This window comes from Henckelia pumila, chromosome 4, assembly GCF_033568475.1.
Source record: "Henckelia pumila isolate YLH828 chromosome 4, ASM3356847v2, whole genome shotgun sequence".
Lineage (NCBI taxonomy): Eukaryota > Viridiplantae > Streptophyta > Magnoliopsida > Lamiales > Gesneriaceae > Henckelia > Henckelia pumila.
The window spans coordinates 229,793,331-229,865,419 of NC_133123.1; the positions used below are offsets into that span (position 1 = coordinate 229,793,331).

Consider the following 72,089-nt stretch of genomic DNA (forward strand, 5'->3'; position numbering starts at 1 on the left):
GTACTTTAATTTCGAGGACGAAATTCAATTTAAGGGGGGGAGAATTGTAACACCCGGTATTTTTAATTACGTAAATCCGCCTGCATAATTAGGATATTTAATTATTTAAATTTATGATTTATGGGTTAAATAATTATGTGAATTATTTGTGCATGGTTTAATTTATTTTTTAAGCATTTAACCCATAATTAGTGATTTTTATGATTTTTAGTATTTTTATTATTTGATCGCGTAGACGGGACCGTGGACCGACGAGATGACAACTTTCTAGCTAAATTATTTTATGAGCCTTTTTAGAGCCTTAAAATATTATTTTGAGTTTTATTATCTCAAAATTTTAAGTATTTAATTTTATATAATTTTAGGAGTCCATTTTTATCCAAAATTAGCCAAAATATTGACTTTTTAGTATTTTTAAAATTCCTTTAATTTAATATTTCGGGATTTAACTTTCCCATCAGATTATTATTATTATTAGGGATTTTTTTAATAAGTGTTTTATGGTATATTATAATTCTAAATAAGTTATTATCCTAATTAAATTCTAATTAACCCAAAACTCTAAACCTAATCTACCCCAAACCCCTTAGCCGAGCACTCAAACCCCCCATCAGCCGCCACCCTCACAAACCTTCGTCTTCTTCACCTAGCAAGCCAAGGAAGAACACCATAGCCACACTTTTGAAGGTCCAAAGCTCGTTTTCGTCGCCCCGTCGTCCCGGAAACGTCCTACGTGCGTGCTAATCGACTTCTACGGTGAAAGGCATGATTTTCTTTCAACTTTTTGTGCCAATCAGATATATATATTGTGTGGATGGTGTATGCATTAAAGCTTTCAATTTTTTTTAGAAAAATGGTTTGAAGGGTTCGAATTTTTGCCATGAATGCTTCATGTTCACGTTTTTTTTTTTATATAGGTCGGTCAAGGGCTGTTGGCCGATGTTCCTTGGGTCTGGTAGGGGCCTTGGGGTTGAACCATGGTCGGGCTAAGGCTGGGTTGGGGCTCGGCCGAACAGGGTTAGGCTAGAAGGGCAAGAGGAGCGCAGGTTAGGGTTTCGGGATTTTGGGCTCGGCCTTGGCGGTTCAGGGTGCATGGGGTCGGGGGCTTGGTATGGTTCGAACCGGCAGGACCCTGGGAAGGTCCTGCCGGCGGCGCTCCGGCCGGTCGTGGCCGGAGCAGGGCGGCAGCAGGCGATGAAGGCCTGCTGCCCAAGCCCTCGGCGGCCGAGAGGAAGGTAAGGAAGGGGGGGTCGGGTTCTAGGGTTTGAGGCATGGTCCGGGTCGGGTCAGGGGTCCGGGTCGGGTCAGTAAGTTAGTGGGTCGGGTTAAGTGAGTCCGGGTCCGGGTTAGGTGGGCCGGGCTCGAGTCTTTTTATTTTTAAAATATTTTATGAATTAATGGGTTTTTGAGTAAATTAAATTGAAATAAAATTATTTGGACTCCCAAAATAATTTTATTTGGGCTTTTAAAATTTTAATTAAGTTAGTCCATTAATTTTATGGGCTTTTGAGCCCATAAAAGTTAGTGGGCCAGTCTATGGGTTTTTGGGCCCATTAGGTCAGTTTAAGTTGTTATTGGGCCTAGAATGCTTTAATGGGCTTTAATTATTTAATTGGGCTTAGAATAATTTTTATTGGGCTTAAGTATGTTATTGGGTCAGTCTCAGTGTTAATGGGCCAGATTTAAGTAATTGGGCTTGAGTGTTAGGGCCAGCAGTCCAGGACCATCCATGATAAAATTTGCATGTGTCCTGAATATATATTTAATTATTTTTATGCATTTAAGTTATTTTAATATTTATATGTTAGTAAGAAATTAAATTAAATATATATGAAGGACACACATTTTATTCAAGTACATGCATTCATGAAATAATATTTTATGCATGATTTAATGTTTAAGTTGAGCAATAAAAATATTTTATGTTGGAAGTTGAAGTAGTGTGACAATTTAAGGGGGATTCGTCCCCATATGATTGAAGGGCAGTTTACTGCCAATTTAAGAGGTGATTCGTCACCGGCCACGTACGTAGGTTTCCACGCTGATCAGTATTTAATGTATGATTTAAGGTTACACTACGGATACAACCATGCGATGTTAGAAAATTAATTGCTCAACAATGTTATGTATTATGTTATTTAAGTTTATTTAAGTTAAGTTATGTTATGTAATTTTAAGCATGCTCATTCATGTATATGTATGTATTAGTATTAAATTGGTTTAAATTATTTTAAACCCTTGTTATGTTAGCATGTTGGGCCTCTAGGCTCACTACACTGGTATGGTGCAGGTGAGTACGTTGAGGACGACATTGTACCCACCGGAGGCGAGGACGTATGAGCAGGCATGCAGTGGCCCCGTGACCGTGATAGATTCTGAGTCACTCTGCATGTTGTTAGTTTTGTCAGCATGATACAGTCTATATTATTTTACAGCGGTTGGGAGTTTTGAATATTTTATTAAATATTTTTAGTGCATGCACACTTTTTATTCATTTTATTTATGCAGTATATTTTTAATTATAGTGTTGACTCAGATATTCAATTATTTTAAAGAATGCATTTTATTTAAGTATTTAATTGTTTATTTATTTAGTTATTTATTTATTTTAAATATTTTATTCTGTGCATATATGTATGGGCATATATGTACATATTTTATTTAGTAGTATATAAAAAAAAAAAAAATTCCGCATATTTATTTATTATAGAGTTAGGGTCGTTTCACTCTTAGATCTATCTCTATAGATCTGTATCCCTAGAATATAGGATGCCTCACCCAAATCCTTCATCGAGAATCTACCTGATAACCATATCTTTGTTGACTGCAACATCCCTAAATCATTCCCAATGAGTAAGATGTCATCAGCATAAAGTACTAAGAATGTCACAACATCCTTAACTACTTTTTTGTACACGCACGGTTCCTCCGGGTTCTTGATGAAACCAAAATCCTTTATTGTTTCATCAAATTTCTGGTTCCAACTTCTTGATGCTTGTTTGAGACCATAGATTGATCTCTGAAGCTTGCATACCTTATGCTCGCTTCCCATGGATGTGTATCCCTCAGGCTGCGTCACATAGATCTCTTCCTTAATGTTTCCATTATGAAATGCAGTCTTCACATCCATTTGTCATATCTCATAGTCATACCAAGCAGCTATGGCAATAAAGATTCTTATGGACTTGAACATTGCAACTGGTGAAAAGGTTTTATCATAGTCAACTCCTTGTCTTTGAGTATAACCTTTCGCCACCAATCGTGCCTTGTAGGTCAATACCTTACCATCAGGCCCAAGCTTTCTCTTGTAGATCCATTTACACCCTATTGGAACAATTCCATCGGGAGGATCTACTAAAGACCAAACTTGGTTTGTATGCATCGAATCTATTTCTGACTGCATAGCTTCAAGCCATAAATTTGAATCCGCATCAGAAATTTCTTCCTTGAAGTTTCTTGGATAACATCCAACGTCGGGTTCATCTTGATCTCCTTCAAGAAGAAGACCATATCGTATAGGAGGTCTAGAAGTCCTCTCGGATCTTCTAGGTATAGGCGTGTCCTCTAATGGTTCCTGAGGTGTAGGATCATTATTTTGTATCTTGGGTTCTTCTCGAATTTCTTCGAGTTCCATCATCTCGTCTTTCTTATCCAATAAGAACTCCTTCTCCTAGAAGGTGGCATTCCTTGAAACAAACACTTTTGTTTCAGTAGGATGATAGAAATAATATCCGATTGAATTCTTCGGATACCCTACAAAATAACATAAGGTGGATCGACTATCCAACTTATCTCCCACTGTCTGCTTCACGTAAGCAGGACATCCCCAAATCCTCAAGTACGAATACTTAGGAACTTTGCCATTCCATAACTCGTATGGTGTTTTATCCACTGCTTTGGTGTGGACGTTGTTCAACAACAATACCGCCGTTTCAAGCGCGTAGCCCCAAAACGAAGGTGGAAGCTCAGTGAAGCTCATCATGGATCGAACCATGTCCAACAATGTTCGATTACGACGCTCCGATACACCATTCAGCTGAGGTGTCATAGGAGGAGTCCACTGAGAGAGAATCCCATTCTCTTTCAGATAGTCCAAAAACTCGGTACTTAAGTATTCTCCACCTCGATCCGATCGAAGTGCTTTAATACTTTTACCTAGCTTGTTTTCTACTTCAGCCTTGAATTCTTTGAACTTTTCAAATGCTTCAGACTTATATTTCATTAAATATAAATACCCATACCTAGAATAATCATCAGTAAAGGTAATGAAGTAGGTGTGGCCAAATTGAGTACCAATTCTAAATGGACCACAAACATCTGTATGGATCAAATCCAACAGATTTTGACTACGCTCAGGTTTCCCCTTGAATGGAGATTTAGTAATTTTTCCTTTCAGGCAGGATTTACAAGTAGATAGAGAGTTAATATCAGACATATCAAACATGCCCTCTCCCACTAGCTATTTCATCCTCCTTGAGGAAATATGACCTAGCCTAGCATGCCAAAGGTTTGCCGGGTTTTGACTATCGATTTTCCTTTTGTTCGTTGTTACCGGTTTCTCAACAAAATTTATTGGAACGTCTTTTAATTTTAAGTTATATAGATCGTTTTCAAGTTGTCCATTTCCAATCAAACATTCATTCTTGTAAATATTGCAAATCCCATTCACAAAATTGCAAGAAAAACCATCTCTATCAAGCATAGAAACAGAAATAATGTTTTTAATCAAATCTGGAACAAATAAAACATCTCTCAAAAGTAACTTAAAATCGTTCTGCAAAATTAAATAAACATCTCCCACGGCTTTGGCTTCAACTCTAGAACCATTTCCGAGCCTCAGCTGGGTCTCACCCATTCTAAGCTTGCAACTTCTTGTCATCACCTGCAAATCATTGCAAATGTGAGATCCACATCCGGTATCCAATACCCAAGAAGTAGTATTAAGTGAAACATTTATTTTAATATAACATACCCTTCGCAGTTCGCAACTGCTCTAGATATTCCTTGCAGTTACGTTTCCATTGACCGGGTTTCTTGCAGTGATGGCAAACATCCTTGGACTTTTTCATGTTTGAAGCCTTTGTCTTGTTCTTCTTCTCGGGTTCGGTTTTCTTGGATGGGGCAGAACGTTTCTTACCCTTTGTACTTGGCCCCTTCTTAGCAGAAGAAGAGGCGACCACCAAGAGAACTGGTTTATCCTTCTTTAAAGTGGCTTCATATGTTACAAGCATATTGACCATCTCTTCAAGGGAGGCCTCTATCTTGTTCATATTGAAATTCACCACAAAACCGTCAAACGATGAAGGAAGAGAAAGAAGTAATAAGTCCACATTGAGTTCATGCTCCAATACCAAATCAAGCGTTACCAACTTCTGAATGAGCCAAATCACTCGTACCCCATGATCACGGACCGAAGTCCCTTCATGCACGCGACACATCATTAACTCTTTTACAGTAGCGAACCTTTCAGCTCTTGATTGAGCCCCAAAAAGTTCCTTGAGTTGTACGTGAATGTCAGCAGCATTCACGGTATCCTCAAATCGCCTCTGGAGTTCATCAGACATCGACGCTTGCATATAGCATTTGGCCTTAATATCATGGTCCCACCATATATCAAGTTTGGCCAACTCTTCCGGACTTATATCAGCTGGTGCTTCCTTCGGAGGAGATTTTTCTAACACGTAGAGAATCTTCTCCGAGGTCAAGACAATCTTCAACTTTCGGAACCATTCCGTATAGTTTGCGCCAGTCAGTTTATTTTGTTCGAGAATAGAGAATAGTGGATTGCGCGAATTCATCTTAATGAAATACTGAAAAGAAACAGACAATAATCAGTGATTGTTTAATTAATTTACTAAGACATAAAATAGGCGAAATTTATTTTATGAATCTCACTCCCACTATTTTAACGATTTCACTACCCTCTAGTGAAAACGGAAAATTGTTTTCCTTAGTGGGAACATGGAGTCCAATTGACAAACTATGGTCCCGAATAATATCAGCCAACCATAATTTTCAAAAGGTAGAGCCCAATTGCTTCCAAAGCAACCTCCACGTTTTTACCTCATGTCCAATAAGGGCCCAATAATATGACGCCGTTTATTGTGACATGTCAAGATGACCCATCAATATTAAGTTGTGATGGACGGTCGCCATGTGGATCCTCCAATAATATGAGCCGATCCCATGGGAGTTCCACCCAACTTACAACATGTGTCGATCCAATGTACAGCTTTCCGACGAACGGGCCCCCCCAATAATATGAGCCGGACCGTATCCGCGGGTAGCATCTCATACATTGATCATTGATGGAAGGTAGGAACATTTAAACAATATTTAAATTTCCTTTTAATCTTGATATCAATTTTAAATCATATTTAAAATGAGGGATTTTAATTTTGAAAATTTGTCTCATCATTTAAAATTTGTATGCTTGCGGGATTCATACAATTTATTCTAAAACATGCATACAACGATAATATCATATATTATATTTTAGGATGATCGATTCCATTACTAATCGACCCGTGGTTGCCAATCACGAGTCTAAGTCCAATCCTAGGTAATATGCAGGTATGCAATGCAATCCTATTACATTGAGCTTCCAATTTACATTTCTTCAGTCTTCATTGTCTGCTGGGCCCACCATTTCTTCAAATCTTTGTCTTCCACTAAGTCTAATGTATTTACAATAAATAACTATGACATGTAGGGGATACATTTTAAGGGGTGGGAACGGGCCATAAACCAGGCCCACTTTTATTACATATGACAATTCATATTGGGCCATAAACCAGGCTCATTAATAAATCCAACAACAATAAAAACAAATGTAAATTCCCTAACATACACCTACAAAATTGGTCATGGCAATCGATTATCCTTATCCAATAATATTTAATTCAAAATTAATTTATTGAATAACATGCAATGGTAATTAAATTAAAAAGGATAAAATCATATTCCATATATAAAATCTTATTTTACATACAAAATCATATTTTATCTTTTTATCAAATAAAATCATATTTTTCATATAAAATCCAATTTTATACATAAAATCATATTTTACTCAATATTTCCATAAAATCATATCTTATCATAAATTGTACCAAAAATAATTAATTTCATAAAATCTGATTTAACGGATAAAATTTATAAATTTTCCAAAAATTCAAATTTATCCAAAAATCAATTTTAAAATTTTCGGACTCGAACAATTCGATCCGACGCCTCGTGGACCAATCAAAAACAATTTTCGATCGGACCAAAATAGAATTTTAACATATTAAAATTTTAATTAAAAAATTAAAAATAAATTTTCCCGGGCCGCCCGGGACGATCCCGGGCAGCCCGCGCCCCAAAAGGGGCTCGGTCCGGGCAGCGCCGTGCGCTGCCCGTGTTTTGCCCGTCGAAAAATTTAATTTTAAAATTTGTTTTGTTTCAAAAACCGAGGCTTAAAAATTTTTGTACAATTGATTAATTTAATCGCTTGATCTGAGCAACCTGGCTCTGATACCACTGTTGAAAAAATTTAATTTCAGATCAATCAGAATTGATATCCGGTGCAGCGGAAGTTTTAAAATTTTATATGGAACGATTCCATATCATGGGTATCAAAACTTTACGATTAAATTGTGCGTGTAAAAATTAAATAACAATTAAATTTTTACCTTGAATCTCGAAACGAGATTATGGACACCAACAGATAACACTGCTCTTGATGTATATCCCAGGAACTGATGGACGAACAATTCTTCAATCAGGTCCACGAACAGAAGTTTAATCCCTCTGATAGATTGCACTAGAAAATCTATCAGAAGTTTCTACGAACAAAATTAACGAATTTGATCCGTTAAACCAAACTGCAAATTCGAAATTCACAGGCTGGATTTCAGAGAGAAAAACACAGAGGGGCGGCCACTCTAGGTCTCAAAAAACCCTAGTGTTCGAAAATTATGACCTCTGTTGTGTAATTTCTGTACTGCAATAACTTATTTATAATGTGGGCTGCTAACAGCTTAGGGCCCATTAGTCATAAGTTCAAGCCTGACAAGCAAAGCCCGCATGTTCAGAAATTAATATAAAATTCATCGTGACTCAGATTGATAAACCAATTTCACCAATGTGAACAGAAACCATTTCTGCATCTTTTAAAGTCAAGATAAATTTTCTGAATCCGAATTCAGTGATTTCAAAAAATGCCCATCCCTATGTCATTTTAGGAAATCTTACTCTTCTACTCTGAAATAAGAAGTCCCACTTCTTTATTCACTAAATTTAACTCTTTAAATTTAATTATCTCAACGGGGATTAAAAATCCATTACTTGTGTGACCCTCAATGGTTCAGGGATACAGCTAGCCGTGGGCTCACAACTCCTTGTGACTCGGAACAACAATTTCCGACTTGCCCATCGAATCATGGTAAGAGCGCCTAGCAACATCGCCCCATGATTCCCTAGGTATCACTGATAGTGCCTGCAAGAACCAATAGATTTTGGTTAGCGTACAGTACGGTCCCTTCATCCATATATCCCGATCGAATCAACAACCATTGGTAAATCGAGAGTCGTTCGAGATTCGATAACTATGCAATGCATCTTGAAGATCAAATAGTGACATCGCATGTGCTACTAAAAAACCATTTCTTAAAACACATCATGTACTCTGGCCAGAGATTCGTCACACTAATATCTCCTCAGATTGCATAGGATATCCACACTAGCAAGTATGTGGTGAATCCTTGACAACAAAGCATCGACTCCTATATGTGTCGTAACTGTACTTAATCCCGACACCTGATGACCCCAATAGAGTCGGTAAACGAGTAAAAGTATAGTACTAGTATATAGAGTCTCAATGATGTTTCAAGTAGTAAGGACTAATGGTGTACAACCAAAACCGCGGACTTTATCCACTCGATAAGTGATAACAACTTGGAATGTCCGGATAGGGTAGTTCGATCATTCATCGTATGAATATCCATTTGCATGCTTTGAACATCTCTATGTTCCATACCAATGAAACGTGGTACTCGGCATCGCAAATGCTAGTCTCAATCTCGAGCGATCCTTATCCTTATTAACGGACGGCTCAATCGACTAGGAACTGTTTAGAATATACAGTGACTATAAGATGTGTTTCATGATAGCCATCCCCATGTGCCACCACATCTTACATACACTATAGTATATTCAAGGTCTTCATCTAAACATCTTATAGTATGTCACAACATAATAATATGATAAAAGATAAAGTAAATGCCATTATAAAAATGTAAATTATATTAAACAAAAGATTGTTTATACATAGAGTCATAAAAGCCCTTAGCCACAAGTTGGCTCACCGGGCACCCACTCTTTCAAATACCAGCGATCAGATTTAAATCCACGAAAGCATTCAAACTAGTAAAACTGATGAAACTAGACAACACAAACACCAGCGGTTGTATTTAGCCTAGTCAATTATTATCCCTACGAAATAATAAATTCAACAGCAGAAAATATTACACGCAGATGCTTCGCAAATTAGAGGTTTCAAACAATTACGGATTTGAATTCTAATTTAGCTTTTGTTTGTATAATGAAATCCTAAGATGGCCAATCTAAAAATCTCATACACAAGCATATCAATCAATTCAGAATAATTCTTGTTACTTGATAAAAATCAAAATCTCATTTATAAACTAAATCAAGGGTTTTGTCTTCCTCAACCAAGTACTAAAAACAAGAAGAATTAAAATCTAAGAACAAGAAAGATAAAACCTAGCCGCCAGATTGTTCTTCGCGTTCCAAGCCGTCAAGAGTTCTTCAGAATCATCCTTTTCACTCTAAAATTCGAGATATCTCTTTTAATTAAGGCTAGAGTCCTTAATAATAAAAATTCCTAAATTATAGAATTTTTCCCAAACAGCACGTCTCGCTCTCTCCGCAAGATGTTGCGGATCGAGCGAGCAAAAATTCTGAACCTACTGTTTTCATATTTTTTGGGCTGGCTCGATCCGCAAGATGTTGCGGATCGTGCAAGCAACTTTTCTCCCAGCGAGCAGTGATTTTGAAAAATTCATATTCGGAGATCTAGCCGTCAGATTGAGCTGAAAATTGGACAGCTGCTTCAAAACATCTTGAAATTTATTCTGGACAGTGGAGATTATATTTTGACTTTTATAAAATTAAATATGAATTTTGGATCATTGCTGCTCCGTAATTCATTCTCGCGCAAAAGCTTTTCCATCTTTTCCTCGACAAAACGCTACGTTCTATACAATAAACACGGGAGAATGTAATGTAGATGCGATACATGAAATATGAACACAATGCTTAATTAAAACACATAAATGCATGCAAAACAACAACACAATGATATTAAAATATGCAACACAAACATGCCCATCAAATAACCCCACACTTACTCCTTGCTCGCCCTCGAGCAAGGTATGCAAAACAATATGCAAACAAAACAAAACAACATAATTAAGTATGGATCTTGACATCGTAGCCTCAGAAAAATCCAAAATTCAAAACTACGAACACTCTTGATTTTCTACAATATACCTTCAGTTAAGCGCAATCGTGTGTGTGTGCCATGTTATTCCAGCTAGTGCAACTTCAAAAGACAAAGTTTTAAGACTGTTCGCCGAACTAAGACACTTCAGTGTACGTTTCACCCTCAAGAATCCCTCTTCTCAATAACCCTTTAACAGAACACAACTCTCTTGAGATAAAATTACGTATCTACGGATTTTGCACCCGGTATTGCAATAGCCCCAATAATTACCCGCTGACTTAGCTATAACTGGCTAGGATATGAAAAATCATTCTATTTTTTCTTTCTAATCCCCTCGTCTATAGCCCGGATGGAGCATCAACCGCATTTACTCCGCATACTTAGCCTTGATCTTGCTCTTTTAGGATTTCAATCCTATCAAGGCCCGGATGGAATTGTAAAAATTTTTTTTTTTTTCTAGGTACGCCCAATATCGTAGGTGTCACATCAAAAAATCATCAAGGTTCAAGAAACTATCAAGTTTCACAGACACCTATTGCCGTGCAATGGTCCAACAGACACCAACTCGTCTAATACCTCGCTACAGTTCACTGGTCAAACATGTGTGCTTAAGAATATTCACTACTCAACCTCAAGTTTCTCATATCCAATCAAGAGCAAATTTTCACAAAAAACTATTTTCTCACAATCTCTTCATAGGCTATCAATTTCCATCCTACTTATGTAACAAGACAAAAACTAACAAATTAACAAATGATACGAAACGAACTATATGCAAGTACGCAACAAAACAAATGCAGACAAAATGACAAACAACGAATGAAACTCCCCCCACACTTAACCAAATCATTGCCCTCAATGCTCTAGCACTAAAAACAAAAATGCAAACACAAGATGAAAATGCAAGCGAAAAATAAAAACAATACACCCCTGGTTTAAGTGTCGACGTTTTCCTCTGCGATATCTGGCTGAATAACGGAAGATTCCTATTGAATCTTTGGACAGCAGATGGGGTGGCTAGGTTCTGAAAAACAAGGTAAATAAAACAAAACAAAACAAAACAAACAAAGATGAAATAAAGGGAAAATACACTGGGTTGCCTCCCAGCCAGCGCTTGATTTTCAGTCATCGGCTTGACTCTCAGAAGCACTGCTCAAAGAGCGGCTGACGCCCAAAGTAAGTGTCATATGACACCACAAATGGGTCTTGGTTCCATATGCCCTCAATCTTGGCTAGATGTAAACAGATTAAGCTCGTCACCTCAACAACACTCTGAAGCTGGAAAACATGGGAAGAGAATATCTCTGTAGGCACTTGTAAACAAAAATATTTCGAAACTAGTACTCCATCATATGCTGTTTCTTCCAGTACATCTTCCGGCTGAGGTTCAATAATAAGAGAAGACTCAAGCACCTCTAAATCTTTAGCAGGAATTGATTCGCACTCCCAGTCCTGGTTCTCTGAATCATCATCATCGAGCCAAATTGGGTTGGTCACTGCTTGTGTATCTAGCTTCACCTATTGTTCTCGATATTCATGGACGAGTGATCTATTGATATTCTCCATGTGCTCCGCAAGTTCGCATCTAGACTTTTTCGGATCTTCTATAGTTTCCACAGTCGATGCCACAAGCTTTCTCATGATATGCTCTAGCGGATGTAAGATCAACTGCGAACAACTTCCCTCCTCCTTTTGAAGCTCGAATGGTTGGTCTGTAAAATCTGGATATTGAGATTGTGAATACCAGTAATAGTCAAACTCTGCCATATCATCTAATAGGTGTCTCATGGTATCATCATCTCGGCAAAATATTGAAACACGGGTTGTGAAAGCTCCATCAATTACCCATCTTCTTGTCACTGCATCCAAACCACCAATAAAATATGTTAGGAGAGAATAGTTAGAAAAATCACGATACCGGAAGATGGTTGCCAAATCCTTGAATCTCCCCCATGCTGCGTAGAATGGCTCTCCATGTTGTTGGATAAAACTTGGGAATACTTGTTGATTTGACATCTCAAATTATTACACCGCAAGAATCCTCATTCGCCTAAGCAAAATTATTTCTATCTCTTGGTCGTATGGAAATTCTTCTTCTTCTGAAGATTCACCTGCACGCACGAAGAAACCAGAGTAGCACTAGGAGGAATAATAATAAATAATAAAAAAAACTCAAATAAATTAAACGCATTTCCCCGGCAACGGCGCCAAAATTTGGTAGCGCTTAGTCGTATCACGCCCAAAATACCCGACTCAATCAGATAAACAAATAATGCAGTAGTGTGAGTAGGGATCGTTCCCACGAGGAAAAGTAAATTTAAAAGTGTTCTTTAAAATAAAAGGAGGTTTTGGGTTGAGATTAACTACTAAAAATTTTAGCAATTAAATAATTAAATTATCACTATCATGCAAGATTAAAAATTAACTGAAGAAATCAATACGAAATAAGACTTGGTATCGGTCGACTACACCCTTGATATTCATTCATTCAATCATCGATTCACTAAAATAATAATTAATCTCATCAAATATTCGTCATTGGAAATTTAATTCCAGTCTCACCTTAATTTTAGTTAACTAGACAACAGCATTCTAAGTTAACCCTTACCCCATAAACTAACCCAATACCAGCAATCAGATTTAAATCCACGGTAGCATTCAAACTAGTAAAACTGATGAAACTAGACAACACAAACACCAGCGGTTGTATTTAGCCTAGTCAATTATTATCCCTACGAAATAATAAATTCAACAGCAGAAAATATTACACGCAGATGCTTCGCAAATTAGAGGTTTCAAAAAAATACGGATTTGAATTCTAATTTAGCTTTTGTTTGTATAATGAAATCCTAAGATGGCCAATCTAAAAATCTCATACACAAGCATATCAATCAATTCAGAATAATTCTTGATACATGATAAAAATCAAACATTGAAAATCAAAATCTCATGAATAAACTAAATCAAGGGTTTTGTCTTCCTCAACCAAGTACTAAAAACAAGAAGAATTAAAATCTAAGAACAAGAAAGATAAAACCTAGCCGCCAGATTGTTCTTCGCGTTCCAAGCCCTCAAGAGTTCTTCAGAATCATCCTTTTCACTCTAAAGTTCGAGATATCTCTTTTAATTAAGGCTAGAGTCCTTAATAATAAAAATTCCTAAATTACAAAATTTTTCCAGAACAGCACGTCTCGCTCGATCCGCAAGATGTTGCGGATCGAGCGAGCAAAAATTCCGAACCTACTGTTTTCATATTTTTTGGGCTGGCTCGATCCGCAAGATGTTGCGGATCGAGCGAGCAACTTTTCTCCCAGCGAGCAGCGATTTTGCAAAATTCATATCCGGAGATCTAGCCGTCGGATTGAGCTGAAAATTGGACAGCTGCTTCAAAACATCTTAAAATTTATTCTGGACGGTAGAGATCAGATTTTGACTTCTAAAAATTAAATATGATTTTTGGATCATTGCTGCTCCGTAATTCATTCTCGCGCAAAAGCTTTTCCATCTTTTCCTCGACAAAACGCTACGTCCTATACAATAAACACAGGAGAATGTAATTTAGATGCGATACATGAAATATGAACAAAATGCTTAATTAAAACACATAAATGCATGCAAAACAACAACACAATCATATTAAAATATGCAACACAAACATGTCCATCAAATACCCCCACACTTACTCCTTGCTCGCCCTCGAGCAAGTTATGCAAAACAATATGCAAACAAAACAAAACAACATAAGTAAGTATGGATCTTGACATCGTAGCCTCAGAAAAATCCAAAATTCAAACCTACGAACACTCTTGATTTTCTACAATCCACCTTCAGTTAAGCGCAATCGTGTGTGTGTGCCATGTTATTCCAGCTAGTGCAACTTCAAAAGACAAAGTTTTAAGACTGTTCGCCGACCTAAGACACTTCAGTGTACGTTTCACCCTCAAGAATCCCTCTTCTCAACAACCCTTTAACACAACACAACTCTCTTGAGATAAAATTACGTATCTCCGGATTTTGCACCCGGTATTGCAATAGCCCCAATAATTACCCGCTGACTTAGCTATAACTGGCTAGGATATGAAAAATCATTCTATTTTTTCTTTCCAATCCCCTCATCTATAGCCCGGATGGAGCATCAACCCCATTTACTCCGCATACTTAGCCTTGATCTTGCTCTTTTAGGATTTCAATCCTGTCAAGGCCCGGATGGAATTGTAAATTTTTTTTTTCTAGGTACGCCCATTATCGTAGGTGTCACATCAAAAAATCATCAAGGTTCAAGAAACTATCAAGTTTCACAGACACCTATTGCCGTGCAATGGTCCAACAGACACCAACTCGTCTAATACCTCGCTACAGTTCACTGGTCAAATATGTGTGCTTAAGAATATTCACTACTCAACCTCAAGTTTCTCATATCCAATCAAGAGCAAATTTTCACAAAAAACTATTTTCTCACAATCTCTTCATAGGCTATCAATTTCCATCCTACTTATGTAACAAGACAAAAACTAACAAATTAACAAATGATACGAAACGAACTATATGCAAGTACGCAACAAAACAAATGCAGACAAAATGACAAACAACGAATGAAACTCCCCCCACACTTAACCAAAGCATTGCCCTCAATGCTCTAGCACTAACAACAAAAATGCAAACACAAGATGAAAATGCAAGCGAAAAAGAAAAACAATACTCCCCTGGTTTAATTGTCGACGTTTTCCTCTACGATATCTGGCTGAATAACGGAAGATTCCTATTGAAACTTTGCACAGCAGATGGGGTGGCTAGGTTCTGAAAAACAAGGTAAATAAAACAAAACAAAACAAAACAAACAAAGATGAAATAAAGGGAAAATACACTAGGTTTCCTCCCAGCCAGCGCTTGATTTTCAGTCATCGGCTTGACACTCAGAAGCACTGCTCAAAGAGCAGCTGACGCCCAAAGTAAGTGTCATATGACACCACAAATGGGTCTTGGTTCCATATGCCCTGAAGCTTGGCTAGATTTAAACAGATTAAGCTCGTCACCTCAACAACACTCTGAAGCTGGAAAACATGGGAAGAGAATATCTCTGTAGGCACTTGTAAACAAAAATATTTCGAAACTGGTACTCCATCATATGCTGTTTCTTCCAGTACATCTTCCGGCTGAGGTTCAATAATAAGAGAAGACTCAAGCACCTCTAAATCTTCAGCAGGAATTGATTCGCACTCCCAGTCCTGGTTCTCTGAATCATCATCATCGAGCCAAATTGGGTTGGTCACTGCTTGAGTATCTAGCTTCACCTCTTGTTCTCGATATTCATGGACGAGTGATCTCTTGATATTCTCCATGTGCTCCGCAAGTTCGCATCTAGACTTTTTCAGATCTTCTATAGTTTCCACAGTCGATGCCACAAGCTTTCTCATGATATCCTCTAGCGGATGTAAGATCAACTGCGAACAACTTCCCTCCTCCTTTTGAAGCTCGAATGGTTGGTCTGTAAAATCTGGGTATTGAGATTATGAATACCAGTAATAGTCAAACTCTGCCATATCATCTAACAGGTGTCTCATGGTATCATCATCTCGGCAAAATATTGAAACACGAGCTGTGAAAGCTCCATCAATTACCCATCTTCTTGTCACTGCATCCAAACCACCAAGAAAATATGTTAGGAGAGAATAGTTAGAAAAATCACGATACCGGAAGATGGTTGCCAAATCCTTGAATCTCCCCCATGTTGCATAGAATGGCTCTCCATGTTGTTGGATAAAACTTGGGAATACTTGTTGATTTGACATCTCAAAGTATTACACCGCAAGAATCCTCCTTCGCCTAAGCAAAATTCTTTCTATCTTTGGGTCGTATGGAAATTCTTCTTCTTCTGAAGATTCACCTGCACGCACGAACAAACCAGAGTAGCACTAGGAGGAATAATATTAAATAATAAAAAAAACACAAATAAATTAAACGCCTTTCCCCGAAAATGGCGCCAAAATTTGGTAGCTCTTAGTCATATCACGCCCAAATTACCCGACTCAATCAGATAAACAAATAATGCAGTAGTGTGAGTAGGGATCGTTCCCACGAGGAAAGGTAAATTTAAAAGTGTTCTTTAAAATAAAAGGAGGTTTTGGGTTGAGATTAACTACTAAAAATTTTAGCAATTAAATAATTAAATTATCACTATCATGCAAGATTAAAAATTAACTGAAGAAATCAATACGAAATAAGACTTGGTGTCGGTCGACTACACCCTTGATATTCATTCATTCAATCATCGATTCACTAAAATAATAATTAATCTCATCAAATATTCGTCATTGGAAATTTAATTCCAGTCTCACCTTAATTTTAGTTAACTAGACAACAGCAGTCTAAGTTAACCCTTACCCCATAAACTAACCCAATACCAGTGATAAGATTTAAATCCACGGTAGCATTCAAACTAGTAAAACTGACGAAACTAGACAACACAAACATCAGCGGTTGTATTTAGCCTAGTCAATTATTATCCCTACGAAATAATAAATTCAACAGCAGAAAATATTACACGCAGATGCTTCGCAAATTAGAGGTTTCAAACAATTACGGATTTGAATTATAATTTAGCTTTTGTTTGTATAATGAAATCCTAAGATGGCCAATCTAAAAATCTCATACACAAGCATATCAATCAATTCAGAATAATTCTTGATACTTGATAAAAATCAAACATTGAAAATCAAAATCTCATGAATAAACTAAACCAAGGGTTTTGTCTTCCTCAACCAAGTACTAAAAACAAGAAGAATTAAAATCTAAGAACAAGAAAGATTAAACCTAGCCGCCAGATTGTTCTTCGCGTTCCAAGCCGTCAAGAGTTCTTCAGAATCATCTTTTTCATTCTAAAATTCGAGATATCTCTTTTAATTAAGGCTAGAGTCCTTAATAATAAAAATTCCTAAATTACAGAATTTTTCCCGAACAACACGTCTCGCTCGATTCGCAAGATGTTCCGGATCGAGCGAGCAAAAATTCCGAACCTACTGTTTACATATTTTTTGGGCTGGCTCGATCCGCAAGATGTTGCGGATCGAGCGAGAAACTTTTCTCCCAGCGAGCAGCGATTTTGAAAAATTCATATCCGGAGATCTAGCCGTCGGATTGAGCTGAAATTTGGATAGCTGCTTCAAAACATCTTGAACTTTATTCTGGACAATGATGATCAGATTTTGACTTCTATAAAATTAAATATGATTTTTGGATCATTGCTGCTCCTTAATTCATTCTCGCGCAAAAGCTTTTCCATCTTTTCCTCGACAAAACGCTACGTCTTATACAATAAACATGGGAGAATGTAATGTAGATGCGATACATGAAATATGAACACAATGCTTAATTAAAACACATAAATGCATGCAAAACAACAACACAATGATATTAAAATATGCAACACAAACATGCCCATCACTTATGTATTGATGTTGTTGATCTTCTATGCCTTGTTATATTTAAGTCGGGTTGCGGTTGTCGTATCAGTTGTTTATGAATTTCCAGAAATTATTTCGAAATATCTACCTTATGTTATGCTGGTTTTGATTGATATTCAGCTGATATAGGATGTGTATGATTGTTAGAATTGTTGTGATTGAGTTTCGGTTGCTGAATTTATACCGTTACGCCGCCGAACTTGTGAATTGAGGCTGTTTTGCTAGCTTTTATCGAGCTGTGATTTTGGTGAGTCCTAACTGATGTTTGTAATCTTTCTAAACTTCATTTCAGATTGTGTTTGAATACCATCGAGCTCGAGAATGCCACCTTCGAACCGATAGAGATTTGAAGCAAGGTTTGAAGTTATTCACCAATAGAGTTTGATTGGTTTGGAATGCAGATTTTGGGGCAAAGCTTATGGTAGTTTATTGTACAGATTGGATAGCTTGGAATCACCTTAAACATCACATTTGAAAGGTAAAAGTGGACTACTACTTGAATGAGATTAAAACTCGAGATGGTTTGTATCGAGTTCCCTAAATCACATACTTATTTGATTACTTGCTCTTATTTGAATTATTACATGAGTCTATGATGTTAATGAATGTTATTATGATGATATATGTTGCATTCATCTTGTGAGACTTATTCTTGATTTTGAAATGAACGGAAACATTCGATTAGACGATTTGAGGGATTATATATGTATGGCCTAGGTGGTTGAGTTAGCCTAGCGTCTGATTTATATATATAATGGCTTCAAAGTCTAGGGAAGTAAGATAAGTAACCCCACCTCGATCAGGAGAGTCGGTGGTTTAGTTACGATATCTTCTTCTCAGGATCCCAACCGACGAAATGAGAGATTCTTTATGAGAAGCCTATTTTAAAACATGCATTGTCTTTTATTATATATTGAGTTTGATATATATGACATGATTTGCATGTTAGTTGCTTTTACTGGGAAATATGTTTCTCACCGGAGTTATCCGGCTATTGTTGTGTTGTATGTGTCATGGCAATAGGCGGGAGTGGAATAGGGCAGAAGCGAGCTTGAGGAACAGAGAATGAGGGATTAGCGTGATGATCCGGTATAGATGTTGAGTTGCTGTCACTTGTTTGATAAGATCAAGAGCTATGTTGTATAGTTAGTAGACTTGAATCTTGTCTACTTTACATTTTAAGTTGATCCTATTTTAGAGTTGAAATTGTACACTTGATAGACTTGAGTTTATGTCTAAAGTGTTTACTACTTGAGTATGGAATTATACTTGATCTTGTAATCACATTGGAACTAGATGTGATACTTTGGTATTGAGATGTTAATGTATATGTTGTTGTCTTGTTAATGTTTCTTAGAATATGGTGATGTGTTTTTGGACTTGATTCAACATGTATAGAACTTGATCTTTATTTTGTGCATGTTTTTGTATCAAAGAATCAAGTTGGGAAGCAATTTTCAGAACAAGTTTGAGCTGCAATTCTTGGGCAAGAATCTGCCCAGGGCAGCACCCGAGCTGCAGAAAACAGCAGCCCGAGCGCACCCCTTTGGTGCTCACACTCGAGGGTGGGCGCTCGAGCGGCTGAAATGAGCCGCCCGAGCGCACCCCCCCTCTAAAAAAAAAATAATAATCTTTGCAGCTTCGGATCCTTGTTGATTGCTTATATTTAATTCATGATCTTGGATGAATTTTGTGATTTGAGAGATTAAGAACCGGGTCGTCACAACAGGTGGTATCAGAGAGAGAAAATTCTGGACTGAGATAGATAGTGAGTGGGGTAGATCGAGTCATCATCCTTGCTTACTTATTTTGTTATGCTATGATTTATTTACATAATTGAATGTCATGTTGTAAATGTTAGCATGTTTTACTTTCAAGTATTTGATTACATGATTCCGTAATTTTATTTGAAAGTATGTTTGATGATTGTTAATACACATGCTTACTGGAATATTTGAAACAATTAGAGGCATGTGTTCTGTTGTTTATGTCATGCTTACCCGAACATCTGAATTGATTGGAAGCATGTTGTATATGAGTACCTTGATTATTTATTTAAGATTGAATCAGAACCGAGTCTTGACCAGAGGTAAGATGATCAGAGGAGGACTGAGATATATTTGATATACTAACCATTTTGATAATCAGATATGTCTCGACGACTAGGACGACCACCTCTTAGACCAACAGTTCCTACTCCTCCGCCAGAACATACAACTGTAGCACCGACAGTGCCACAAGCTACAGAAATTCCTAGCAATAAGCAAGGAAGTACCTCTAGAGACATGACTGATATGACTGCCACTCCGATGGAAACATTACTCAAAAGATTTCAATCCTACAAGCCGCCAACACTGAAAGGTACTGAGAATGCGGTTGAGTGTGAAGGTTGGCTCGATGATATGGAGATGTTATTTGATTCTCTTGATTATGGTGATGAGCGGAGAGTCAGATTGATAGGGCACCAGTTGCATGAGGTTGCAAAGAGTTGGTGGTTAACAACAAAGAAAGCTCTGGAGCGTAGAGGAACTGTAATTACCTGAAACGTCTTCAAAACTGAGTTTTACCAACGCTTATTTTCGGTGTCTTACCGCAAAGATAAGGGAGCTGAATTTGCTAATTTAAAGCAGGGGAATTTAAACATTGAAGAATATGTTGCAAAGTTTTCTACCTTGCTACGTTTTGCTCCACATGTTGCTGATAGTGACGAGGCAATGGCTGATCAGTTCATTAATGGACTGAATCCAGACGTCTTTACTTTAGTAAACACAAGGCGACCGAATACTTTTGATGAGGCTCTGAATAATGCCAAGGGAGAGGTAGCTGGTTTGATACAACAGCGAGGAGCTTCGTATGCCGCACAGCCTCAGAGACAGCCACAACCTCCGGTTCAGACTCCACAACAATCTTCTCGATTTGAAAGTGGTAGTGGCAGTGGAAAGAAGGGGTATTTGCAAGCACGAGGGAAACAATTTAAAAAGCCGGGGAGCAGTTCTTTGAGTTCCAGTGGCTCAAAACAGAAGTCAGGAGTATTTTGTAACAGTTGTGGTGGAGGTCATCCAACCGATCAGTGCCGAGGTGTATCTGGGAGGTGCCATATATGCCATCAGACTGGCCATTTTGCGAGGGTGTGTCCTCAGAGAGGTTCTGGACAATCACGTGGTACAGAGTCATCACGATCAGTGGCTCAACCTGCGAGACAAGCCTCTTCTGTTCATTCCTTTCAACCATCACATCCACAGCAACAGACAAGGCCAGGAGGGAGTCAGACAGGTAGTCAGCCTTAGAGACAACAGGCTCATGTCTTTGCACTGACAGAGGAACAGGCACAGGGAGCACCAGATAATGTTATTGCAGGTAACTGTTCTCTTTATGGTTATCCTGCCTATGTATTGATAGATACTGGTGCATCTCATACATTTATCTCTAAATGATTTGTGTCATTAAATGCTTTGCCTGCTGAATCATTACCTGTTGTAGTATCTGTCTCTTCACCTTTGGGGAGAGGTCTTATATCTTTGCAGATGGTGAAAAATTGTTTGCTATAGTATGATGGTAATGATATAGAGATAGATTGTATTGTTCTTGGTTTGTCTAATTTTGACTGCATTTTCGGAATTGATATGCTAACCAAGTACAGAGCTACCGTAGACTGTTTTCAGAAAGTAGTGAGGTTCAGACCCGAGATGGCTGGAGAATGGAAATTCTATGGTAAGGGTTCTCGTGCTAAGATTCCTCTGATTTCAGTATTATCTATGACTCGACTTTTGCAGAAAGGAGCAGAGGGATTTATTGTTTATACAGTTGATGTTCTGAAAACTAGCCCGAACCTGGCTGATTTGCCAGTGGTTAGTGAATTTGTTGATGTCTTTCCCGATGAAATTCCGGAACTACCTCCGTACCGTGAGATTGATTTCAATATAGAACTGATGTCAGGTACTGCACCGATTTCTAAAGCACCTTATCGAATGGCACCAGTGGAATTGAAAGAGTTGAAAGATCAGTTGGAAGATTTACTGGCCAAGGGATACATTCGACCTAGTGTTTCTCCTTGGGGAGCTCCAGTATTATTTGTCAGAAAGAAATACGGTTCAATGAGATTGTGTATTGATTACCGGCAACTGAACAAGGCAACGGTAAAGAACAAATACCCTTTGCCTCGTATTGATGATTTATTTGATCAGTTGCAGGGTTCTTCTGTGTATTCCAAGATCGATCTGAGATCTGGATACCATCAGCTGAGAGTTAGAGATTTTGATATTCCGAAAACTGCTTTCAGAACCAGTTATGGCCACTATGAGTTTATAGTTATGCCGTTTGGTCTGACAAATGCTCCAGCTGTGTTTATGGCTTTGATGAACCGTATTTGTAACACCCGAAAATTTTTATACGTAAATTCGCATGCATAATTAGGGAAATTAATTTTTTAAATTTTTAGAAATATAAGTTAAATATTACTTATGTGTTATTATGTGTATTATGTGCATGTTTTAAATTATTTTAGTATTTAACCCATTATTATGGAAATTTTAGACTTTTAAGGATTTTATTATTTTGAGCGCGTAGACGGGACCGTGGACGGACGAGATACCAATCTTTTTAGCCAAAAATATTTTGTTTATCAGAGTGCGCAGCAGAAGCATGACTTTTGGGATATCGAAACTTGGGAACTAGATATGTAATAGTGGATTTAGTAAATTGGATTTTTGAAGGACTCCGTTACTAGAGTTTGATCAATCGAATTTCGAGGACAAAATTCAATTTAAGGGAGGAGAACTGTAACACCCGAAAATTTTTATACGTAAATTCGCATGCATAATTAGGGAAATTAATTATTTAAATTTTTAGAAATATAATTTAAATATTACTTATGTGTATTATGTGCATGTTTTAAATTATTTTAGTATTTAACCCATAATTATGGAAATTTTAGACTTTTAAGGAATTTATCATTTTGAGCGCGTAGACGGGATCGTGGACGGATGAGATACCAATCTTTTTAGCCAAAAATATTTTATGAGTCTTATGAGCCTTAAAATAATATTTTAAGGTATTTTGTCAATAAAATTTTAGTGTTTATTTATATATTTATTTAAGGGTTAATTTTTAGCCAAAATAAGCCAGTTTAATGACTTTTATTAATTTTTAAAAATCCTCTAAATTATTATTTCGGGATTTTTGGTTTATTATCAGATTAATAAGTTATTATTGAGTTTTTAAATATTTATTTAGGTATGATATTATCTCAAATTAGTTTTTATCCTAATTTAATCATATTTATAAAAATTTAAAACTAAAACTTATCCTACCCTACCCTAACCCCACTCAGCCGACAACCCCTTTTCCTCCACCTCCTTCCTCACGTTTCAACAGAAGCAAACAACCTCCATAGCCGATTTCTTCAAGAAAATTTAGAGTTTTTCGTAGATTCGTCATTCCGAAGCCGTACACGTGGAAGCGCTCAACATGTCTAATCCTTTATAACAAGGGTTAAAAATAATGCATCACCCAACGTGGTAACGCTTGATTTGGTGTTGGAGCATGAACTCAACGTGGACTTATTACTTCTATCTCTTCCTTCTTCGTTTGACGGATTTGTGGTGAATTTCAATATGAACAAGATAGAGGCCTCCCTTGAAGAGATGGTCAATATGCTTGTGACATATGAATCCACTTTAAAGAAGGATAAACCGGCTTTCTTGGTGGGCTCCTCTTCTTCTGCTTAGAAGAGGCCAAGTACAAAGGGTAAGAAACGTTCTGCCCCACCCAAGAAAACCGAACCCGAGAATAAGTACAAGACAAAGGCTTCAAACATGGAAAAGTCCAAGGATGTTTGCCATTACTGCAAGAAGCTCGGTCATTGGAAACGTAACTGCAAGGAATATCTAGAGCAGTTGCGAACTGCGAAGGGTATGTTCTATATTGAAATAAATGTTTCACTTAATACTACTTCTTGGGTATTGGATACCGGATGTGGATCTCACATTTGCAATGATTTGCAGGTGATGACAAGAAGTCGCAGGCTTAGAATGGGTGAGACCCAGCTGAGGCTCGGAAATGGTTCCAAAGTTGAAGCTAAAGCTGTGGGAGATGTTTATTTAATTTTGCAGAACGATTTTAAGTTACTTTTGAGAGATGTTTTATTTGTTCCAGATTTGATTAAAAACATTATTTCTGTTTCTATGCTTGATAGAGATGGTTATTCTTGCAATTTTGTGAATGGGATTTGCAATATTTACAAGAATGAATGTTTGATTGGAAATGGACAACTTGAAAACGATCTATAAAACTTAAAATTGAAAGACGTTCCAATAAATTATGTTGATAAACCGGCAACAACAAACAAAAGGAAAATCGATAGTCAAAACCCGGCAAACCTTTGACATGCTAGGCTAGGACATATTTCCTCAAGTAGGATGAACAAGCTAGTGGGAGAGGGCATGTTTGATATGTCTGATATTAACTCTCTACCTACTTGTGAATCCTGCCTTAAAGGAAAAATGACTAAATCTCTTTTTAAGGGGAAACCTGAGCGTAGTCAAAATCTGTTGGATTTGATCCATACAGACGTTTGTGGTCCATTTAGAATTGGTACTCAATTCGGCCACACCTACTTCATTACCTTTACTGATGATTATTCTAGGTATGGGTATTTATATTTAATGAAATATAAGTCTGAAGCATTTGAAAAGTTCAAAGAATTCAAGGCTGAAGTAGAAAACAAGCTAGGTAAAAGTATTAAAGCACTTCGATCGGATCGAGGTGGAGAATACTTGAGTACCGAGTTTTTGGACTATCTGAAAGAGAATGGGATTCTCTCACAGTGGACTCCTCCTATGACACCTCAGCTGAATGGTGTATCGGAGCATCGTAATCGAACTTTGTTGGACATGGTTCGATCCATGATGAGCTTCACTGAGCTTCCACCTTCGTTTTGGGGCTATGCGCTTGAAACGGCGGTATTGTTGTTGAACAACGTCCACACTAAAGCAGTGGACAAAACACCATACGAGTTATGGAATGGCAAAGCTCCTAAGTATTCGTACTTGAGGATTTGGGGATGTCCTGCTTACGTGAAGCAGACAGTGGGAGATAAGTTGGATAGTCGATCCACCTTATGTTATTTTGTAGGGTATCGGAAGAATTCAATCGGATATTATTTCTATCATCCTGCTGAAACAAAGGTGTTTGTTTCAAGGAATGCCACCTTCTTGGAGAAGGAGTTCTTATTGGATAAGAAAGGCGAGATGATGGAACTCGAAGAAATTCGAGAAGAACCCGAAATACAAAATAACGATCATACACCTCAGGAACCATTGATAGACACGCCTATACTTAGAAGATCCGAGAGGACTTCTAGACCTCCTATTCGATAAAAGAAATGGGTACACGACTTGCGATAAGTACTGCATATCATCTTCAGACCAATGGTCAAACTAAGCGTACAATCCAAACTCTTGAGGATTTGCTTAGAGCTGTTGTTATGGATTTTAAAGACAGTTGGCATGAAGCTTTACCATTAGTGGAATTTTCTTACAATAACAGTTTCCAAGTGACTATAGGTATGGCTCCTTTTGAAGCTTTGTATGGTCATAAATGTAGATCACCTCTCTGTTGGGATGAGTTCGGTGAAAAACAATTGACTGGACCAGAGATTGTTCAGGAAATGCAGACAAAGTTCAGTCGATCCATAAAAGAATGAAAGCTACCCAAGATCAACAAGCAAGCTATGCAAATAAACGTCGTCGACCATTGGAATTTCAAGTTGGAGATTTTTTATTTCTGAAAATCTCACCGTTTAGAGGTGTTGTTCGCTTCAGTATGAGAGGTAATTTGTCACCTCGATACATTGGTCCCTATAGAATTGTTGAACGTATTGGGTCTTGTGCTTATCGGTTGGAGTTGCCACAATCTTTGGATGGCATCCACGATGTATTTCATGTATCTATGTTGCGTAAGTATGAACCTGATCCATCTCATGTCATACAACCTGATGAGGTTGAACTGGATCCAACATTGTCTAATACAGAGTATCCTATGTGTATCTTGGATCGTAAGGAGAAAGTTCTTCGCAACAAAGTTGTACCACTAGTTCGAGTTCAGTGGTCGAGGCATGGGGTAGAGGAATCTACTTGGGAGACAGAGGAGAAGATGAGAACTTCTTATCCATATTTGTTTGATTCATAGCATGGATTTGTGGTGTATTGTGTTACAGATGTATGTGTGTAAACGGAAATTTCGAGGACGACATTTGTTTTTAGTGGTGGAGAAATGTAAGACCCGGAAGTTAATTATCTGGTAATTTGGCATAATTAGAATTATTATTGAGATGCTAAATTAAAATAATTATTTATGCCAAATAAATTAGATAGTGTATTAAAAATATATATTTTTAAATATCGAGATCTAAACAATATAAATACATATTAAAGCTAAAATAATACACGAGAGTTGAAATATCTGGACTGTGTCAATTTGCCCAAATAATAATTAAATAGAGGCAAACACACACCCTTACATATATACATATTTTTGATGCAGAATGAAAACAGAACAGAAAATAATAAGCAATCTTCTTGGGTCGAGTCGCGGACACTGTCGCTTTATTTAAGACGTTTTGCGGCTCTGCCCAATATCATGCAAGCAAAACTCTAACCACATCGTCCCCAGGATAAAACAGCCCAGAATCTCCTCTGTTTCGGACTTCCTTTGCACGCAAGGAGACCGACAAACTCACACCCCGCTCACTTTTCGATTTATGCTTCGAATTCGAAAAAAAAACAAAGAAACTTCCTTCTTTTCTTTTTGTAAACCAGAAAGCAAAACTCACGTATTTATTTGAAGCATGTTTTATATATATATATATATATATAGGAAATGAAAGTGCATAAAAGAAAAGACACAAAGATTGGTAGAAGGTTGCACCATTTACAATATCTCCTTTTTTTCCAACCGTTGGAAAGATTTTTTTTCTTTTCAAAAATTCAAAATACAACACTCCCCCACTTGAATTTTTCAAAAGGAAAAAGAGTTTTTCATCGAGCACATCTAAAACATATAAGACCATGCATAAGCAAAGGTGTTAATCAGTTGAACCTTTACGTAGTGTGAACAATTCAGATTTCACTTGAGTCACTCGTAGTCTTGAACTCTATCTCCAAAAAAACATCACACACACAATCTTTCCAGGGTGAAGTTCGAAGCCCGTGCTTTACGGCCTTGCACAAAAATCCCAGTTTAGTGAATGATCTAAAGAATTTGCCCATAATTCTCATAGGAAGCGACCACACTTCCACATTCACATAGGTGAGTCTATCAAAAGTATTCCTGAGCTAGATACTCTACTCAAAAAGAGATATAGAACTCATTAAGAGTTGAAACCAACTCAACCGTTTTCTCACTTCAGAGATTTTCATGTTTCACTGTACAATTCTTGGAATGCATCACTTACAATACAGAAATATGATTCTTCTTCATATCACTTCATGAATTGTTTTTACCAATTAAACCTATTTCTTGGGATCTCCAGTCTATAGGTTTGGTTGCCATCATGTGTGATTTATCAAACTACGGGAATTATTCCCATTCCTTTCGAAGTTCGGAAAATCTTCTCTCGAGCTAATCCTTTTGTCAAGAGATCAGCTAAGTTCTCATCAGTACGCACATGATCTACTCTTATAGCACCACTTGAGAGATACTCCCTTACTGTGCTATGCTTACGACGTATTTGTCGTCTCTTACCATTATAGTAACGGTTCTGAACTTTTGAAATAGCCGCGGTACTATCGCAATGGATCAAGACAGCTGGTATCGGTTTCTCCCATAATGGAATTTCAGAAAGCAAATTCCTTATTCAACTTGCTTCTTCAATAGCCGAAGCTAGTGCTATCATTTCTGACTCCATAGTAGATTGAGCCAACATAGTTTGTTTCTTAGATTTCCATGAAACAGCACCACTCGCTATACAAAATATGTATCCACTCGTTGCTTTGGAGTCATCTGAAAGGGTGTTCCAATCAGCATCACTATATCCTTCAAGGACAGCAAGAAACTTCTGAAAATGTAATCCAAGGTTCATGGTCCTCTTAAGATATCTAATAACTCTTTGGACAGCATGCCAATGTTCATTGCTAGGTCTACTGGTAAAACTGCACAATAATCCTACGGCATATGATATGTCAGGTCTAGTGCAATCAGCGACATATCGTAAACTACCAATGATGCTAGCATTCTCAGATTGTCTAACACTATCACCGATATTCTTAAACAACTTTATACTAGGATCATAAGGTGTGCATGCTGGTTTATATTCATAGTAATTGTATTTCTTTAGAATCTTTTCAATATAATGAGATTGAACCAAAGAAATTCCCTTTTCTAACCTAGTTACTTTTATACCAAGAATCACACTTGCTTCTCCCAAATCTTTCATATCAAAATTAGCACATAAAATTGATTTTACATTATTAATAACATGAATATTCGAACCAAATATAAGCAAGTCGTCCACATAAAGACATAAAATAGTGCAAAGATCATGTTCTAACTTACAATATATGCACTTGTCACTCTCATTTACTTTAAAACCATGTGATATGACAAGATTATCAAACTTTTCATGACATTGTTTGGGAGCTTGTTTCAAACCATATAGTGATTTATTTAATTTACAAAGTTTTGTTTCTTGTCCCGTTATAACAAAACCTTCTGGTTGATCCATGTAAATTTCTTCTTCCAATTCACCATTCAAAAATGCAGTCTTAACATCCATTTGATGCACTACTAGATCATATATTGCAGCTAGAGAAAACAACACACGAATAAATGTAATTCTAGTTACTGGTGAAAATGTGTCAAAGAAATCTATGTTTTCTCTTTGCCTATATCCTTTTGCAACTAGATGTGCTTTATATTTTTCAATATTTCCATCAGGTTTAATTTTTCTTTTCAATATCCATTTACAACCTATCGTTTTACATCCTGGTGGCAAGTCAACTAATTTCCATGTTCTGTTAGCCTCAATAGATTCTATTTCATCATTAACAGCTTCTTCCCAAAGGTTAGCATCTATAGAGGTCAAAGCATCTTTGAGAGTTTTAGGATCATATTCTAGATTAAATGCATAAAAATCAGAACCATAATTTTTGGGAATTCGTGTTCGTTTACTTCTTCTAAATTCAGATTCAAATTCATCAAGATTTTCGTTACCTCTTTGCATAGAAATATCATTAGAAATTGAACCCCCACTATTCTTTAATTTAAATGGAAATTTATATTCATAAAACTCAGCATCATTAGATTCAATAATTACATGTGCATCCAAATCATAAAATCTATAAGCTTTACTATTTTCAGCATAACCAAGAAAAATACATTTATATGCTCTACTTGCTAATTTTTTTATTTTAGGATCTGGAATGCGTACATAAGCCAAGCAACCCCATGTTCTAAAATATGACACATTTGGTTTCTTATTTCTAAAGAGCTCATAGGGAGAAGATTTACTTTTTGACTAGGGAACTCTATTTAGCACATAACATACTGTTAATAGAATTTCTCTCCACCAATATGATGCAGCACCAGAATTGAGAAAGGTAGCAACAATTAATTCAGTAAATGTTATATTTTTTCGTTCAACCTTTCCATTCATTTCGGGTGAATATGGTGCTGTTTTTTCATGAATGATTCCACATGTTTTATAATATTCGACAAACACATTAGAGTCATACTCGGTCCCTCGATCACTTCGAAGTCTTTTTATTTTCCTACCAAATTGATTTTCAATTTCAATAGTAAATGATTTAAACATGTCTAAATCCTCACTTTTATTTTTCATTAAATATACAAACGTATAGTCCGAACAATCATCAATAAAAGTGATAAAATATCGTTTTCCATTTCTAGTTAAAACACCGTCAAATTCACAAATATCAGAGTGTATTAAATCAAGAGGCTCGGTTACTCTAACTACCGACTTATGTGGAGTTTTGGTAATTTTAGCTTGACTACAGTATTCATATTTTTCATAGTCATTCAAAGATAATTCTGGAAAAAGTCCTAAATTGCTCATATTTTTAATGATACGTTTATTCACATGACAGAGTCTAGCATGCCAAGTATTAAAAGAACACATAATGTAAATAGAAGATATACCTTTATTAGCATCAATATTTAATTTGAACATACCATCTACTGCATACCCTTTACCAACAAATACATTATTTTTCGTTAAAGTAAATAAATCAGCACCAAATATCATAGTAAATCCAGCCTTATTGAGGAGGTAGCCCGAGACCAAATTTTTTCTCATCTCTGGGGTATGTAACATATCTTTAAGAATAATAGTTCTTCCAGAGGTAAACTTAATTTCCACCTATCCAATTCCAGCAACATTTGTTGCGTGAGAATCTCCCACCAACACTTTCTTATCTTCTATCTCTGAATAGGATTTAAATAATATACGGTTATAGCACACATGGCATGAAGCACCCGTGTCTACCCACCACCCTTCGGCACCACCAACAATGTTAACTTCAAAAATCATGGCTACTAGTTGTTCCTTGATTAAGTTTGCCTGTGGTGCAGGACAATTCTTGTTTCGACAGTTGCGAGCCAAGTGACCAGGTTTGTTACAATTGTAACATCTGAACGAATGATCCTTAGAAGGGGGTCTTTGTCCACTCGGAGTATTGTTGCGGTTCATGTTGCAACGATACTTATTTTGATTCTTCATATTTTTCTTATTTGGTTTTAAAACAGCACCGTAAGGTTTCTTGTTTGTATTGTTGTTGTTAACAACAAATACATCCTCATTTTGGTCTTGTTTACGGGCTTCCTCCTCAATTTGAAGGAGATTTATCAAACTTTCTAATGAGAATTCTTTTGTTTTGTGCCTAAGATTGTTTTTAAAATCTTTCCAACTTGTGGGTAATTTGTCAATCATAACAGCAATTTGAAATTGTTCATCCAAAATCATACCTTCGGAGAGAATTTCATGAGCTTTCTTTTGGAGTTCATGAGATTGTACCTCGACCGATCTGTCATCTGTCATTTGAAATTTGAGATAGCGGCATACCACATATTTCTTAGATCCAGCCTCCTCGGTGTCATAATTTCTTTGAAGTTCTGCCCAAATCTCCTTAGCAGATTTGTCTGAGTTATAGTAGTCATACAAGTCATCGCATAAACCATTAAAAATATAGTTTTTGGAAAGGAAATCATTTTTTGTCCAGGTTTCCATCTCTTTTTTCTCATCATCTGTAGAAGAGTCTGGTAGAATCGGCTTTTCACTTTCAAGGATAGATGCAACCTTTTTGGTGGTTAAATAGAATAACATTTTTTGTTTCCATCTTTTGAAGTGTAGGCCTTCGAATCGAAAGGGTTTATTGATATCAGCATGTGAAGGATCAACAACGGTTTTCATGGCAGAAGATAGCGTCTTAAAATTGTTGATGCAGAATGAAAACAGAACAGAAAATAATAAGCAATCTACTTGGGTCGAGTCGCGGACAATGTCGCTATCTTTAAGACGTTTTGCGGCTCTGCCCAATATTGTGCAAGCAAAACTCTAGCCACGTCATCCCCAGGATAAAACAGCCCAGAATCTCCTCTGTTTCGGACTTCCTTTGCACGCAAGGAGACCGACAAACTCACACCCTGCTCACTCTTCAATTTGCGCTTCGAATTTGAAAAAAAACAAAGAAACTTCCTTCTTTTCTTTTTGTAAACCAGAAAGCGAACTCACGTATTTATTTGAAGCATGTTTTATATATATATATAGGAAATGAAAGTGCATAAAAGAAAAGACACAAAGATTGGTAGAAGATTGCACCATTTACAATATCTCCTTTTTTTCCAACCGTTGGAAAGATTTTTTTTCTTTTCAAAAATTCAAAATACAACACATATACACGCATAAAGCAAAAGAAAGAAAGAGAAAAGAAGGTTCATCCCTAACCCCAAATCCCGTCACTCCCTTCACCAATCGCGCAACCTACGTATTTCTCTCGTATCTTCCTCTTCCAAAGTCCAAAATATGAACCGTTTGTTGGGTTTTCTTCCTTACATCAATAGCTTCGATTCAAGCTAAGAATCTCTGATTTTGATGCCCGTTTGAGCCCAAATCGGGCCACTTTCAGAAGCTGGAAGTGCTGCTATTTCTGAGGTGTTTCTTCAAGGTAACCAGCTTCGATCTTGGAGTATTTTAGACCATATTTTTGCTGTGTTTTGTAGCTTTGAATTAGCTGAACCAGCCCTGTTCGTTTGCCCTCTTTTTCAGCCTTTTTCCGGCGAGTTTTTCGGCGAGTTCGAAGGTTGCTCCGGTCTAGCTAGTTTAGCTCAAGTTGTGACATTTTAGACTCAGTGCCGTGCGCTGCCCTGGGCAGCGATTGGATCGCTGCTGTTGGAAAACTGTGTTCAGATCAATTAGAATTGATACCCGGTGCAGCGAAAGTTTAAAAATTTATTTTATTAATATGGAACGATTCCATATCTGGGTATCAAAACTTTATGATTAAATTGTTCAAGTAAAATAAATAATCACAATTAAATATTTTACCTTAAAATCTCGAAGCGAGATTATGGACACCAACAGAATTTAATATGCTCTTGTTGTATATCCCCGGAACTGATGAACGAACGTTTCTTCAATCAGGTCCACGAATAGAAAACAAAACCCTCTGATTGACTGCACTAGAAATCAATCAAAAGTTTGCGTAGAGAATAAAGAGATATGATATGTTAATTCAGATTGTAATTTTTCACAAAAAATCACAACCCGAATTTTCTCCAAAAGGGACAGAGGATTTCGAAAATCCCCTTGACAATATAGAGTGTATTTTCGAAAATTGCAATATACCATGTGTTTGATTTTCGAACCCAACACCTCTATTTATAGATAATTTCTAGTTATAATTGTATCAGGACTCTAACTCCTTAAAGCCCACAATCCATAACTTAAGCCCAACAAGCCAAGCCTGTGGTTATAGAAATTAATATAAAATTCATCGTGACTCCGATTGATAAACTGATTTCACCAATGTGCACAGAAACCATTTCTGCATCTTTTAGAGTCAAGATAATTTTTCTGAATTCGAATTCAGTGATTTCCAAAAATGCCCATCCCTATGTCATTTTAGGAAATCCCACTCCCTTTAGTTAAGAAGTCCAACTTCTCTTTCATTAAATTTAACTCTTTAAATTTAACTATCTCTACGGGGTTTTAGTAATCCATTACTTGTGTAACCCTCAATGGTTCAGGAATACAGCTAGCCGTGGGCTCACAACTCCTTGTGACTCGGAACAACAATTTCCGACTTACCCATCGAATCATGGTAAGAGCGCCTAGCAACATCGCCCCATGATTTCCTAGGTATTACTGATAGTGCCTGAAAGAACCAGTAGATTTTGGTTAGCGTACAGTACGGTCCCTTCATCCATATATCCCGATCGAATCAACAACCATTGGTGCATCGAGAGTCATTCGAGATTCAATAACTATGCATAACATCTTGGAGATCAAATAGTGACATCGCATGTGTTACTAGGATAACCCATTAACCTAAAACACATCATGTACTCTGGCCAGAGATTCGTCACACTAATATCTCCTCAGATCGCATAGGATATCCACACTCGCAAGTATGTGGTGAATCCTTGACAACAAAGTATCGACTCCTATATGTGTCGTAACTGTAACCAATCCCGACACCTGATGACCCCAATAGAGTCGGTAAACGAGTCAAAGTACAGTACTAGCATATAGAGTCTCAATGATGTTTCAAGTAATAAGGACTAATGGTGTACAACCAAAACCGCGGACTTTATCCACTCGGTAAGTCATAATCACTTGGAAAGTCCGAATAGGGTAGTTCGATCATTCATCATATGAATATCCATTTGCATGCTTTGAACATCTCTATGTTCCATACCAATGAAACGTGGTACTCGGCATCGCAAATGCTAGTCTCAATCTCGAGCGATCCTTATCCTTATTTGCGGACGGCTCAATTGACTAGGAACAGTTTAGAATATACAGTGACTATAAGATGTGTTTTATGATAGCCATCCCCATGTGCTACCACATCTTACATACACTATAGTATATTCAAGGTCTTTATCAAAACAACAATAGTATATCATAATATAAAAATATGAAGAAAGATAAAGTCAATGCCATTATAAAAGTGTAAATTATATTAAACAAAAGTTTGTTTTACATAGAGTCATAAAAGCCCTTAGCCACAAGTTGGCAAACCGGGCACCCACTCTTTCAATCTCCCACTTGCCCTAAAGCCAACTAGTCATACTACGTAATCCCATTGCTTCGCGATGTTTGTCAAACAATGGTCCTGGCAAGGGCTTAGTAAGCGGATCAGCGATATTGTCTGTAGAGGCCACTCTCTCGACACTGATGTCTCCTCTTTCCACAATCTCCCGGATGATGTGGTATTTCCTCAGTACGTGTTTGGACTTCTGATGAGACCTTGGCTCCTTTGCCTGAGCAACGGCACCCGTGTTGTCACAGTACACCGGGACTGGACCAACATCTTCAGGAATTACACCCAACTCTTGGATAAATTTCCTTATCCAAACCGCCTCTTTAGCAGCAGCTGATGCTGCAATGTATTCTGCCTCAGTGGTGGAATCCGCTGTGGTGTCCTGCTTGGAACTCTTCCAAGAGACAGCACCGCCATTGAGCACGAATACAAATCCAGAGGTTGATTTCGAGTCATCCACGTCACATTGGAAGCTAGAGTCGGTATAGCCTTCCAACTTCAATTCTCTCCCTCCACAAACCATGAATAAATTCTTAGTCCTTCGCAAGTACTTAAGAATATCCTTCACGGCTTTCCAATGCATTTGACAGGGATTGGCTTGGTATCTGCTCGTGACGCTCAGAGCATAAGCCACATCCGGTCTGGTAGATATCATCCCATACATGATACTACCTTTGGCTGACGCATATGGCACATGTGTCATCTTCTCTGTCTCTTCGTCAGTCTTGGGACACATAGACTTGGATAGAGAAACTCAATGACACATAGGTAGATGTCCTCTCTTGGACTCATCCATAGAAAACCTTTTCAATATGGTGTCGATGTAGGTTGATTGAGTGAGTCATATCATTCTTTTAGATCTATCTCTATAGATCTGAATTCCTAGAATATAGGATGCCTCACCTAAATCCTTCATCGAGAATCTACCTGATAACCATATCTTTGTTGACTGCAACATCCCTACATCATTCCCCATGATTAGGATGTCATCAACATAAAGTACTAAGAATGTTACTGCATTCTTAACTACTTTCTTGTACACGCATGGTTCCTCCGGGTTCTTGATGAAACCAAAATCCTTTATTGTTTCATCAAATTTCTGGTTCAAACTTCTTGATGCTTGTTTAAGACCATAGATTGATCTCTGTAGCATGCATACCTTATGCTCGCTTCCCATGGATGTGTATCCCTCAGGCTGCGTCATATAGATCTCTTCCTTAATGTTTCCATTCAGAAATGCAGTCTTTACATCCATTTGCCATATCTCATAGTCATACCATGCTGCTATGGCAATAATGATTCTTATGGACTTGAACATTGCGACTGGTGAAAGGGTTTCATCATAATCAACTCCTTGTCTTTGAGTATAACCTTTTGCCACCAATCGTGCCTTGTAGGTCAATACCTTTCCATCAGGCCCAAGCTTTCTCTTGTAGATCCATTTTCACCAAATTGGAACAATTCCATCGGGAGGATCTACTAAAGACCAAACTTGGTTAGAACGCATCGAGTCTATTTTCGATTGCATAGCTTCAAGCCATAAATTCGAATGTGCATCAGAAATTGCTTCCTTCAATTTTCTTGGATCACATCCAATGACGGGTTCACTTTGATCCCCTTCAAGAAGAAGACCATATCTAATAGGAGGCCTAGAAGTCCTCTCGGATCTCCTAGTAATAGGCGTGTCTTGTGATGATTCTTGAGGTGTAGGATCACTATTTTGTATCTCGGGTTCTTCTCGAATTTCTTCGAGTTCCATCATCTTGTCTTTCTTATCCAATAAGACCTCCTTCTCCAAGAAGGTGGCATTCCTTGAAACAAACACTTTTGTTTTAACAGGATGATAGAAATAATATCTGATTGAATTCTTCAGATACCCTACAAAATAACATAAAGTGGATCGACAATCCAACTTATCTCCCACTGTCTGCTTCACGTAAGCAGGACATCCCCAAATCCTCAAGTACGAATACTTAGGAGCTTTGCCATTCCATAACTTGTATGGTGTTTTATTTATTGCTTTAGTGTGGACGTTGTTTAACAACAATACCGCCGTTTCAAGCGCGTAGCCCCAAAACGAAGGTGGGAGCTCAGTGAAGCTCATCATGGATCGAATCATGTCCAACAAAGTTCGATTGCGACGCTCCGAAACACCATTAAGCTGAGGTGTAATAGGAGGAGTCCACTGAGAGAGAATCCCATTCTCTTTTAGATAGTCCAAAAACTCGGTACTTAAGTATTATCCACCTCGATCCGATCTAAGTGCCTTAATACTTTTACCTAGTTTGTTTTCTGCTTCAGCCTTGAATTTTTTGAACCTTTCAAATGCTTCAGACTTATATTTCATTAAATATAAATACCCATACCTAGAATGATCATCAGTAAAGGTAATGAAGTAGGTGTTGCCACATTTAGTACCAATCCTAAATGGACCGCAAAAATATGTATGGATTAAATCCAACAGATTTTGACTACGCTCAGGTTTCCCTTTGAAAGGAGATTTAGTCATTTTTCCCTTTATGCAGGACTCACAAGTAGGTAGAGAGTTAATATCAGACATATCAAACATGCCCTCTCCCACAAGCTTGTTCATCCTCCTTGAGGAAATATGACCTAGCCTAGCATGCCAAAGGTTTGTCGGGTTTTGACTATCATCCTTCCTTTTAATTGTTGTTACCGGTTTATCAACATAATTAATTGGAACGTCTTTCAATTTTAAGCTATATAGATCGTTTTCAAGTTGTCCATTTCCAATCAAACATTCATTCTTGTAAATAATGCAAATCCCATTCACAAAATTGCAAGAAAAACCATCTCTATCAAGCATAGAAATAGATATAATGTTTTTGACCAAATCCGGAACATATAAAACATCTCTCAAAAATAACTTAAAATTGTTCTGCAAAACTAAATAAATGTCTCCTATAGCTTTGACTTCGACTCTAGAACCATTCCCGAGCCTTATATGGGTCTCACCCATCCTTAGATTACGACTTCTTGTCATAACTTGCAAATCATTGCAAATGTGAGATCCACATCCGGTATCCAATACCCAAGAAGAAGTATTAAGCGAAACAATTATTTCAATGTAAAACATACCCTTCGCAGTTCGCAACTGTTCGAGGTATTCCTTGCAGTTACGTTTCCAATGACCGGGTTTCTTGTAGTAATGGCAAACGTTTTCATCTTTTATCCCAATTGAAGCCTTGGCCTTTTACTTCTTATTTGGTAAAATCTTCTTGGGTGGGGCATAACATTTCTTACCCTTTCCACTTGGTCCTTTCTTAGAATTAGAAGAGGAGCCAACCAAGAGTACCAGTTTATCCTTCTTTAGTGTGGCTTCATATGTGACAAGCATATTGACCATCTCTTCAAGGGTGGCCTCTATCTTGTTCATATTGAAGTTCATCACAAAATCGTCAAACGATGAAAGAAGTGATAAAAGAAACAAGTCCGCGCAAAGTTCATGCTCCAAAGTCAAGTCGAGTGTTACCAACTTTTCAATGAGCCCAATCATGCGCACCCCATGCACACGGACCAAAGTCCCATCTCGCATGCGGCTCGTCATGAGCTCTCTGACGGTGGCATACCTCTCCGACCTTGACTGAGCTCCAAAGAGTTCCTTGAGGTTCTTGTGAATGGCAGCAGCATTCACGGTATCCTCGAATCTCCTTTGAAGCTCATCAGACATCGAAGCTATTGGAAAACGGTGTTCAGATCAATCAGAATTGATACCCGGTGCAGCGGAAGTTTTAAAATTTTATATGGAACGATTCCATATCATGGGTATCAAAACTTTACGATTAAATTGTGCGTGTAAAAATTAAATAACAATTAAATTTTTACCTTGAATCTCGAAACGAGATTATGGACACCAACAGATAACTCTGCTCTTGTTGTATATCCCAGGAACTGATGGACGAACAATTTTTCAATCAGGTCCACGAACAGAAGTTTAATCCCTCTGATAGATTGCACTAGAAAATCTATCAGAAGTTTCTACGAAGAGAATTAACGAATTTGATCCGTTAAACCAGACTGCAAATTCGAAATTCACAGGCTGGAATTTTCGAACAGAGAGAGGAGAGGGGGCGGCCACACCTAGAGAGAACAACTAGGGTTTTCGAAAATTTTGTGACCTCTGTTGTGTTTAATTTCTGTACTGCAAAACTTATTTTTAATGTGGGCTGCTAACATCTTAGGGCCCATTAGTCATAAGTTCAAGCCTGACAAGCAAAGCCTGCATGTTCAGAAATTAATATAAAATTCATCGTGACTCAGATTGATAAACCAATTTCACAAATGTGCACAGAAACCATTTCTGCATCTTTTAAAGTCAAGATAAATTTTTTGAATCCGAATTCAGTGATTTCCAAAAATGCCCATCACTATGTCATTTTAGGAAATCTTACTCCCTCTACTCTTAAATAAAAAGTCCCACTTCTTTATTCACTAAATTTAACTCTTTAAATTTAATTATCTCAACGGGGATTAAAAATCTATTACTTGTGTGACCCTCAATGGTTCAGGGATACAGCTAGCCATGGGCTCACAACTCCTTGTGACTCGGAACAACAATTTCCGACTTGCCCATCGAATCATGGTAAGAGCGCCTAGCAACATCGCCCCATGATTCCCTAGGTATCACTGATAGTTCCTGCAAGAACCAATAGATTTTGGTTAGCGTACAGTACGGTCCCTTCATCCATATATCCCGATCGAATCAACAACTATTGGTAAATCGAGAGTCGTTCGAGATTCGATAACTATGCAATGCATCTTGAATATCAAAGAGTGACATCGCATGTGCTACTAAGAAACCATTTCTTAAAACACATCATGTACTCTGGCCAGATATTCGTCACACTAATATCTCCTCAGATTGCATAGGATATCCACACTAGCAAGTATGTGGTGAATCCTTGACAACAAAGCATCGACTCCTATATGTGTCGTAACTATACCCAATCCCGACACCTGATGACCCCAATAGAGTCGATAAACGAGTCAAAGTACAGTACTAGCATATAGAGTCTCAATGATGTTTCAAGTAGTAAGGACTAATGGTGTACAACCAAAACCGCGGACTTTATTCACTCGATAAGTGATAACCACTTGGAAAGTCCGGATAGGGTAGTTCGATCATTTATCGTATGAATATCCATTTGCATGCTTTGAACATCTCTATGTTCCATACCAATGAAACGTGGTACTCGGCATCGCAAATGCTAGTCTCAATCGCGAGCGATCTTTATCCTTATTAACGGACGGCTCAATCGACTAGGAACTGTTTAGAATATACAGTGACTATAAGATGTGTTTCATGATAGCCATCCCCATGTGCCACCACATCTTACATACACTATAGTATATTCAAGGTCTTCATCTAAACATCTTATAGTATGTCACAACATAATAATATGATAAAAGATAAAGTAAATGCCATTATAAAAGTGTAAATTATATTAAACAAAAGATTGTTTATACATAGAGTCATAAAATCCCTTAGCCACAAGTTGGCTCACCGGGCACCCACTCTTTCAATCTCCCACTTGCCCTAAAGCCAACTAGTCATACTACGTAGTCCCATTGCTTCGTGATGTTTGTCAAATAATGGTCCTGGCAAGGGCTTAGTAAGTGGATCAGCGATATTGTCTGCAGAGGCCACTCTCTCGACAGTGATGTCTCCTCTTTCCACGATCTCCCGGATGATGTGGTATTTCCTCAGTATGTGTTGTCACAGTACACCGGGACTGGACCAACAACTTCAGGAATAACGCCCAACTCTTGGACGAAATTCCTCATCCAAACGGCCTCTTTAGCAGTAGCTGATGCCGCAATGTATTCTGCCTCAGTGGTGGAATCCGCTCTGGTGTCCTGCTTGGAACTCTTCCAATAGACAGCACCGCCATTGAGCATGAACACAAATCCAGAGGTTGACTTCGAGTCATCCACGTCACTTTGGAAGCTAGAGTCGGTATAGCCTTCCAATTTCAATTCTCTTCCTCCATATACCATGAACATATTATTAGTCCTTCGTAAGTACTTAAGAATGTACTTCACGGCTTTCCAATGCATTTGACCGGGATTGTCTTGATATCTGCTCGTGACACTCAGAGCAAATGCTACATCCGGTCTGGTAGATATCATCCCTTACATGATACTACCTATGGCTGACGCATATGGTACATGTGTCATTTTCTCTATCTCTTCATCAGTCTTGGGACACATGGACTTGGATAGAGAAACTCCATGACACATAGGTAGATGTCCTCTCTTGGACCCATCCATTGAAAACCTTTTCAATATTGTGTCGATGTAGGTTGCTTGAGTGAGTCCTATCATTCTCTTAGATCTATCTCTATAGATCTGTATCCCTAGAATATAGGATGCCTCACCCAAATCCTTCATCGAGAATCTACCTGATAACCATATCTTTGTTGACTGCAACATCCCTACATCATTCCCAATGAGTAAGATGTCATCAACATAAAGTACTAAGAATGTCACAACATCCTTAACTACTTTCTTGTATATGCACGGTTCCTCCGGGTTCTTGATGAAACCAAAATCCTTTATTGTTTCATCAAATTTCTGGTTCCAACTTCTTGAAGCTTGTTTGAGACCATAGATTGATCACTGAAGCTTGCATACCTTATGCTCGCTTCCCATGGATGTGTATCCCTCAGGCTGCGTCATATAGATCTCTTCCTTAATGTTTCCATTAAGAAATGCAGTCTTAACATCCATTTGTCATATCTCATAGTCATACCAAGCAGCTATGGCAATAAGGATTCTTATGGACTTGAACATTGCAACTGGTGAAAAGGTTTCATCATAGTCAACTCCTTGTCTTTGAGTATAACCTTTCGCCACCAATCGTGCCTTGTAGGTCAATACCTTACCATCAGGCCCAAGCTTTCTCTTGTAGATCCATTTACACCCTATTGGAACAATTCCATCGGGAGGATCTACTAAAGACCAAACTTGGTTTGTATGCATCGAATCTATTTCCGACTGCATAGCTTCAAGCCATAAATTTGAATCCGCATCAGAAATTGCTTCCTTGAAGTTTCTTGGATCACATCCAACGTCGGGTTCATCTTGATCCCCTTCAATAAGAATACCATATCGAATAGGAGGTCTAGAAGTCCTCTCGGATCTTCTAGGTATAGGCGTGTCCTCTGAAGATTCTTGAGGTATGGGATCATTATTTTGTATTTCGGGTTCTTCTCGAATTTCTTCGAGTTCCATCATCTCGCCTTTCTTATCCAATAAGAACTCCTTCTCCAAGAAGGTGGCATTCCTTGAAACAAACACTTCTGTTTCATTAGGATGATAGAAATAATATCCGATTGAATTCTTCGGATACCCCACAAAATAACATAAGGAGGATCGACTATCCAACTTATCTCCCACTGTCTGCTTCACGTAAGCAGGACATCCCCAAATCCTCAAGTATGAATACTTAGGAGCTTTGTCATTCCATAACTCGTATGGTGTTTTATTTACTGCTTTAGTGTGGACGTTCTTCAACAACAATACCGCCGTTTCAAGAGCATAGCCCCAAAACGAAGGTGGGAGCTCAGTGAAGCTCATCATAGATCGAACCATGTCCAACAAAGTTTGATTGCGACGCTCCGAAACACCATTAAGCTAATGTGTCATAGGAGGAGTCCACTGAGATAGAATCCCATTCTCTTTCAAATAGTCCAAAAACTCGGTACTTAAGTATTCTCCACCTCGATCCGATCGAAGTGCTTTAATACTTTTACCTAGCTTGTTTTCTACTTCAGCCTTGAATTCTTTGAACTTTTCAAATGCTTCGGACTTATATTTCATTAAATATAAATACCCATATCTTGAATAATCATCAGTAAAGGTAATGAAGTAGGTGTGGCCAAATTGAGTACCAATTCTAAATGGACCACAAACATCTGTATGGATCAAATCCAACAGATTTTGACTACGCTCAGGTTTCCCCTTGAATGGAGATTTAGTCATTTTTCCTTTCAGGCAGCATTCACAAGTAGGTAGAGAGTTAATATCAGACATATCAAACATGCCCTCTCCCACTAGCTTGTTCATCCTCCTTGAGGAAATATGACCTAGCCTAGCATGCCAAAGGTTTGCCGGGTTTTGATTATCGATTTTCCTTTTATTTGTTGTTACCGGTTTATCGACATAATTTATTGGAACGTCTTTTAATTTTAAGTTATATAGATCGTTTTCAAGTTGTCCATTTCCAATAAAACATTCATTCTTGTAAATATTGCAAATCCCATTCACAAAATTTCAAGAAAAACCATCTCTATCAAGCATAGAAACAGAAATAATGTTTTTAATCAAGTCTGGAACAAATAAAACATCTCTCAAAAGTAACTTAAAATCGTTCTGCAAAATTAAATAAACGTCTCCCACAGCTTTGGCTTCAACTCTAGAACCATTTCCGAGCCTCAGCTGGGTCTCACCCATTCTAAGCTTGCGACTTCTTGTCATCACCTGCAAATCATTGCAAATGTGAGATCCACATCCGGTATCCAATACCCAAGAAGTAGTATTAAGTGAAACATTTATTTCAATATAAAACATACCCTTCGCAGTTCGCAACTGTTCTAGATATTCCTTGCAGTTACGTTTCCAATGACCGGGTTTCTTGCAGTGATGGCAAACATCCTTGGACTTTTCCATGTTTGAAGCCTTTGTCTTGTTCTTCTTCTCGGGTCCGGTTTTCTTGGATGGGGCAGAACGTTTCTTACCCTTTGTACTTGGCCCCTTCTTAGCAGAAGAAGAAGAGCCCACCAAGAGAACCGGTTTATCCTTCTTTAAAGTGGCTTCATAAGTTACAAGCATATTGACCATCTCTTCAAGGGAGGCCTCTATCTTGTTCATATTGAAATTCACCACAAAACCGTCAAACGATGAAGGAAGAGAGAGAAGTAATAAGTCCACATTGAGTTCATGCTCCAATACCAAATCAAGCGTTACCAACTTCTGAATGAGCCAAATCACGCGTACCCCATGATCACGGACCGAAGTCCCTTCACGCATGCGACACGTCATTAACTCTTTTACAGTAGCGAACCTTTCAGCTCTCGATTGAGCCCCAAAAAGTTTCTTGAGTTGTACGTGAATGTCAGCAGCATTCACGGTATCCTCAAATCGCCTCTGGAGTTCATCAGACATCGAAGCCTGCATATAGCATTTGGCCTTGATATCATGGTCCCACCATTTATCAAATTTGGCCAACTCTTCCGGACTTATATCAGCTGATGCTTCCTTCGGAGGAGATTTTTCTAACACGTAGAACATCTTCTACGAGGTCAAGACAATCTTCAACTTACGGAACCATTCCGTATAGTTTGCGCCAGTCAGTTTATTTTGTTCGAGAATAGAGAATAGTGGATTGCGCGAATTCATCTTAATGAAATACTGAAAAGAAATAGACAATAATCAGTGATTGTTTAATTAATTTACTAAGACATAAAATAGGCAAAATTTATTTTATGAATCTCACTCCCACTATTTTAACGATTTCACTACCCTCTAGTGAAAACGGGAAACTGTTTTCCTTAGTGGGAAGGAGTCCAATTGACAAACTATGGTCCCGAATAATATCAGCCAACCATAATTTTCAAAAGGTAGAGCCCAATTGCTTCCAAAGCAACATCCACGTTTTTACCTCATGTCCAATAAGGGCCCAATAATATGACGCCGTTTATTGTGACACGTCAAGATGACCCATCAATATTAAGTTGTGATGGACGGTCGCCATGTGGATCCCCAATAATATGAGCAAATCCCATGGGAGTTCCACCCAAATTACAACATGTGTCGATCCAATGAACAGCTTTCCGACAAACGGGCCCCCCCAATAATATGAGCCGGACCGTATCCGCGGGTAGCATCTCATACATTGATCGTTGATGGAAGGTAGGAACATTTAAACAATATTTAAATTTCCTTTATTTATCTTGATATCAATTTTAAATCATATTTAAAATGAGGGATTTTAATTTTGAAAATTTGTCTCATCATTTAAAATTTGTATGCTTGCGGGATTCATACAATTTAGTCTAAACATGCATACAATGATAATATCATATATTATATTTTAGGATGATCGATTCCATTACTAATCGACCCGTGGTTGCCAATCACGAGTCTTAGTCCAATCCTAGGTGATATGCAAGTATACAATGCAATCCTATTACATTGTGCTTCCAATTTACATTTCTTCAGTCTTTATTGTCTGCTGGGCCCACCTCCGTCTTCAAATCTTCATCTCCCATTAAATATAATGTATTTACAATAAATAACTATGACAAGTAGGGGATACATTTTAAGGGGTGGGAACGGGCCATAAACCAGACCCACTTTTATTACATATGACAATTCATATTGGGCCATAAACCAGGCTCATTAATAAATCCAACAACAATAAAAACAAATGTAAATTCCCTAACATACACCTACAAAATTGGTCATGGTAATCGATCATCCTTATCCAATAATATTTAATTCAAAATTAATTTATTGGATAACATGCAATGACAATTAAATTAAAAAGGATAAAATCATATTCCATATATAAAATCTTATTTTACATACAAAATCATATTTTACCTTTTTATCAAATAAAATCATATTTTACATATAAAATTTAATTTTATACATGAAATCATATTTTACTCAATATTTCCATAAGATCATATCTTATCATCAATTGTACCAAAAATAATTATTTTCATAAAATCTGATATAACGGATAAAATCTATAAATTTTCCAAAAATTCAAATTTATCCAAAAATCAATTTTAAAATTTTCGGACTCGAACAATTCGATCCGACGCCTCGTGGACCAATCAAAAACAATTTTCGATCGGACCAAAAATAGAATTTTAACATATTAAAATTTTAATTAAAAAATAAAAATTAATTTTTCCGGGCCGCCCGGGACGATCCCGGGCAGCCCGCGCCCCAAAAGGGGCTCGGGCCGGGCAGCCCGTCGCTGCCCCTTGGGCAGTGACGATCGCTTCCCTGGGCAGCGATGGACTCGCTGCCCTTGGGCAGCGATCCAATCACTGCCCCGGGTTTGCCCATTAATTTTAATTTTTTTTTTTAAAAAATTCTTTTGTTTCAAAAACCAAGGCTTAAAAAAAATTTTGTACAATCGATTAATTTAATCGCTTGATCTGAGCAACCTAGCTCTGATACCACCGTTGGAAAACGGTGTTCAGATCAATCAGAATTGATACTCGGTGCAGCGGAAGTTTTAAAATTTTATATGGAACGATTCCATATCACGGGTATCAAAACTTTACGATTAAATTGTGCGTGTAAAAATTAAATAACAATTAAATTTTTACCTTGAATCTCGAAACGAGATTATGGACACCAACAGATAACTCTGCTCTTGTTGTATATCCCAGGAACTGATGGACGAACAATTCTTCAATCAGGTCCACGAACAGAAGTTTAATCCCTCTGATAGATTGCACTAGAAAATCTATCAGAAGTTTCTACGAAGAGAATTAACGAATTTGATCCGTTAAACCAGACTGCAAATTCGAAATTCACAGGCTGGAATTTTCGAACAGAGAGAGGAGAGGGGGCGGCCACACCTAGAGAGAACAACTAGGGTTTTCGAAAATTTTGTGACCTCTGTTGTGTTTAATTTCTGTACTGCAATAACTTATTTATAATGTGGGCTGCTAACAGCTTAGGGCCCATTAGTCATAAGTTCAAGCCTGACAAGCAAAGCCCGCATGTTCAGAAATTAATATAAAATTCATCGTGACTCAGATTGATAAACCAATTTCACCAATGTGCACAGAAACCATTTCTGCATCTTTTAAAGTCAAGATAAATTTTCTGAATCCGAATTCAGTGATTTCCAAAAATGCCCATCACTATATCATTTTAGGAAATCTTACTCCCTCTACTCTTAAATAAGAAGTCCCACTTCTTTATTCACTAAATTTAATTCTTTAAATTTAATTATCTCAACGGGGATTGAAAATCCATTACTTGTGAGACCCTCAATGGTTCAGGGATACAGCTAGCCGTGGGCTCACAACTCCTTGTGACTCGGAACAACAATTTTCGACTTGCCCATCGAATCATGGTAAGAGAGCCTAGTAACATCGCCCCATGATTCCCTAGGTATCACTGATAGTGCCTGCAAGAACCAATAGATTTTGGTTAGCGTACAGTACGGTTCCTTCATCCATATATCCCGATCGAATCAACAACTATTGGTAAATCGAGAGTCGTTCAAGATTCGATAACTATGCAATGCATCTTGAAGATCAAATAGTGACATCGCATGTGCTACTAAGAAACCATTTCTTAAAACACATCATGTACTCTGGCCAGAGATTCGTCACACTAATATCTCCTCAGATTGCATAGGATATCCACACTAGCAAGTATGTGGTGAATCCTTGACAACAAAGCATCAACTCCTATATGTGTCATAACTGTACCCAATCCCGACACCTGATGACCCCAATAGAGTCGGTAAACGAGTCAAAGTACAGTACTAGCATATAGAGTCTCAATGATGTTTCAAGTAGTAAGGACTAATGGTGTACAACCAAAACCGCGGACTTTATCCACTCGATAAGTGATAACCACTTGGAAAGTCCGGATAGGGTAGTTCGATCATTCATCGTATGAATATTCATTTGCATGCTTTGAACATCTCTATGTTCCATACCAATGAAACGTGGTACTCGGCATCGCAAATGCTAGTCTCAATCTCGAGCGATCCTTATCCTTATTAACGGACGGCTCAATCGACTAGGAACTGTTTAGAATATACAGTGACTATAAGATGTGTTTCATGATAGCCATCCCCATGTGCCACCACATCTTACATACACTATAGTATATTCAAGGTCTTCATCTAAACATCTTATAGTATGTCACAAAATAATAATATGATAAAAGATAAAGTAAATGCCATTATAAAAGTGTAAATTATATTAAACAAAATATTGTTTATACATAGAGTCATAAAAGCCCTTAGCCACAAGTTGGCTCACCGGGCACTCACTCTTTCAGAAGCCTGCATGTAGCATTTGGCCTTGATATCATGGTCCCACCATAAATCAAGTTTGGCCAACTCTTCCGGACTTGTATTAGCCGGGGCTTCCTTCGGAGGCGGCTTCTCTAACACGTAGAAAGCTTTTTCCGAAGTAAGAATAATTTTTTCAACTTACGGAACCATTCCGTATAGTTTGCGCCAGTCAATTTGTTTTGTTCGAGAATTGAAACATGTGGATTATGAATTCATTGTAATTAAATACTGAGATGAAACAGACAATAATCGATGATTTGTTTAATAATTTACTAATCTTGCAGAACGCGGCGATCAGATCAATCAGAATTGATAACCGGTGCAGCGGAAGTTTAAAAATTTTATATGGAACGATTCCATAATGGGTATCAAAACTTACCGATTAAATTGTGTGTGTAAAAATTAAATAACAATTATAAATTTTTACCTCCAATCTCGAAGCGAGATTATGGACACCAACAGATTGCTCTGCTCTTGTTGTATATCCCTGGAACTGATGGACGAGCTGTTCTTCAATCAGGTCCACGAACGGATATTTAATCCCTCTGATAGATTGCACTAAAAAATCTATCAGAAGTTTCTACGGAGAGAATTAACGAATTTGATCCGTTAAACCAGACTGTAATTCAAAATTCACAGACTGGATTTTTCCGAGCAAAGGGGAGGGGGGGCGGCGGCCACACATAGAAAAATAGGGTTTTTTGAAAATAATTTTGTGACCTGTTGTGTGTAATTTCTGTACTGCAATAACTTATTTATAATGTAGGCCGCTAACAGCTTAGGGCCCATTAGTCATAAGTTCAAGCCCGACAAGCAAAGCCCGCATGTTAAGAAATTAATATAAAATTCATCATGACTCCGATTGATAAACCGATTTCACCAATGTGTACAGAAACCATTTCTGCACCTTTTAAAGTCAAGATAAATTTTTCTGAATCCGAATTCAGTGGTTTCCAAAAATGCCCATCCCTATGTCATTTTAGGAAATCTTACTCCTCTACTCTTAAATAAGAAGTCCAACTTCTTTGTTCATTAAATTTAACTCTTTAAATTTAACTATCTCAACGGGGATTAAAAATCCATTACTCTGTGTGACCCTCAATGGTTCAGGGATACAGCTAGCCGTGGGCTCACAACTCCTTGTGACTCGGAACAACAATTTCCGACTTGCCCATCGAATCATGGTAAGAGCATCTAGCCACATCGCCCCATGCCTCCCTAGGTATCACTGATAGTGCCTGCAAGAATCAATAGATTTTGGTTAGCGTACAGTACGGTCCCTTCATCCATATATCCCGATCGAATCAACAACCATTGGTAAATCGAGAATCGTTCGAGATTCGATAACTATGCAATACATCTTGAAGATCAAATAGTGACATCGCATGTGTTACTAATAAACCATTTCTTAAAACACATCATGTACTCTGGCCAGAGATTCGTCACACTAATATCTCCTCAGATCGCATAGGATATCCACACTCGCAAGTATGTGGTGAATCCTTGACAACAAAGCATCGAATCCTATATGTGTTGTAACTGTACCCAATCCCGACACCTGATGACCTCAATAGAGTCGGTAAACGAGTCAAAGCACAGTACTAGCATATAGAGTCTCAATGATGTTTCAAGTAGTAAGGACTAATGGTGTACAACCAAAACCGCGGACTTTATCCACTCGATAAGTGATAACCACTTGGAAAGTCCGGATAGGGTAGTTCGATCATTCATCGTATGAATATCCATTTGCATGCTTTGAACATCTCTATGTTCCTTACCAATGAAACGTGGTACTCTGCATCGCAAATGCTAGTCTCAAACTCGAGCGATCCTTATCCTTATTATCAGACGGCTCAATCGACTAGGAACAGTTTAGAATATATAGTGACTATAAGATGTGTTTCATGATAGACATCCCCATGTTCTACCACATCTTACATACACTATAGTATATTCAAGGTTTTTATCAAAACAACAATAGTATATCACAATATAACAATATGAAGAAAGATAAAGTCATTGCCATTAATAAAAGTATAAATTATATTAAACAAAAGATTGTTTATACAAAGAGTCATCAAAGCCCTTAGCCACAAGTTGGCTCACCGGGCACCCACTCTTTCAATCTCCCACTTGCCCTAAGGCCAACTAGTCATACTACGTAGACCCATTGCTTTGCGATGTTTGTCAAATAATGGTCCTGGCAAGGGCTTAGTAAGTGGATCAGCGATATTGTCTGCAGAGGCCACTCTTTCGACAGTGATGTCTCCTCTTTCCACGATCTCCTGGATGATGTGGTATTTCCTCAGTACGTGTTGGATCTTTGATGAGACCTTGGTTCCTTTGCCTGAGCAACGGCACCCGTGTTGTCACAGTACACCGGGACTGGACCAACAACTTCAGGAATGATGCCCAACTCTTGGACGAAATTCCTCATCCAAACAGCCTCTTTAGCAGCAGCTGATGCTGCAATGTATTCTGCCTCAGTGGTGGAATCCGCTGTGGTGTCCTGCTTGGAACTCTTCCAAGAGACAGCACCGCCATTGAGCATGAACACAAATCCAGAGGTTGACTTCGAGTCATCCACGTCACTTTGGAAGCTAGAGTCGGTATAGCCTTCCAATTTTAGTTCTCTTCCTCCATATACCATGAACATATTCTTAGTCCTTCGTAAATACTTAAGAATGTCCTTCACGGCTTTCCAATGCATTTGATCGGGATTAGCTTGATATCTGCTCGTGACACTCAGAGCAAATGCTACATCCGGTCTGGTAGATATCATCCCATACATGATACTACCTATGGCTGATGCATATGGTACATGTGTCATTTTCTCTATCTCTTCATCAGTCTTGGGACACATAGACTTGGATAGAGAAACTCCATGACACATGTGTAGATGCCCTCTCTTGGACCCATCCATTGAAAGCCGTTTCAATATGGTGTCGATGTAGGTTGATGAGTGAGTCCTATCATTCTCTTAGATCTATCTCTATAGATCTGTATCCCAAGAATATAGGATGCCTCACCCAAATCCTTCATCGAGAATCTACCTGATAACCATATCTTTGTTGACTGCAACATCCCTACGTCATTCCCAATGAGTAGGATATCATCAACATAATGTACTAAGAATGTCAAAGCATCCTTAACTACTTTCTTGTACACGCATGGTTCCTTCGGGTTCTTGATGAAAACAAAATCCTTTATTGTTTCATCAAATTTCTGGTTCCAACTTCTTGATGCTTGTTTTAGACAATAAATTGATCTCTAAAGCTTGCATACCTTATGCTCGCTTCCCATGGATGTGTACCCCTCAGGCTGTTTCATATAGATTTCTTCCTTAATGTCTCCATTAAGAAAAGCAGTCTTCACATCCATTTGCCATATCTCATAGTCATACCAAGCAGCTATGGAAATAAGGATTCTTATGGACTTGAACATTGCAACTGGTGAAAAGGTTTCATCATAGTCAACTCCTTGTCTTTGAGTATAACCTTTCGCCACCAATCGCGCCTTGTAGGTCAATACCTTACCATCAGGCCCAAGCTTTCTCTTGTAGATCCATTTACACCCTATTGGAACAATTCCATCGGGAGGATCTACTAAAGACCAAACTTGGTTTGTATGCATCGAATCTATTTTCGACTGCATAGCTTCAAGCCATAAATTTGAATCCGCATCAGAAATTGCTTCCTTGAAGTTTCTTGGATCACATCCAACATCGGGTTCATCTTGACCCCCTTCAAGAAGAAGACCATATCGAATAGGAGGTCTAGAAGTCCTCTCGGATCTTCTAGGTACAGGCGTGTCTATCAATGGTTCCTGAGGTGTAGGATCGTTATTTTGTATTTCGGGTTCTTCTCGAATTTTGTAAGACCCAGAAGTTAATTATCTGGTAATTTGGCATAATTAGAATAATTATTGAGATGTTAAATAAAAATAATTATTTATGCCAAATAAATTAGAAAGTGTATTAAAAAAAAATATGTATTTTTGAATATCGAGATTTAAACGATATAAAATACATATTAGAGCTAAAATAATACACGAGCGTTAAAATATCTGGACTGTGTCAAGTTGCCCAAATAATAATTAAATAGAGGCAAACACACACCCTTACATATATACATCACACGCATAAAGAAAAGAAAGAGAAAAGAAAAGAAAAGTTCTTCCCTAATTCCAAATCCCGTCACTCCCGTCACCCCTCTGCGCAGCTCCGGTAAATTGCCCATAACTTCTTCGTTCGGAGTCCAAAATTCGATTCGTTTGTTGGGTTTTCTTCCTTACATCCGTGGCTTCGATTGAAGCTAATAATCGCTGATTTTGGTCCACTTTTAGGCACGAATCGACCCACTTTCAGAAGCTGGTCGTGCTGCTATTTCTGCTGTGTTTCTTCAAGGTAACTAACTTCGATCTTGGAGTATTTTAGACAATATTTATGCTGTATTTCGAAGCTTAAGGATAGCTGAACCTTCCCCTGTTCGTTTGCCCCTTTTCCAGCCATTTTCCGGCGAGCTTTTCGGCGAGTTCGAAGGTTGCTATGGTCCAGCTAGTTTAGCTTCGAGTTGTGATGTTTTAATCCCTTCTTCCAGCCTTGAGCGTGAGTTTCCAACTGGTTTAGTTGAGGTATAGTGGGCTGCTCGATATTGGGATTTTACCCGCTTGGGTTTAATTTGATTTCGTTGGTTATATCGCATCGTTTTGATATATATTGGAATATTAATTGTGTTGTAGGCCGAAACTTTGGGAATTAGAGTTGAGGACCTTCGTTTGAATTGGTATAGGTATGTTACGGTTGGTAACATACAACGATAAAAATATAAATATTGTTTTGCCGATATTATGTTGATTACGTGAACTATATGGATTATGTGAATTTAAATGCCTCGTTGTTTATATGTTAAATTATTTGATATACTTTGTGGCATTTAGAATAGGGCATGATATTCACTACATCACACGTTGAGCCCTATCATTCTTGTTACCCGTTATCATGTTGTATTGTACTCTGGGCACACGTATTGTTATTTCGGGAATCAGCTGGTGGCTTTTTATGCCTAGTATCCCTGAGACCGAAATTATGATTGTCTATTCCTTGATGCATTTTCTGTGTGATATGCACTTGGAATCTTGACATCGTATGTTGTTCGTTATTGTGCCTATCTGTTGTATCGTTATCAGCTGTATGGAGGCCGAGTCGTGGGTGTTTAATTTCACCCAGCACGACATACCTCGCATACTTGGCAGGGCGGTTTAGTTACATGACGATGTAGCTCCCCTGTGTTCTAGCTCGAGCATTGTTCCAGTTGTTATCGTATCGTTTGTTGGCTCCTGTTATCCCGTTTACTTTGAGCCTAGTTCATGCATTGCATACTACATTTTATAATGTGTTTATGCATAGTTTATATGTTTTGTTGTTGTTGCCTAACTGTTTCATACCAGAATCCTAACCTCAGTTAATTCTGGGGGGCTACTGTGGCTGCTGTTTGGCACCATGGTAGGCTACCCAAGTGACTTTTCAGCACCAGGCGGAGGGTCCGCTGGCGGAGCTCGTTGAGGAGGTTGGATCATGTCTTGTCTCCCAGTTATATTATGTATTATCGGAGTTATATTATGTATTATGTTAGAGTCATTTTTATATTCTCCGAGGAGATGCCCCGATGTATTTGTGTTGTATTTGAGAGTTCCTGCTATGTTTTAAATTATTATCAAGCCTTGTCGGCTCAGGTATGTGTTAACTGTTTTAATTTGTTTTCGTGCCTGGCCGGCACATGGTTGTGTGATGTTTAAGTTTGTTGAGGTCCTAGTTTTAGTTATTTTAAATAAACTGCTGTCTGTGTATTTTGGGATGTCCTATTTACGGGGAGGTCATGCCGAAATTTTTATAGGCCCAAAATTTATTTTAAATCGTTTTTCCGCTGCTTTGACTTCTAATTATTTGTTTGTATGATAATTAAATGTAATTAGAGTAACCGGGCCTCACATCATGGTATCAGAGCATAAACTGGGATATGCTCAAACTAGAGTCTAGGACACTCGAGTCTAGACACTAAAGTTGATTTTTGCGCTTGTTGTTGCTACTTTTCAGCATGTTTATGTGCATATGTGATATGTTTATTTTCATTCTAATTTTTATTATGATTTATATTTATTGAATGACTGAAAGTGGTAATAATGGTGAACGTGGGCGTGGTCGTGGGAGACCTCGCATTGATGTTAATACCGAGGTTAATCAAGCTACTGGACGATTGGAACAACTTAGGATGGATGAGTTAGTTGCCCGTTTCCTTACCATGTGTCCACCTCGTTATTTTGGTAATGAGGGACCTGAAAAAGCTGAAATCTGGATTACCGAGATTGAAGATCTCTTTGATTTGATTGAATATCCGTCGGCGCAACGTTTGAAGCTAGCACTCCATCAGTTGAAGGATCGTGCTAAGATGTGGTGGGCTACTACCTTGATGACTTTGGAATCTCAGAAAGTAATGCCATCTTGGGATGTATTCAAGCTCAAGTTCAGGGAAAGTTATTGTCCTCCATCATTCTATAGTGCCAAATCAACTGAATTCCATAACTTGAAACAAGGAAATATGTCGGTTCAAGACTATGCTGATACTTTTTACGAACTGTTGAAGTATGCTCCTCATGTTGCTGCTAGTCAGGGAGCTATTGTTGAAAGCTTCACTGAAGGATTAGATGATCGCTTGCATCCATTTGTCTCGACTGGAAAGCCAATGAATTATCCCGAAGCTGTGGAATTGGCAAAAAGGGCTGAGGCAAGTTTTCGAAGGAGAAGTGGAAACAAGACTCCTATCCAGCACCAATCTGTCAAGCAATCTTCAAGTCATTTTAGTACTTTATCTTTACGTCCAAAAGGGAAACAGTTCAAGAAATCTGGCTCTAGTTCTACTAGTTCTGAAGGATCTAGAAAGCAGAGTGGACAACGCTACACTGGTCCTTATTGTGATAACTGCGTTGGGAAACATTTCAGCAATCAATGTGTGGGAGTTCAAAGACTTTGCAATGTTTGTGGCAGACCAGGACACTTTGCTCGAGTTTTCCCCAGTCAGACAGGAAAATCAGTGCAGGCAGGTGGTGGAACACCTAGTGGCAAATTTTCTGCACCATCCCACTCTTCTCAGCAGTCGAGAAGGCCACATCAGCAATCAAGAGGTCCAGGTGGTCAGCAAAATCAGCCACCAGTTCGTGTATTTGCCTTGACAGAGGACGAGGCACAGGCAGCTCCAGGTACTGTAATTACTGGTAACTGCACTCTATGTGGTTTTACAGCACAAGTACTCTTTGATACTGGAGCATCGCATTCGTTTATATCTCGTGCATTTGTCGCTTCCCATGATCTTTGCACCACTAGTATGAATGGTAATTTATCAGTTGCTACTCCAATGGGAAAAATGATCATAACTGATGATGTTGTTTTTAATGTGGTGTTGCTCTGTGCTGATAATGTGTTGTACCTGAATCTTATAGTCCTACCTATGCATGATTTCGATTGTATTGTGGGTATGGATGTTCTGACTTCTAATAAAGCCACTGTTGATTGTTATAGAGGCGTAGTTCGATTTAGACCTAGTTTTGCTCCTAAATGGAATTTCTATGGTCGAGGTTCACAAGCTAAGATTCCCTTAGTCTCTTCTATTGAAATGACTCGTCTGTTAGACTCGGGAAATGAAGGTTTTCTTGTTTATGTTGTCGATCTGTCTCAACGTGAGCGGTCAATATCTGACATTCCTGTTGTTTGCGAATTTCCTGATGTATTTCCTGAGGAAATTCCTGGATTTCCACCAGAACGAGAAGTTGAGTTCAGTATAGAACTGATGCCAGGAACTGAACCTATATCTCGAGCACCATATCGATTAGCTCCTGTTGAGTTAAAAGAATTGAAAGAACAGTTACAGGAATTGTTGAGTAAAGGTTATATTCACCCAAGTTCTTCACCTTGGGGTTCTCCTGTTCTTTTTGTTAAAAAGAAAGATGGCACGATGAGAATGTGCATTGATTTCAGACAATTGAATAAGTCAACCATCAAGAACAAATATCCGCTTCCAAGAATTGATGACTTGTTTGATCAGTTGCAAGGTACGGCGGTGTATTCCAAAATTGATCTTCGCTCTGGATATCACCAAGTATGAGTTAGACAACAAGATGTTACAAAAACAGCATTTCGCACTAGATATGGACACTTTGAATTTTTAGTTATGCCTTTTGGTTTGACTAATGCTCCTGCTATTTTCATGAACTTGATGAATCGTGTATTCAGAAAATATCTCGATAAGTTTGTCATTGTTTTCATCGATGATATTCTTATTTATTCCAAGTCTGAAGAAGAACACGCTAAGCACTTGAGGTTAATTCTTCGAATTCTTCAAAAGAAACAATTTTATGCAAAGTTGTCCAAGTGTGAGTTTTGGCTAGACAGAGTTGTCTTTCTAGGCCATGTTATCTCTGAACATGGTATTTCTGTTGATCCAAGTAAAGTAGAAGCAGTGTTGAATTGGCCAAGACCCTCAAATGTGCCAGAGATTCGGAGTTTTATGGGTTTAGCTGGTTATTATCGTAGATTCATTGAAGGATTCTCAAAGATTGCTAAACCTATCACTTTGTTGACTCAGAAAAATCAGAAATTCATTTGGTCTGATTAATGTGAGTCAAGTTTTGTTGAGTTGAAGAAGAGATTGACTTCTGCACCAGTACTTACAATTCCAAGTGGTTCTGGAGGATTTGTTGTTTGCACCGATGCTTCGTCTCGAGGATTAGGTTGTGTCTTGATGCAACATGGCCGAGTAGTGGCTTATGGTTCTCTTCAGTTGAAGACACACGAATCTAGGTATCCTGTCCATGATTTGGAATTGGCTGCTATTGTCTTCGCTCTAAAAATCTGGAGACATTATCTATTTGGAGAACAATTTGTAATTTATTCAGATCATAAAAGTCTCAAATATTTATTTTCTCAATCTGATTTGAATATGAGACAAAGACGTTGGATGGATCTTTTGAAAGATTATGATTGTGAGATCCAATATCAGTCGGGAAAAGTGAATGTCATTGCTGATGCTTTGAGTCGTAAAGTCGATAATGATGCTCAACTCTCCTCAATCTATATTTCTAAGTTGCACGAGGATATCTGCACTTCTGGTTTGAATTTTCAGATTCAAGGGAATGCTATCTGTGTTTCTCAGATTTCTGTTGAACCTGAGTTGATTCAGATTATTAAAGGTGCCCAGAAGTCGGATGATCAGATCCAGAAGTCTTATGATTTAGTTACTCAAGGACATCAATCTGGATTTTCAATTTATTTAGATGACTCTCTTCGATTAAATGGAAGATTAGTTGTCCCAGATATTCCTGACTTGCGCACAGCCATCCTTAATGAAGCTCATTGCACTCGTTATAGCATTCACCCAGGAGGCAAGAAAATGTATCATATTCTCAGACCTCAATTTTGGTGGAAGAACATGAAGAAGGATGTAGCTGAGTTTGTATCTCGTTGTATGGTCTGTCAGCAAGTCAAGGCAGAACGTATGAGACCAGGAGGATTACTGCACAGTCTTGAAGTTCCTCAATGGAACTGGGAACATGTGGCTATGGATTTTGTCACTTATTTGCCACGTACTTCTCGTCACTTCGATGCCATTTGGGTAGTGGTTGATAGATTGTCCAAGTCAGCTCACTTTATTCCGTATGAAGACTTACTCGTATAAGAAAATGGCTCGTTTGTTTATTGAGAATATTGTGAGACTGCATGGAGTTCCAGTTGCAATAGTCTCTGATCGTGACCCTAGATTTACTTCAAAGTTTTGGACTAGCTTTCAAAAAGAAATGGGTACACGACTTGCGATGAGTACTGCATACCATCCTCAGACCGATGGTCAAACTGAGCGTACAATCCAAACTCTTGAGGATTTGCTTAGAGCTGTAATTATGGATTTTAAAGACAGTTGGCAAGAAGCTTTACCATTAGTGGAATTTTCTTACAATAACAGTTTCCAAGTAACTATAGGTATGGCTCCTTTTGAAGCTTTGTATGGTCGTAGATGTAGATCACCTCTCTGTTGGGATGAGTTCGGTGAAAAGCAATTGACTGGACCCGAGATTGTTCAGGAAATGCATGACAAAGTTCAGTTGATCCGTCAAAGAATGAAAGCTGCCCAAGATCGACAAGCAAGCTATGCAAATAAACGTCGTCGACCTTTGGAATTTCAAGTTGGAGATTTTGTATTTCTGAAAATCTCACCGTTTAGAGGTGTTGTTCGCTTCGGTATGAGAGGTAAGTTGTCACCTCGATACATTGGTACCTATAGAATTGTTGAACGTATTGGGTCTTGTGCTTATCGATTGGAGTTGCCACAATCTTTGGATGGCATCCACGATGTGTTTCATGTATCTATGTTGCGTAAGTATGAGCCCGATCCGTCTCATGTCATTCAGCCTGATGAGGTTGAACTGGATCCAGCATTGTCTTATACTGAGTATCCTATGTGTATCCTGGATCGCAAGGAGAAAGTTCTTCGCAACAAAGTTGTACCACTAGTTCGAGTTCAGTGGTCGAGTCATGGGGTAGAGGAATCTACTTGAGAGACAGAGGAGAAGATAAGAACTTCTTATCCATATTTGTTTGATTCCTAGCATAGAATTGTGGTGTATTGCGTTTCAGATGTATGTGTGTAAACTGAAATTTCGAGGACGAAATTTGTTTTTTAGTGGTGGAAAAATGTAAGACCCAGAAGTTAATTATCTGGTAATTTGGCATAATTAGAATAATTATTGAGATGTTAAATAAAAATAATTATTTATGCCAAATAAATTAGAAAGTGTATTAAAAAAAATATGTATTTTTGAATATCGAGATTTAAACGATATAAAATACATATTAGAGCTAAAATAATACACGAGCGTTAAAATATCTGGACTGTGTCAAGTTGCCCAAATAATAATTAAATAGAGGCAAACACACACCCTTACATATATACATCACACGCATAAAGAAAAGAAAGAGAAAAGAAAAGAAAAGTTCTTCCCTAATTCCAAATCCCGTCACTCCCGTCACCCCTCTGCGCAGCTCCGGTAAATTGCCCATAACTTCTTCGTTCGGAGTCCAAAATTCGATTCGTTTGTTGGGTTTTCTTCCTTACATCCGTGGCTTCGATTGAAGCTAATAATCGCTGATTTTGGTCCACGTTTAGGCACGAATCGACCCACTTTCAGAAGCTGGTCGTGCTGCTATTTCTGCTGTGTTTCTTCAAGGTAACTAACTTCGATCTTGGAGTATTTTAGACAATATTTATGCTGTATTTCGAAGCTTAAGGATAGCTGAACCTTCCCCTGTTCGTTTGCCCCTTTTCCAGCCATTTTCCGGCGAGCTTTTCGGCGAGTTCGAAGGTTGCTACGGTCCAGCTAATTTAGCTTCGAGTTGTGATGTTTTAATCCCTTCTTCCAGCCTTGAGCGTGAGTTTCCAACTGGTTTAGTTGAGGTATAGTGGGCTGCTCGATATTGGGATTTTACCCGCTTGGGTTTAATTTGATTTCGTTGGTTATATCGCATCGTTTTGATATATATTGGAATATTAATTGTGTTGTAGGCCGAAACTTTGGGAATTAGAGTTGAGGACCTTCGTTTGAATTGGTATAGGTATGTTACGGTTGGTAACATACAACGATAAAAATATAAATATTGTTTTGCCGATATTATGTTGATTACGTGAACTATATGGATTATGTGAATTTAAATGCCTCGTTGTTTATATGTTAAATTATTTGATATACTTTGTGGCATTTAGAATAGGGCATGATATTCACTACATCACACGTTGAGCCCTATCATTCTTGTTACCTGTTATCATGTTGTATTGTACTCTGGGCACACGTATTGTTATTTTGGGAATCAGCTGGTGGCTTTTTATGCCTAGTATCCCTGAGACCGAAATTATGATTGTCTATTCCTTGATGCATTTTCTGTGTGATATGCACTTGGAATCTTGACATCGTATGTTGTTCGTTATTGTGCCTATCTGTTGTATCGTTATCAGCTGTATGGAGGCCGAGTCGTGGGTGTTTAATTTCACCCAGCACGACATACCTCGCATACTTGGCAGGGCGGTTTAGTTACATGACGATGTAGCTCCCCTGTGTTCTAGCTCGAGCATTGTTCCAGTTGTTATCGTATCGTTTGTTGGCTCCTGTTATCCCGTTTACTTTGAGCCTAGTTCATGCATTGCATACTACATTTTATAATGTGTTTATGCATAGTTTATATGTTTTGTTGTTGTTGCCTAACTGTTTCATACCAGAATCCTAACCTCAGTTAATTCTGGGGGGCTACTGTGGCTGCTGTTTGGCACCATGGTAGGCTACCCAAGTGACTTTTCAGCACCAGGCGGAGGGTCCGCTGGCGGAGCTCGTTGAGGAGGTTGGATCATGTCTTGTCTCCCAGTTATATTATGTATTATCGGAGTTATATTATGTATTATGTTAGAGTCATTTTTATATTCTCCGAGGAGATGCCCCGATGTATTTGTGTTGTATTTGAGAGTTCCTGCTATGTTTTAAATTATTATCAAGCCTTGTCGGCTCAGGTATGTGTTAACTGTTTTAATTTGTTTTCGTGCCTGGCCGGCACATGGTTGTGTGATGTTTAAGTTTGTTGAGGTCCTAGTTTTAGTTATTTTAAATAAACTGCTGTCTGTGTATTTTGGGATGTCCTACTTACGGGGAGGTCATGCCGAAATTTTTATAGGCCCAAAATTTATTTTAAATCGTTTTTCCGCTGCTTTGACTTCTAATTATTTGTTTGTATGATAATTAAATGTAATTAGAGTAACCGGGCCTCACAAATTTCTTCGAGTTCCATCATCTCGCCTTTCTTATCCAATAAGAACTCCTTCTCCAAGAAGGTGTCATTCCTTGAAACAAACACCTTTGTTTCAGCAGGATAATAGAAATAATATCCGATTGAATTTTTCGGATACCCTACAAAATAACATAAGGTGGATCGACTATCCAACTTATTTCCCACTGTCTGCTTCACGTAAGCAGGACATCCCCAAATCCTCAAGTACGAATACTTAGGAGCTTTGCCATTCCATAAATTGTATGGTGTTTTGTCCACTGCTTTAGTGTGGACGTTGTTCAACAACAATACCGCCGTTTCAAGCGCATAGCCCCAAAACGAAGGTGGAAGCTCAGTGAAGCTCATCATGGATCGAACCATGTCCAACAAAGTTCGATTACGACGCTCCGATACACCATTCAGCTGTGGTGTCATAGGAGGAGTCCACTGAGAGAGAATCCCATTCTCTTTCAGATAGTCCAAAAACTCGGTACTTAAGTATTCTCCACCTCGATCCGATCGAAGTGCTTTAATACTTTTACCTAGCTTGTTTTCTACTTCAGCCTTGAATTCTTTGAACTTTTCAAATGCTTCAGACTTATATTTCATTAAATATAAATACCCATACCTAGAATAATCATCAGTAAAGGTAATGAAGTAGGTGTGGCCATATTGAGTACCAACTCTAAAAGGACCACAAACATCTGTATGGATCAAATCCAACAAATTTTGACTACGCTCAGGTTTCCCCTTAAAAGGAGATTTAGTCATTTTTCCTTTCAGGCAGGATTCACAAGTAGGTAGAGAGTTAATATCAGACATATCAAACATGCCCTCTCCCACTAGCTTGTTCATCCTCCTTGAGGAAATATGACCTAGCCTAGCATGCCAAAGGTTTGCCGGGTTTTGGCTATCGATTTTCCTTTTGTTTGTTGTTGCCGGTTTATCAACATAATTTATTGGAACGTCTTTTAGTTTTAAGTTATATAGATCATTTTCAAGTTGTCCATTTCCAATCAAACATTCATTCTTGTAAATATTTCAAATCCCATTCACAAAATTGCAAGAATAACCATCTCTATCAAGCATAGAAACAGAAATAATGTTTTTAATCAAATCCGGAACAAATAAAACATCTCTCAAAAGTAACTTAAAACTGTTCTGCAAAATTAAATAAATATCTCCCACAACTTTAGCTTCAACTCTGGAACCATTTCCGAGCCTCAGCTGGGTCTCACCCATTCTAAGCCTGCGACTTCTTGTCATCACCTGCAAATCATTGCAAATGTGAGATCCACATCCGGTATCAAATACCCAAGAAGTAGTATTAAGTGAAACATTTATTTCAATATAGAACATACCCTTCGCAGTTCGCAACTGCTCTAGATATTCCTTGCAGTTACGCTTCCAATGACCGGGCTTCTTGCAGTAATGGCAAACATCCTTGGACTTTTCCATGTTTGAAGCCTTTGTCTTGTACTTCTTCTCGGGTTCGATTTTTTGGGTGGGGCAGAACGTTTCTTACCCTTTGTACTTGGCCCCTTCTTAGCAGAAGAAGAGGAGCCCACCAAGAAAGCCGATTTATCCTTCTTTAAAGTGGATTCTTATGTCACAAGCATATTGACCATCTCTTCAAGGGAGGCCTCTATCTTGTTCATATTGAAATTCACCACAAATCCGTCAAACGAAGAAGGAAGAGATAGAAGTAGTAAGTCCACGTTGAGTTCATGCTCCAACACCAAATCAAGGGTTACTAACTTCTGTATGAGCCAAATCACTCGTACCCCATGATCACGGACCGAAGTCCCTTCACGCATGCGACACGTCATTAGCTCCTTCACAGTAGCGAACCTTTCAGCCCTCGATTGAGCCTTAAAAAGTTCCTTGAGTTGTACGTGAATGTCAGCAGCATTCACGGTGTCCTCAAATCGCCTCTGGAGTTCATCAGACATCGAGGCTTGCATATAGCATTTGGCCTTGATATCATGGTCCCACCATGTATCAAGTTTGGCTAACTCTTCCGGACTTATGTCAGCTGATGCTTCCTTCGGAGGAGATTTTTCTAACACGTAGAGCATCTTCTCCGAAGTCAAGACAATCTTCAACTTACGGAACCATTCCGTATAGTTTGCGCCAGTCAATTTATTTTGTTCGAGGATCGAGAAAAGTGGATTACACGAATTCATCCTTATGAAATACTGAAAAGAAACAGACAAATATCAGTGATTGTTTAAGTAATTTACTAAGACATAAAATAGGCGAAATTTATTTTATGAATCTCACTCCCACTATTTTAACGATTTCGCTACCCTCTAGTGAAAACGGGAAACTGTTTTCCTTAGTGAGAACATGGAGTCCAATTGACAAACTATGGTCCCGAATAATATCAGCCAACCATAATTTTCAAAAGGTAGAGCCCAATTGCTTCCAAAGCAACCTCCACGTTTTTACCTCATGTCCAATAAGGGCCCAATAATATGACGCCGTTTATTGTGACATGTCAAGATGACCCATCAATATTAAGTTGTGATGGACGGTCGCCATGTGGATCCCCCAATAATATGAGCCGATCCCATGGGAGTTTCACCCAACTTACAACATGTGTCGATCCAATGTACAACTTTCCGACGAACGGGCCCCCCCAATAATATGAGCCGGACCGTATCCGCGGGTAGCATCTCATAAATTGATCGTTGATGGAAGGTAGGAACATTTAAACAAATTTAAATTTCCTTTATTTATCTTGATATCAATTTTAAATCATATTTAAAATGAGGGATTTTAATTTTGAAAATTTGTCTCATCATTTTTAAAATTTTGTATGCATGCCGGATTCACACAATTTTGTCTAAAACATGCATACAACAATAATATCACATATTATATAGGATGATCGATTCCATTTTTAATCGACCCGTGGTTGCCAATCACGAGTCTTAGTCCAATCCTAGGTGATATGCAGTATGCAATGCAATCCTATTACATTGTGCTTCCAATTTACATTTCTTCTGTCTTAATTGTCTGCTGGGCCCACCTCCGTCTTCAAATCTTCATCTCCCACTAAATCTAATGTATTTACAATAAATAACAATGACAAGTAGGGGATAAATTTTTAAGGGGTGGGAACGGGCCATAAACCAAGCCCACTTTTATTACATATGACAATTCATATTGGGCCATAAACCAGGCCCATTAATAAATCCAACAACAATAAAAACAAATGTAAATTCCTAACATACACCTACAAAATTGGTCATGGCAATCGATCATCCTTATCCAATAACATTTAATTCAAAATTAATTTATTGGATAACATGCAATGGCAATTTAAATTTAAAAGGATAAAATCATATTTCATATATAAAATCTTATTTTACAAACAAAATCATATTTTATCTTTTTATCAAATAAAATCATATTTTATCTATAAAATCCAATTTTATACATAAAATCATATTTTACTCAATATATCCATAAGATCATATCTTATCATTAATTGTACCAAAAATAATTAATTTCAAAATTCAATTTAACGGATAAAATATTAAAATTTTCAAAAAATTCAAATTTATCCAAAAATCAATTTTAAAATTTTCGGACTCGAACAATTCGATCCGACGCCTCGTGGATCAATCAAAAACAATTTTCGATCGGACCAAAAATAGAATTTTAACATATTAAAATTTTAATTTAAAAATTAAAAATAATTTTTCGCAGGCCGCCCGGGACACTCCCGGGCTGCCCCCCCCGGGCAGCGATCCAATCGCTGCCCGGGTTTTGCCCGGAAAAAATTTTTTTATTTTAAATATATTTATTTTGTTTCAAAAACCGAGACTTAAAAATTTTTGTACAATCGATTAATTTAATCGCTTGATCTGAGCAACCTGGCTCTGATACCACTGTTGCAGAACGCGGCGATCAGATCAATCAGAATTGATACCCGGTGCAGCGGAAGTTTAAAAATTTTATATGGAACGATTCCATAATGGGTATCAAAACTTAACGATTAAATTGTGTGTGTAAAAATTAAATAACAATTATAAATTTTTACCTCCAATCTCGAAGCGAGATTATGGACACCAACAGATTGCTCTGCTCTTGTTGTATATCCCTGGAACTGATGGACGAACTGTTCTTCAATCAGGTCCACGAACGGATAATTAATCCCTCTGATAGATTGCACTAGAAAATCTATCAGAAGTTTCTACGAAGAGAATTAACGAATTTGATCCGTTAAACCAGACTGTAATTCAAAATTCACAGACTGGATTTTTCCGAGCAGAGTGGAGGGGCGGCGGCGGCCACACTTAGAAAAATAGGGTTTTTCGAAAATAATTTTGTGACCTTTTGTGTGTAATTTCTGTACTGCAATAACTTATTTATAATGTAGGCCGCTAACAGCTTAGGGCCCATTAGTCATAAGTTCAAGCCCGACAAGCAAAGCCCGCATGTTCAGAAATTAATATAAAATTCATCATGACTCCGATTGATAAACCGATTTTACCAATGTGTACAGAAACCATTTCTGCACCTTTTAAAGTCAAGATAAATTTTTCTGAATCCGAATTCAGTGGTTTCCAAAAATGCCCATCCCTATGTCATTTTAGGAAATCTTACTCCTCTACTCTTAAATAAGAAGTCCAACTTCTTTGTTCATTAAATTTAACTCTTTAAATTTAACTATCTCAACGGGAATTAAAAATCCATTACTCTGTGTGACCCTCAATGGTTCAGGGATACAGCTAGCCGTGGGCTCACAACTCCTTGTGACTCGGAACAACAATTTCCGACATGCCCATCGAATCATGGTAAGAGCGCCTAGCAACATCGCCCCATGATTCCCTAGGTATCACTGATAGTGCCTGCAAGAACCAATAGATTTTGGTTAGCGTACAGTACGGTCCCTTCATCCATATATCCCGATCGAATCAACAACCATTGGTAAATCGAGAATCGTTCGAGATTCGATAACTATGCAATACATCTTGAAGATCAAATAGTGACATCGCATGTGTTACTAAGAAACCATTTCTTAAAACACATCATGTACTCTGGCCAGAGATTCGTCACACTAATATCTCCTCAGATCGCATAGGATATCCACACTCGCAAGTATGTGGTGAATCCTTGACAAAAAAGCATCGACTCCTATATGTGTTGTAACTGTACCCAATCCCGACACCTGATGACCCCAATAGAGTCGGTAAACGAGTCAAAGCACAGTACTAGCATATAGAGTCTCAATGATGTTTCAAGTAGTAAGGACTAATGGTGTACAACCAAAACCGCGGACTTTATCCACTCGATAAGTGATAACCACTTGGAAAGTCCGGATAGGGTAGTTCGATCATTCATCGTATGAATATCCATTTGCATGCTTCGAGCATCTCTATGTTCCTTACCAATGAAACGTGGTACTCTGCATCGCAAATGCTAGTCTCAAACTCGAGCGATCCTTATCCTTATTATCGGACGGCTCAATCGACTAGGAACAGTTTAGAATATACAGTGACTATAAGATGTGTTTCATGATAGACATCCCCATGTTCTACCACATCTTACATACACTATAGTATATTCAAGGTCTTTATCAAAACAACAATAGTATATCACAATATAACAATATGAAGAAAGATAAAGTCATTGCCATTAATAAAAGTGTAAATTATATTAAACAAAAGATTGTTTATACAAAGAGTCATCAAAGCCCTTAGGCACAAGTTGGCTCACCGGACACCCACTCTTTCAACTAATACATAAAATATGGCAAATTTTATTTTATGAATCACACTCCCACTATTTTAACGATTTCACTACCCTCTAGTGAAAACGGGAAACTATTTTCCTTAGTGAGAACATGGAGTCCAATTGACAAATCATGATCCCGAATAATATCAGCCAACCATAATTTTCAAAAGTTAGAGCCCAATTACTTCCAAAGTAACCCCCATGTTTTTACCTTATGTCCAATAAGGGCCCAATAATATGACACCGTTTATTGTGACACGTCAAGATAACCCATCAATATTAAGTTGTGATGGACGGTCGCCATGTGGATCCCCAATAATATGAGCCAATCCCATGGGAGTTCCACCCAACTTACAACATGTGTCGATCCAATGTACAACTTTCCGACGAACGGGCCCCCCCAATAATATGAGCCGGACCGTATCCGCGGGTAGCATCACATACATTGATCGTTGATTGAAGGTAGGAATATTTAAACAATATTTAAAATTCCTTTTGTTTATCTTAATATCAATTTTAAATCATATTTAAAATGAGGGATTTTATTTTGAAAATTTGTCTCATCATGCAATTTATGTATGCTTGCGGGATTCATACAATTTTGTCTAAACATGCATACATCAATAATATCATATATTATTTAAGGATGATCGATCCCATTAACTAATCGACCCGTGGTTGCCAATCACGAGTCTAAGTCCAATCCTAGGTGATATGTAAGTATGCAATGCAATCCTATTACATTGTGTTTCCAATTTACATTTCTTTGGTCTTCATTGTCTGTTGGGCCCACCATTTCTTCAAATCTTTGTCTCCCACTAAGTCTAATAAATTTACAATAAATTTCGATGACAAATATGGGATACATTTTAGGGGTGGGAACGGGCCATAAACCAGGCCCACTTTTATTACATATGATAATCATATTGGGCTATAAACCAAGCCCATTAATAAACACCAACAACAATAAGACAAATGTAAATCACCTAACATACACCTAAAACATTGGTCATGGCAATCGATCATCCTTTTATCCAATAATTAATTCAATAATTAAAATAATTGGATAAACATGCAATGACATCAATTGTACCAAAATAATTAATTTTATAAAATCTAATTTAACGGATAAAATTTATAAATTTTCCAAAAATTCAAATTTATCCAAAAATCAATTTTAAAAATTTCAGACTCGAACAATTCGATCCTATGCCTCGTGATCTAATCAAAAACAATTTTCGATCGGATCAAACACTAGAATTTCAAAAATTCAAAATTTTTTCAAAAATTAAAATTTTAATTTTCCGGGCTGCCCGGGACAATCCCGGGCAGCCCGTGCCCCGACCGGGGCTCAGGCTGGGCAGCGCCGTGCGCTGCCCTGTGCAGCTATCACAGCGCTGCCCTGTGCAGCGACAATCGCTGCCCGTGTTTTGCCCGTCAAAAATTTAATTTTAAAAAATTTGTTTTGTTTCAAAAACCGAGGCTTAAAAATTTTGTACAATCGATTAATTTAATCGTTTGATCTGAGCAACCTGTCTCTGATACCACTGTTGGAAAACTGTGTTCAGATCAATTAGAATTGATACCCGGTGCAGCGGAAGTTTAAAAATTTATTTTATTAATATGGAACGATTCCATATCTGGGTATCAAAACTTTACGATTAAATTGTTCAAGTAAAATAAATAATCACAATTAAATATTTTACCTTAAAATCTCGAAGCGAGATTATGGACACCAACAGAATTTAATCTGCTCTTGTTGTATATCCCCGGAACTGATGAACGAACGTTTCTTCAATCAGGTCCACGAATAGAAAACAAAACCCTCTGATTGACTGCACTAGAAATCAATCAGAAGTTTGCGTAGAGAATAAACAGATATGATCTGTTAATTCAGATTGTAATTTTTCACAAAAAATCACAACCCGAATTTTCTCCAAAAGGGACAGAGGATTTCGAAAATTGCAATATATCATGTGTTTGATTTTCGAACCCAACACCTCTATTTATAGATAATTTCTAGTTATAATTGTATCAGGACTCTAACTCCTTAAAGCCCACAATCCATAACTTAAGCCCAACAAGCCAAGACTGTTGTTATAGAAATTAATATAAAATTCATCGTGACTCCGATTGATAAACTGATTTCACCAATGTGCACAGAAACCATTTCTGCATCTTTTAGAGTCAAGATAATTTTTCTGAATCCGAATTCAGTGATTTCCAAAAATGCTCATCCCTATGTCATTTTAGGAAATCTCACTCTCTTTAGTTAAGAAGTCCAACTTATCTTTCATTAAATTTAACTCTTTAAATTTAACTATCTCTACGGGGTTTTAGTAATCCATTACTTGTGTAACCCTCAATGGTTCAGGAATACAGCTAGCCGTGGGCTCACAACTCCTTGTGACTCGGAACAACAATTTCCGACTTACCCATCGAATCATGGTAAGAGCGCCTAGCAACATCGCCCCATTATTCCCTAGGTATTACTGATAGTGCCTGCAAGAACCAGTAGATTTTGGTTAGCGTACAGTACGGTCCCTTCATCCATATATCCCGATCGAATCAACAACCATTGGTGCATCGAGAGTCGTTCGAGATTCGATAACTATGCATAACATCTTGGAGATCAAATAGTGACATCGCATGTGTTACTAGGATAACCCATTAACCTAAAACACATCATGTACTCTGGCCAGAGATTCGTCACACTAATATCTCCTCAGATCGCATAGGATATCCACACTCGCAAGTATGTGGTGAATCCTTGACAACAAATCATCGACTCCTATATGTGTCATAACTGTACCCAATCCCGACACCTGATGACCCCAATAGAGTCGGTAAACGAGTCAAAGTACAGTACTAGCATATAGAGTCTCAATGATGTTTCAAGTAATAAGGAATAATGGTGTACAACCAAAACCGCGGACTTTATCCACTCGATAAGTGATAACCACTTGGAAAGTCCGAATAGGGTAGTTCGATCATTCATCATATGAATATCCATTTGCATGCTTTGAACATCTCTATGTTCCATACCAATGAAACGTGGTACTCGGCATCGCAAATGCTAGTCTCAATCTCGAGCGATCCTTATCCTTATTTGCGGACGGCTCAATTGACTAGGAACAGTTTAGAATATACAGTGACTATAAGATGTGTTTCATGATAGCCATCCCCATGTGCTACCACATCTTACATACACTATAGTATATTCAAGGTCTTTATCAAAATAACAATAATATATAATAATATAACAATATGAAGAAAGATAAAGTCAATGCCATTATAAAAGTGTAAATTATATTAAACAAAAGATTGTTTTACATAGAGTCATAAAAGCCCTTAGCCACAAGTTAGCTAACCGGGCACCCACTCTTTCAACTCCGGTCTAGCTAGTTTAGCTCAAGTTGTGACATTTTAGACTTTTTTTCCAGCCTTAAGAGAGTGTTTCCAGCTGGTATAGTTGAGGTATAGTAGGCTGCCCGGAATTGGGATTTTACCCATTTCGATTTAATTTGATTTAATTGGTTATATCGCATCATTTTGATATATTATGGAATATTAATTGTGTTGTACGCCGAAACTTTGGGAATTAGAGTTGAGGACCTTCGTTTGAATTGGTATAGGTATGTTACGGTTAGTAACATACGACGGTAAAAATATAAATATTGTTTCGCCAATATTATGTTGTTTACGTGAACTATATGGATTATGTCAATTTAAATGCCTTGTTGTTTATATGTTAAATTATTTGACATATGTTGTGGCATTTAGAATAGGGCATGATATTTATGACATCACATGTTGAGCCCTATCATTTCTTGTTACCCGTTATCATGTTGTATTGAACTCTGGGCACACGTATTGTTATTTCGGAAATCAGCTGGTGGCTTTTATGCCTAGTATCCTTGAGACCGAAATTATGATTGTCTATTCCTTGATGCATTTATGTGTGATATGCACTTGGAATCTTGACATCGTATGTTGTTCGTTATTGTGTCTATCTGTTGTATCGTTATCAGCTGTATGGAGGCCGAGTCGTGAGTGTTTTATTTCACACAGCACGACATACCTCGCATACTTGGCAGGGCGGTTTAGTTACATGAAGATGTAGCTCCCCTGTGTCATAGCTCGAGCATTGTTCAAGTTGTTATCGTACCGTTTATTTGCTTCTGTTATCCCGTTTAGTTTGAGTCCAGTTCATGCATTGCATACTACATTTTATAATGTGTTTGTGTTTGTTGTTGTTGCCTAACTGTTTCATACCAGAATCCTAACCTCAGTTAATTCTGGGGGGGCTACTGTGGCTACTGTTTGGCACCATGGTAGGCTACCCAAGTGACTTCTCAGCACCAGGCGGAGAGTCCGCTGGCGGAGCTCGTTGAGGAGGTTGGATCGTGTCTTGTCTCCCAGTTATATTATGTATTATCGGAGTTATATTATGTATTATGCTAGAGTCATTTTTATATTCTCCGGGGAGATGCCCCGATTTATTTGTGTTGTATTTGAGAGATCCGGCTATATTTTAAATTATTATCGAGCCTTGTCGGCTCATGTATGTGTTAACTGTTTTAATTTGTTTTCGTGTCTGGCCGGCACTTGGTTGTGTGATGTTTAAGTTTGTTGAAGTTCTAGTTTTATTTATTTTATATAAACTGTTGTCTGAGTATTTTTGGAATCTCCTACTTACGGGAAGATCATGCCGAAATTTTTATTGGCCCAAAATTAATTTCAAATTGTTTTTCCGCTGTTTTAACTATTTATTGCTTGATTGTATGATAATTAAATATAATTAGTGTAATCGAGCCTCACATATACTATAATGTAACTAAATTTACACTACAATTACACTATAGTATAACTAAAATAACACTAGAATTACACTATAGTATAACTAAAATTAAACTAGGTGTACACTATAGTGTAACTAAATTTACACTACAATAACACTATAGTATAACTAAAATAACACTAGCATTACACTATAGTATAACTAAAATTACACTAGGTTTACACTATATTATAACTAAAATAACACTATCATTACACTATAGTATAACTAAAATTACACTAGGTTTACACTATAGTATAACTAAATTTACACTACAATAACACTATAGTATAACTAAAATAACACTAGCGCTACACTATAGTATAACTAAAATTACACTAGGTTTATACTATACTATAACTAAATTTACACTAGAATAACACTATAGTATAACTAAAATAACACTAGAATTACACTATAGTGTAACTAAAATAACACTATCATTACACTATAGTATAACTAAAATTACACAAGGTTTACACTATAGTATAACTAAATTTACACTACAATAACACTATAGTATAACTAAAATAACACTAGCATTACACTATAGTATAACTAAAATAACACTAGCATTACACTATAGTATAACTAAAATTACACTAGGATTACACTATAGTATAACTAAATTTACACTACAATAACACTATAATATAACTAAAATAACACTAGCATTACACTAGTATAACTAAAATTACACTAGGTTTACACTATAGTATAACTAAATTTACACTACAATAACACTATAGTATAGCTAAAATAACACTAGCATTACACTATAGTATAACTAAAATTACACTTGGATTATATTATAGTATATCTAAATTTACACTACAATAACACTATAGTATAACTAAAATAACACTAGAATTACACTATAGTATAACTAAAATTACACTAGGTTTACACTATAGTATAACTAAATTTACACTACAATAACACTATAGTATACCTAAAATAACACTAGAATTACACTATAGTATAACTAAAATTACACTAGGATTACACTATAGTAGAACTAAATTTACACTACAATAACACTATAATATAACTAAAATAACACTAGCATTACACTATAGTATAACTAAAATTACACTAGGATTACACTATAGTATAACTAAATTTACACTACAATAACACTATAGTATAACTAAAATAACACTAGCATTACATTATAGTATAACTAAAATTACACTAGGTTTACACTATAGTATAACTAAATTTACACTACAATAACACTATAGTATAGCTAAAATAACACTAGAATTACACTATAGTATAACTAAAATTACACTAGGATTACACTATAGTAGAACTAAATTT

At 37.6% G+C, this 72,089-nt stretch overlaps 1 protein-coding gene and 1 long non-coding RNA gene across 4 annotated transcripts; both read left to right on the forward strand.

Annotated features, from left to right (window-relative positions):
• The first annotated feature begins 51,675 nt into the window (after nucleotides 1–51,675).
• LOC140865796 (uncharacterized) lies at nucleotides 51,676–53,171 on the forward strand. The gene is made up of 4 exons (XR_012144726.1): nucleotides 51,676–51,733; nucleotides 51,835–51,960; nucleotides 52,069–52,118; nucleotides 52,836–53,171. It is a non-coding gene; the product is annotated as an uncharacterized lncRNA (long non-coding RNA).
• Nucleotides 53,172–53,305: 134 nt separating this feature from the next.
• Nucleotides 53,306–60,180, forward strand: LOC140865795 (uncharacterized). Of its 3 annotated transcripts, XR_012144725.1 has the most exons (5): nucleotides 58,363–58,416; nucleotides 58,536–58,596; nucleotides 58,698–58,823; nucleotides 58,932–58,981; nucleotides 59,699–60,180. XR_012144725.1 is itself a non-coding variant. In XM_073270569.1 (2 exons), the coding sequence occupies exons 1-2, from the start codon at nucleotides 53,490–53,492 to the stop codon at nucleotides 59,752–59,754; spliced, it is 1,149 nt and encodes a 382-aa protein (XP_073126670.1). In that variant the 5' UTR covers nucleotides 53,306–53,489; the 3' UTR covers nucleotides 59,755–60,180. The 3 variants fall into 3 exon arrangements, 1 of the variants encoding a protein (XP_073126670.1); XR_012144724.1 differs by having other exon boundaries at nucleotides 58,156–58,596; XM_073270569.1 differs by lacking the exons at nucleotides 58,363–58,416; nucleotides 58,536–58,596; nucleotides 58,698–58,823; nucleotides 58,932–58,981 and adding an exon at nucleotides 53,306–54,582.
• Nucleotides 60,181–72,089: the final 11,909 nt, after the last annotated feature.

Excerpts from the sequence above, each read along its gene's own strand:
- LOC140865795 (XM_073270569.1), top strand. The coding sequence starts at position 53,490 with ATGACTGAAAGTGGTAATAATGGTGAACGTGGGCGTGGTCGTGGGAGA. Across the intron at positions 54,583-59,698 it reads CGAGGCACAGGCAGCTCCAG|GCTACCCAAGTGACTTTTCA; the intron begins GTACTGTAATTA and ends GCACCATGGTAG.